Source organism: Crotalus tigris, unplaced genomic scaffold (assembly GCF_016545835.1).
Source record: "Crotalus tigris isolate CLP2741 ecotype Arizona unplaced genomic scaffold, ASM1654583v1 scf7180000018053.2689490, whole genome shotgun sequence".
Classification (NCBI taxonomy): Eukaryota; Metazoa; Chordata; class Lepidosauria; order Squamata; family Viperidae; genus Crotalus; species Crotalus tigris.
Genome location: NW_024096796.1, coordinates 2,516,379 through 2,588,467, shown reverse-complemented (window position 1 = coordinate 2,588,467; position 72,089 = coordinate 2,516,379).

Below are 72,089 nucleotides of genomic sequence, written 5' to 3'. Positions count from 1 at the left end.
CATTGGCCCATTCATGTTATTTTTTTTTCATTCAGTTTTCCTTGGATGAAAGTTAATAAGTAAGTTAACATTAAGCTATTTGAATTTGATTCCAAAAAGTGAAGGAATAGCCTTTGGGGGTATTATGTAGGACTACGTTTTGCTTGGCTAACTATATGCTGTATTGTAGTCTAAACTGTTTTTATATGCTGTAGTTCAACTCCCATATTGCTCCACTTTGCCTTTTCCCATTTTCTTCTCACTGTTGTTATGATGTTGAAATGTTCTATCATCAATTGCAATAACATTTGATGAGAGAGAGAGAGAGAGAGAGAGAGAGAGAGAGATGGTGAGTGACATAGGGATGCTCTGCCAAGTGATCTCAGCATTAGCAAAGATGAAGAATTACATTTCCAACCTCTTCCTTCAAACTATTTGGATAAAGCACAGGATAAAAATGAAATAAGTCTATACATCATATATCACATAGGGGAGTTTGCCTCTGTCTTACAAATGACCTTAGTGGTTTAAATATAAATTTAAATAATTGTACCATTTGTGAAAGAACAGTGGTAAGACAATGAATCTGAACTCAAAGAAAGTCATGCATACAATAACCAAATACCCTGCACAATTTATTGCAGCATGAAAAGCAGCAAATTGCATGTGAGATCGATAGAAGAAAATATATTTAGCTTAAGGGTGAATTGTGGAGTCCTTTAGTGTTTTCTGAACTTGATTATTTTCTTGAAGAAGTTTCTTTACCAAACTAGGTAACATCATCAGTGCATTGATGATGTTACCTAGTTTGGTAATAAAATATCTGCAAGAAAACAACCTAATTCAGCAAGCACCAAATATCCCACAATTGCATGTGAATAGTCAAACACACACAAATGAACACACACTTTTTGGACAGAAGTTGCAGTTCTGATGATGTTTGTAGAAGATGGCTCTTGCTGGAATTAAATTAAAAATGGCTAAATTACAACCTGAACATTATGAAAGATCTAGAATAAAGGGCTGCTACTAAGCTATAGAACACAAGCAAGAAGGAATGGCTTGTTCTTTTTATGCTATACTTAAAAATAATTTAGTTAGAAAAATTGGTGCTTTGTTTCTGCAGGGAAAAAAGCTTTCTAAGATGAACTGCTGTAGTAGTGGATGAATGTATCCCATCATTTTCAGATTATAGTATGTAATCAGAGCACTTGAACTGGTGTTGCAGAAGCTTAAGTTATGCAATAATACAGTTCCCATAACGATAGTTAGGGTGATAAGGATGCAGTGGGAGATTCAATAAATACTTCTTAGTCTTACACAGTGGGATATGTGCACACATTCACTGCAGCTGTCTTAATTCCTTCTTTGCATGCACTGGAAAGAAACAAAATAATTAGACAACAAATGTTACCCAGTTGAACTGCTACTTAGTTGATTGCTTTTACGCTGCTTCGATCATGCACCTCCAAGCAGTGGATAAAGCCTACTGTGCATTGGATTTTGTTTGCTTGTTCATTCATTCATTCATTCATTCATTCATTCATTCAATTTAGATGCTTCCTGACTCCAACTCAATCTGGGTGACTCACAATAAAAACAAAAAAATATTAAAAAGTTAACCAGATCAGTTATAAAAATACTGTAACTATAAAATAATTATTAGTTGGTAATCCAAACAACAAAACCAGTTAAAACAACACAAACAAGAAATCCCATTCGCTTTACTCCAAGGTGTTGGAAAATGGCCAGGGTTTAAAGCCTCTGGAATATCAATGTTGAACCAAATATTCAGGTTCCCATTCAAAAGAAACATCCAAGGAATGCTGAGGAAAGTGAAAGACCTTCTGATAAGATTAGAAGAATTTTTCAGAGTGCTTTACATATCTGAGAATCCAATACAAACACAGAATTACAAGTTAAACTGTATATCCTAAGTGTTTTTTTTTTCATTTGCACTGTTAATATCCTATGATTTACAGAAAACTTCAAAGTATGAGCAATTGATCAATCAGAATAGAGCTGGAATGGATCTTGGAGGTCTTCTAATCTAGTCCAACCCCCTGCTCAAGCAGAAGACCCTATATCATTCCAGACAAGTGGCTGTCCAGCCTCTTCATAAAAGCCTCCAGTGAAGAAGCACCTACAACATATGAAGGAAGCTGTCCCACTGGTTAGTTGTCCTCACTGTTAGGAAGTTTCTCCTTAATTCCAGGTTGCTTCTCTCCTTGATTAGTTTCCATCCATTGTTTCTTACCTTGCCTTCTGGTGTTTTGGAATAATAAGATGGCCCCCTCTTCTTTGTGGCATACTGGAATGTTGCTATGTCACAGCAAATTTATTAAAACCTAGAATTAGAGTTGCCATGCAAGATTACATAAACCACATTTCGAACTGGAGATTCCTTCCTTAAAGAAATATCCAAAGGATTCTAAGAGAGAAATAAGAAATTCACAGAAGCTAGCACAATTTTTGAAGATCCTCTATATGCCACATATGCAGCTAGAAATTTCTTACATATTGTGTGCTATGGCTACACAATGTATGATCCAAATTGAAGTATGAATTCGGTAAGGTTCCTTGCAGTAAATCAAATAATTTAGAAAACAATTCTGTTAAAATAGTTTTATTTCATGGTTCCTGAGATAGTCCTATAGGGTTACATTGCTATTATAGTGCAAGTTTAAGAACCTACTAACATGATGGCTTTAGTTATTGCAGATTTTAGCTGAGTCTTCTTTCACTGTAATACTGAAATAAATTCAGACTGATATTTTATTTGTACAGCTATCCTTTTGACACACTTTAGCTGGAGAGTGATAGGATCAATGTCAGATAGAGATTCAGGAGAAAAGACTTGAAACAGAGTTCTCTATTTCTTTAAGCCAGCTTGGTAATCATTCTGTCACATTGGCTTCCTTTTTATACTGACTTCAGACAACTAATGGTGAGCCACTTGCAAGAATTAAAAGAACAGATAATTTTGGATATAAAGGGGCCTTACAATAAGAGAGATAAGAGATATAAGTAATATAGTATTTTTATAATATATAAAATGTAAAAATATTGGGATGATGTATGCGAATGAAAAGTTTGAAATTTAAAGGTAAATTAAGTTGAAGAGAATTAGGACTAAGGAATGACTGTAATATACTGAGGGGAAATTAACTTCGAAAATAGGACAACTGCACAGATTAAAATAGATGTATTGAAATCTGTGGCGGTTGAGTATCAATGGATAAATATGTCTCCTGGGCCTGGATAGTGTTGATGGTGACATATTGTGCAGATTGTCTACCTCATTAATGGGCAATGTGAACATATGCATATGCAAGGCTGTTATAAGTATATGCCAAGGTTATAAATTGGAACTGCCAAATTTAGCAGCCTTTGACTGAAGACTCTAGTATTTAAATTTGTCCATAGTTATTGATTTAGTTAATCATAATTATTGTAATATAAACATTTGCTATAAACAATATCTGATCCTTGATTGATTCTTTTTTTTCTGTCAATTTGCTGATCCTAGCCAGATGATTCAGTTCCCATATTATTAATATTATTCTGAGATTTGGAAGCACTTAAAAAAGGGCTCCCAGGGACACTGAGCTCTTAGAAGAGTCAGCCAGCAGCAGTTTTAATTCTACTCAATTCCAGCTTCAAAGCAAGATAGTTAATTAAGTAGCAGTGGTTGTAGTGTAAATTTAACCATTGTAGGATAAATAACTGCCTGGTAATCTTTCTGGATGACTAGTAAATAATCAATTCAGCAATAAATCCATGTAGGATCCCCTGAATTCTTTATTTAGTGTTTTAAAGCAAATTAATACCATTTATAGTGCTTTTAAAAACAAGTGCTGGAATGAACTAAAAGAACTGATAAATAGAATATTTTATTTGGCCAAGTGTGATTAGACACATAAGGAATTTGTCTCTGGTGCAGAATCTTTCAGTTTACATGCAAAACAACAGAGTAACAATAATCCTAATAATGATACCAATAAGAAAAGATAGTAGAGAAGATGAGAATAATAATAATACAGCCATACCACATGGATAAATATTCTTAGACATAAGACAGTGTTGTGAGAAGTAGGTGTTCTGCAGAGTGATGACGCGAAGGAAAAAGTGTCTAGTTGTGTTGGCATACAATGCCCGATAGCGGTGTCCCGAGGGGAGGAGTTAAAACAGTTTATGCCTGGGATTTGAGGGGTCTGTAGATGTTTTTTCAGCCTTCCTTCTGACCCATGAAATATATGCAGTATGTCCTCAATGGAAAGCAGGTTGGTTGCAATTGTATTTCTGCAGTCCAAATTATTCCTTGATGTCTGCCCTGTTTGGTTGCTGTACCAAACCAGACAGTTATAGAAGTACAAATGACAGACTCAATAATTCCTCTGTAGTACTCTTAGAAAGTCAGAGGATTTCTAAATGCATAAATTTCTGGATAGATATATGTCCTGATTTGCAAATGACCTTTGAATTAAGTATTATATAATAAATTGAGAGTTAAAATTATGGCTTGTTCAGAAGTTTACCTTTCCACAAGAATCTTCCTTCAATGACAGTATTTACTGCCAAGTGAAAATATGGTCCAAAACACGATGTAGAGATTGATCCTTAATGCAAAAGTAAAACTGTTAAAAGTTGGTGAGAAAAAACACATGATTTTTGCCAAATTCACATAGAAAGCAAAAACAAAGATGAACTTTCAAAGTTACAAAGATTTACCCAAAGTCTAGAGACTTCCTAGAAAACCTTTGAGTATTAACTGAGATTCCAAATCCAGGCAAGGACTGAGTCCCATTACTACATTACACGCCCCAATTCCTAATCCCAATAATCTTTAACCCTCATTCCATAGCTGGCTGACTTTTTGATCCACTCAAAATTGCAAGTTTGTATCAGTCTACTGCTCCCTTTAATGTGCCACTTGAAGTGAGACTTCATCCAGCTGTCTTCTTGGGTCACTGTCAGCAGAAAATAAGCCAGTTTTAAAGTAACTAATTAGTCTTGGAACCTCCACGTCTTCTCACCATAATCGTATTTTACATTTCCCCCATTTTCTAACAAAGCATAGTTGTGTTCTACTAGCTCTCATACAATAACCTGTCTGCCTCAATTGTAAATTGATTTCAGCACAGAGCTCACTGGCTTATGTTGTAGCACATTAACTAAAGTAATCAATATCCTGATATCTAAAAAAAATCTTGCATTTCTTTTAGCTGCAGCACCCATATGGGTAAGTCTCTATGCATAAAGAAATATGGCCTCCTAGTGATTGTTCTATTTAGTACACCCATAACAGAAAGAAATGTGGCGGTTTTTTTCAGATTAATTCTATTGCGAGAGCCAAGTAACATAAATTGCACTTACAAACCAAAATGACTTCAGAGATCTGTTTATTAAGTTAATAAATAAAAGCCTTTGCACAAATAATGAGCAAGCATGACAATAAAGGGGACTGTGCTTGATGTATATGAGTTTATACAACACTAAGTGGCTTTTTGTCCTTATAAAAAGGCTCAGTTTCTTTAGTCTTTGTTTCTTTGAAAACAGGATGCTGAACTTTCTGGGTTTTTTTACACACACGCACACACAAAAATTCAGTACAAATATTAAAACAAATATGACCATTCTAATGATGCAGGAGGACAAATGAGACAACCTTTGAGAAATCTGACTATCAGGAAAGTCAACTTGGTAGCCTACTGATATTCTAAGCTACTCATTAATTACAATTGCCACGATGTATGCATAGATTTAGAATTAAAGTTCAAGACATCTGGCAGGCACCATGATGCCTACCTCTTGATGAAATGGAAAGATATCTTTTTGCACGCATGGCAATTCATGTAAGCAAAACTATGTGAATTTAATGTAGCTTTATACTTTTAAAATTGAGATTGGAGAATGATGATCCTTCACTCTCAGATATGAATTTGTGCATCTGAAATATTGTTATGAAGTTTAACAAAACATCGCCATAATGGTCTTTAATGAACTGTATCCTGAATGTGTATCCTCAGTACACTAAACAAACCTTCTGTTTAGGGATGAATGGAAACAGTATGTTGCCTTGTAAGGTTGGATTAGAGATTCTAGCTTTCATAGAAGCATGTGAAAATCTAAGCTTTGGATGGAATTGGGATTTGGTCACATTTGTGGCATGCTGACCAAAACATAACAAAACTGAGTTGTGCTTATATGAATAATGAAGGATTGACATTTAAAAAGGGAAAGAAAATGCAGAACAGTTTTAATGAAAATAAAACTTTGGGAAGAGAAGTCAATAAAGAATCTCCAAAAGAGTTAATGGGATTAAGTATAAAAGTGAGTAAAACAATTGGGGATCAATCTGAAATGAAGAAATCCTGAGATGGATGTCTTAGGGATTTACAGTGGTACCTCAGTACTCGACTGCTTTATCGAATTTGGTACTCAATACAATTTGAAATGAAAATGTCCTACTACTCGGCATTTGTTTAGTACTCAACACATTGTGAAAGGAAGAGGGGGATAGCTGCAGAGAATGGACAGGAAGTTGCTCATGCTGGGAAGGATGCTGTCAAAGGAGGAGAGTAACCATAGAGAGTGACAGGAAGTCTGCCATGATGAGAATGTCACTGACATTAGAAAAGAGACAGACAGAAAGTTTTTCTTGACCTAACTAAAGAGTCATGTGGTAAGTCACATAGTTTGTTTGGGACTCATCCTTTTTAGTATTCGTCCTACCACCCAGAACCAATTAACGCTGAGTATCGAGGTACCACTGTACATGGAAAATATGAGGATATGTCAAGTAGTGGAATTGAAATGAGTGCTATAAATGTTAATATCCAAGAAAAAAATATGAAAAAAGTCATAAATATATTTACAAAGTTGAAAAATGCTATCGTTGTTGATGGTGTTATTGAATGAATGCTAAAAGTATGGGTGCAGTTTGTTTACAGAGTGTGTGCAAATTGTTTAATGTATGTGAAAACTATGCCTGTTTCTAACAATTGGAGGAATGTTCTTTTTCTGTTTTTAGAAAGGGAAAGATAACATAAGTATGTACCAATACTATGGTTGAAAATAGTTTGTGAAGTATACCTGGGAAATTATTCAACAAATTTGTGATTAAAAGAGTATGTGAGGTGACAGTGAATTAATTTGGGGAAATACAACGTGCCAGGAAGGGAGATTTTGCTATTCAGCAGGTTGCAGAGAAATGTGTGAATGTGGAAAAAAAAGTTTATTCTTCATTTGAGGAAGTCTATAAGAGTATAATAAAGTAGGCTTGAATTATGATACTCAGTGTTTAAATATGGAATTGAAAATTGGTTGCTGTAGGTAATAAGCGCAGTATGTGATGGAAGTGAAGTACATGTAATAATATATGGTCTGCTTAGCAAATACTAAAAGTGAGTTTTAGATAGATCTTATAAAGCAACAAGTCATAGATCAGAGAAAATAGATTGAAGTACACAATTTAAAATGATAGTGTGTTTTAACCAGCCACTAGGCAGCCTAGAATGTCATATTTCTCTGCTTGTGTTGAATCTCCTCGATCCATTCTAGCATTCCCATTTGCACCCAAATGCATGTGCAAAGAGGCATGCGTGAGTGGAGGGGAATGTGCACCCACACGTGCACGCACTGGCCAGCCATTTGCGTGGTCCACTGGCCAAGAGTCCATAGCCCAGTCCCAGGCTATGGACCATAGGTTGGGGACCATTGCCTTATGGGAAAAAATTGTTTGGTACTGATCATTTTTGTACTCGTTGCATCTCTGGGAACCTATTAACGATGAATAGCAAGGTATCACTGTAATACCTTTCTTAAATTATAGAACTTTTTCTGAATGTACTTTAAGTCCCTAGATCAAAACAAACTAATTGTCCAAGCCATAGAAGCTGAATTATGTTCTATAATCAAAGTTGCAGTCAGTTATTTGTGTTCTCTTGGGACAATGCAGAATATAAAAAGTTACATTACAATCAAGAGTGGAATGAACTTCCAAGTAATCTTTGTAAATCAAATGATTTTATAATGTTCAAAAACTAGTTTTCGTGTATATTTGTGTCTCTCTGTGTGTTTGCATGTATTTATCATAGTCATATTCCAAATTATAGTCGTACTATATCTGCCTACATACACAACTGCATTACTATATATACTCTTTACTCAATAAATAAATAAATACATAGATAAATACATAAATAAAAGGAAATGATATCTTTCTGATGTAAGATCACTTTCTTTTCCATATTTAATGATAGGTTGCAGACAAGTGAATAACTACTTGTTTCTCAAGCAGATATGTAATAAACCTGCAGTTTACCCAATTAAGCCCATCTGAAATTGTTAACACATTTAAAAACTCACACCTGGATTTATTTGTTAATTAAATTTGTAATCTATTTTCTTCCAAAAGCTTATTAAGGCATACACAGCAGTCTTACTTCCAGTTTTGAAACTGAATCACTTTTAGACCAATACTTTAACCATTAGCCTGCAGTAACTTACCCACACCTGGGAATGTTTATTTATTCTGTTCTAGTAAAACACTTTGGCATGCTTGCTTGTTTAATAAACTTGTGGTGGGCTCAAAACACTAGCACATGGGAAGCTTCAAGGAAGCTTTTAATTAAAAGCACCATAAATTTTGAAGATTCCATAAAACCTTTCTTACCTACATTTACTCTACTAGTAGTACAATTAATTTTAATTGCCCTATCCTGCAAAACCAAAACCATGCAAGTCCACCTAAAATGCAGCAGGACCATATAGTTCTTGGTAGGAAGTTAGTAAAGAAAGCATAGTATTTCCAGAGAAAGAAACTGAGATAGCAATAGCAATAACATATAGACTTATATACTGCTTCATAGTTCTTTACATCCCTCTCTAAGTGGTTTACAGAATCAGCACAACAATCTGGGTCCTCATTTCTACTGACCTCAAAAGGATGGAAGAGTGAGTCAACCTTCAGCTGGTCAGAATTGAACTGCTGGCAGTCAGCAGAATTAGAGATAGGTTATAAAAGAATACAAAGTAAAAACATGCAGGCTATAACCATGCATAGATTTATACAGATGTAAATTATGTCTGGTTATGTATTAAGTGATATATTGATAATTGCCATGTGAGTATATAGCTTTTGTTTATTTAATGATAGGATATACAGTGTGTAGAATTAGTGTGTAGAATGTTTAATACTGTTGATGCAATGAACCCATTTGAGAATATGGATCCCTGATATGACACATTGTTGTCATGGTCACGTCAATGACTATAGCAACATGAATTCAATTGAGGTTTGATATTCTGTTGGCAGATGAAGTGATACACTCAGAAGAACTGAATCTCACTTCTCATATTTTTTAAAAAATATATCTTCAGCCTGGCTTGCTATGAAATAATTCCTTCTGAGGATTGCTGCCAAAATAAATAATTAAAAACATGAAATTGGTTTAAAGTGACTTTAATTATGGTGGGAGGGTTGTTTGTTTGTTTTTTGCTTGCTATTGATTAACTGGCCATATTGTTCACTACAAGTATTCCTCCTGCCCTTGTTCCTGGCTGTATCTCCTCATTGGAATAATCTTATTTAGTTTGAGACCTTATTAAACAATCATCTAAATTTCTTTCCCTTTGACCTTTCAGGATATAGGCATCATGCTTTTTTGTGTGCATGAAATTATTAATTTAGGGTGTTAAAAATCTATGTTCCCTGAAGAAATACATAATTAAATTAGCTACAAGCATTTCATAAACCATTTCAGCCAACATCTTGAAAAAGTTGTTATAAAACAAAGCAATATTGTCAAACATTTGTAGTAAAGATTGTATGCCTATGTATACAAAACATGTTATATTTTTAATAAGGACTTTTATTTGAGTGTCTCACTGAATCATTATAATATTGCTATGAGGTCATTACTGAATTTTGCATTGCTAAGATTATATCCTTATACTCAGTGGTGAGATTCAGCCGATTCACCCCAGTTTTGCAGAACCGGTAGCTAATTTTTTATTGTCCAGGTCCAGAATGAACTTCTGGAAATGGCATCCACACAGAGAACCGGCTGTTCACATATTTGAATCCCACCACTGCTTATACTTCAGTTTTCCTCATTTGATGTCCAGATGAATTGAGATCTTCTTCCAAGCATTATTCCCACACTATGGCAGGGTCCGCTTGTCCACTTGAATTGGGATAATCTCTCAAAAATCCCTTTCCTTTTTGACTGCTACCTATTTATTGAGGCAATTATAGTCTTAAAATATATGGAAGTCACCAGATTGAGGAAAGTTGCTGCTGTATATCCATATAGCTGGGATTGAATTTAGTAAGAATTAGTCTGTTTCCATTTGTCAATCATTAAGGCAAGTTGTCTTAATAAAGGTCCACTTTGGATCTTTCATTACAATAGGCTATACAGACGTCATTCAGCACCTTGCTTCTAAATCTCATAATTAACTGATTTGTAAATTATGCATAGCAAATGGCAATTTTAGGACAAATTGATCAAGGAGAGATTCAACCTAGAAATAAGGAGAAATTTTCTGACAGTGACAACAATCAACAAATGGAACACCTTGCCTTCAGAATTTGTGGGTGCTTCATCGCTGGAGGCCTTCAAGAAGTGACTGGACAGCCACTTGTCAGAAATGATACAGGGCCTCCTGCTTAAGCAGGGTGTTGGACTAGATAACCTACAAGGTCCCTTCCAACTCTGTTATTCTGTTATAATGTTTGTCCATTCTAGCTTTCAAACTGTTATAAGTAACCAGAAAGAACTGGAGAAAAGCAAAACTATCCACACATTTAGTATTATTGATCATTAGAATCATATAGGAATTGAGGCCTTGGCATTATCTGCTGGAGCTGACTAGGTACGATAATGTTAATACGTCTAGGGCATTTATATCTTTGCTAAATGCATGAATGTAACTTTCCATATCTTGAATTTTAAAGGACTGAAATCCCCTCTTTTTTCTTTAGTTTTTGAACTAATCACTAAGAATACACAATTTATGAAGCAAAAGAAAGCAATCAGAAAATCAGTGGGTTTGGTCTCCACATCCATCTTTTTCTGTGTGATTACCATAATAGCTGAGCACTTGAATTACTGTTTTTCAGAGTGAAATTATTTAGATTCATCCTCACGGATACCTTTTGGGATCTCTAAAATAGCAAGGGACAAAGCTATTCTATGTTTGGTTAATCCTCAGCCTTTTCCTATCCTATAAGTTGAGAATGAATTAGCAGGAGGTATGCAGTATTTGCTTCTTCTGTAGTGTGAAATTACAAAGAATCAGTGGGATCTAGGCCGCAAGAAGAAACACTACTCATTTGTACCATGCTCGTGTTTTTCTTTTAAAAAAAAACTGATTTTGGTAAAAAAAAATGCCATGAGAAATCAACCATTGCTTTCATATTCCATTATTAGATAACTATGGACCTACGTGAAACAATGGCTGTGTTCTTATGATGATAAAAAAAGATGTACTTGTGCAATGTATTTAGGCACATTAGTGTTTTTTGAAAAAAAAATTGTCATACATGATCCACCCTTCATTGAATTTATTTCAAAGACTGCCTTGACTGTTACTGTTAATTTGGCATAGCAATTGATAATAAGGGAAGTGGTGGTGACATATCGTTATCCAAACTGCTAATACAAAATGTAACAGAAGAACAAAGAGCAACGAGTAAACAAGACTAAATTTGAGTGTAAGTGACGACAGAAACAATGTATTGGGCAGTTAAAGTGCAAGTTAATGAACATTCTTCAAAAATCAATTATCTTTTTATTTCTTGGACTTGAAACAACTGACCTGCAAACTAAGTAAATGAATGTCAGAGCAAATTAAAAAATTAAGCAATCACGTATATGGAAAGATTTTTCTTTCAACAAACCAGCCTTTCTGAATAAAGCAAACAACATGCCAGGCCATTTCATGTAAGACTTCCTCAGGCTAAATTTATAACAGTTCAGGCTGCTTCCTCTTTAATTTCATAGCTGAGCCTGAAAGACATCTGTCTTATAATAGTAACAGAATCCTTTAATCTCTAGTTTATAAACTCAGATCTTCAATTTGGCAGAGATAAAAGTTCATTCTGGCTTTATTAAATTCTTAGCAAGGCATTCTATTTTCGTGAACTCCAGTTGCTCTGGTAGAAGTCTTCAAATATTAGAAAGCATCTACATCCTGAGATTTCAGCATCAGAAACTTCAGTACTAAGTATGCCCTGCCTAAGTTGCCAGCAATTTGTAGTTTTAAATCCAGTCTCTGATTAATTTAACTTAAAGTTGGTAATTTGCCCATTTGGAGATTGAGGCTCTTGGCCTTTGGCTCTTAAAGTTTGTCTACCCCTTAATGACCTTCTTAATTTTCTAGAAACTTTGAGAAGATCCTTCATGTGTTTGTCATTTTTACAAGTAGTCCTCAACTTACAACCATTCATTTAGTGACTATTTGCAGCTACAATAGCACTGGAAAAAAGTGAGTCATGACTGGTTTTCACACTTACAACTGTTGCAGCATCCCCATGGTCACATGTTCAAAATTGGGCCCTTGGCAACTACCATGTTGCACTGTCCCAGAATCATATGATCACCATTTGTAACTTTCCCATCTGACTTCTGACAAACAAATTTGTGGGGGAAGCCAGAGCAGCTTAATAACCACATGATTCATTTAACAAATGCAGTGATTTGTTTAACAACTATTGCAAACAAAAGTCATAAAGTGGGGTGCAACTCACTTAACAGGTGTCTTGCTTAACAATGGAAATTTGCAGCACAATTGTGGTTATACATTGAGGATTACCCATATTGTCTTTTTTGGAGTGAAAGCTGGTCTGTATGTCATATTAACATCAGTGCATTATGAAATTAAGGCTCTTACTGGATCTGTAGTAGAACAGTTGTCGAACTCCCTTCAAGATGTAGAAAAATGCAACTAATGTCTCCATGTTATCAAAGTTCAGGGAATGTTTCATCTTCCTATATGCAATGAATTCCAAAATACCAGAGGCTGACCTTGTTCACTAATAAACATTTCTACAGATCCACTGACATTTTTGCAGTAACTGTAGCAGTTAATGACTTTTCATAAACTGGAATGAAAACTATTGTTCAAATATATTATTCAGTTTGTATTTGCTGATTGCTGGCACTTGAAAATCTGAGTGTCAAGTATTTGGATGTCAAAGTAAAAAGCAGACATTGTATTACGTGTACAAATGTATGTAAATAATATTGGAGGCAAGATTTCTCAAATCTCAAATAATCTTTCAATTAATGAACTCCTTTCCACACATTTCTACTAGCAACAAAAGCAACTGCAGTGAAATCCATCTAATGAATGTTGGACAGTATGTAAAAAAATATCAGGTGTCTATCATTATATTTTCACAATGAAAATATAACTTTAGCTGATGTCTGAGGAGAGTAGATTTGTAGATTAGATAACTTTTATTGTCATTTTTTACTGTGGGCACACTGGCATACATTAAAAATTAAATTCTGTTGCCCACTCTCAAAAGTGTACACATACTTAACACATATATAAACATGCTATATATAAAACATATGTGTAAGCCTACAATCTTACATATAAATAAATATTAATCCCTGTCCATCTTGAATACATAGCAGAAAGAGGAAGCTTGGGAGTTCACAAGTTTAATACAGTATGGAACAAAACTGTGACTGAATCTGGATGTTCTGCTTCAGATACCACGAAGCCTCCTCCCAGAAACTAACAAGGAAAACAGGACATGAAGAGGATGTGTAGTGTCCCAGACAATCCTGTGGACCCTACTCAAGCAATGCTTATATGCTATGTCCTGTAATAGAAGGGAGTGAACTGCCAATAATCTTTTCTGCCATCCTCACCGCTCTCTGCACTGCCTTCCTGTCTGAAGCAGTGATGCTTCCAAACCAGACAGTAATGCAATATGACAGGATGCTCTCAATCATCCCTCTATAGAAAATAGTAAGGACAGGGGAAGGAAGATGTACTTTTCTCATGAGACCCAGAAAATGCAGTGTCTCGCTGTTGAGCGACCAAGCCAGCCTACTCATTAGCTGCACACCCAGAAATTTGATGCTGCTAACTGTCTACACAGATGAATCATTAATACAGTAGAGGAGTGTGGCTGTGCCTGCCTTTTCTGAAATTGACAATAATCTCTTTAGTTTTTCCAACATTTAAAACTAGGCTGTTTTTCTTACACCAGTTCACCAAACCCTCTACCTGCTTGAAGTAAGCATCCTTATTGTCATCTTGAATAATGCCCGCAACTGTTGTATCATCCACATACTTCACAATATGGTTAGTGGCAAGGAGAGGCTTAGAACACTACTATGTGGTGTTTACAATGAACAAACGGGAACCAGGATCAGAGGAAAGGAATAGTGTCATATCTTTCTCCTCATCAGGTGACTGAGGCAGAGGAGGGTGTCAAGGATACCATTGGTTGTGCAGCTTACGCTACTAACCCCTTTCACTGCATTGTTATCTCATTAGCGCTGCTGTGAGGTCTTGGGGTTTCGTTACATCTTGTGGCTAGAGAAAGAATCAGCACAGAAGGTCTCTATCTTCATTAGCATTAAAGGGCAAAGCAACTGTTCCTGAGATTTGAGATTATGCTATTTATTGAAACCACAGACTTAGAAAGTTTTGTTGTTATCCTTGGACACCCTTATTGTCCTTATCTGATTTTTGTTCTTCTGCAGATTTCTTAGAAAACCTCCCCTGACTCCTGTCATCTCATCTACTAGCAGTGGTTCTCAACCTGTAGTCCATAGACCACTGAAGGGGCATGATGTCATCACAGGGGGTCCACCAAGACCTGAAGAAATGTTATGATTTAAATCTTAAGTCTTGATGGTCCATGGCCATGGTCTATGGCCACAGAAGGTATTTAAAGGGGATCCGAGGTGAAGAAAAGGTTGAGAACCACTGCTTCTGCTGGATTCCCTGGAATCTATGAAGACAGTCATCTTGTGACATTGGATCATTAGAAAAGTATCAGAAGGGAGACCAGGAACAAGAAAAATATAAGTCAGTAACAGAGAAGCACTGTTGTCTTCAGAGGCACCCACTAAAATGACATGCTTGAAGATTTCCAAAGTTAAATTAATATCTCCTATGACCTATTTATCAAGATGTTACCTACATTTTTGTGTGTGCTCAAGAAAACCTTTCAAATGTGATTTCTTTAATATCTGCCAAGAGTAGTGAAAAACATAACCACAGCATAAATAGCCTAGGTTTCTAAATTAGAGCTACCTTCAAAGTAGATGGTGGTGCCAAAAAATCAAGATTGCCTCTTAGACAACAGCCTAGACTTATAGCTAATAAGAAAAGTCAAACGGGCCAGTCATAAATCATTGCAGCTCCACTCCTAAATGTCCCTTTATAAATTTGATTTCTTGCCCATAATAAATATACTTAAATCTCTACCTATTGTATGTGAATCTTTCCTCCTCCCAAATTATCATTGCCTAGATCAGGGGTGTCAAACTGCTGGCCTGCGGGCTGGATGCATCATAGCAAAACCACGCCCACCCCATTGCTAGCAATGGCGAAAAAGTCACAATATGTTGTGACACCTCACGTGACTTGCGAGTTTGACATCCCTGGCCTAGATTATTGTCATCCTATCATTGAGAAACAAAAAAAATTCTTGCTGAAGTGGAACAAAACTGTATTTATGCATGAGAAAATCCATAAATAAAATGCAGTATTCAGATGGATAAAATAACCATCTGCAACCACTGGAACAATAAAAAAGCAAAGTTAACACAAGTGCAAACTCTCTATTTTTAATGTGATGTGGATGAAAATTGAAGTAAGTAGCTGGGAAAAATGAGCTGAAATTGTGTTTTGTTTTTTAAATGTGGATGGAGATGTTGAGATGGATCAAATGTATATAAATTTGGATTTAATATTTAATATTAGCTAAGGAGAAAAGATCAGTTTTTTTTTTCTATATCGGCAATTGGCAAAGAGAGAAGAACCTGAATGCTCCCTTTGAGCATACTCTGCATGAAGGGAAATTGTCAAACACTACAAGGCTTTGCAGATGTGTTTGAGTTCTCAGGCCTGAGAATTAGAGTGTTACAGCAAGTGAGATGGTCATTTTAATTGTTATTTGACTGTTGTTTATATCTTGGCTGCCAGTTATGTATTTCATTTTGCTGTTGCTTTTGTTTTAAACTGCTATTAGCCAACCAGAAGCATTATGTTGAGATGGAGAGTCATATAAGTTGAATGAATGAATGAATCTTGCAAACAAGAAGTTGCTGTGTTTTGGTGCTTTTTATGTGTGTGTGGCTTTTAAGCTGTGTTTCTTTGCATGCTTGGTGATTTCTATACAGTTTTTCTTGGTTCCAAACATACTCTAAAAATTATAGTGGTCTCTATAGTGTTGTTTCTCTCTTTTGCATAAGGTCTACATACAATAGACATGGACACCTCTTATATTGACTGGACAGAGGCCAACTAATATTGTCTTGTATGTTAAAAAAAAACTGTTCATTCTCCTCAGTATTTGCTGCAAAAACCAATAGTGAGGGCTGAGATTACATGGAAAGTTGTGAAATAAAGACTTCTAGTGGCTTAGCTACATAACAAAAGATAAATATATAAACAGAAAAATTGAACTAGGAAAGATAGATAATCATAAGGAAAAGTAATAAATGTCTATGGAGATTCTCAGTCAACCATAGTCACGTTGTCCCAAAGGTGCTTTTCAATAGGCAGCTGGACCTTCTTGGTTTTTTTTTTCTTTGAAGATGTTTCACTTCTCATCCAAGAAGCTTCTTCCTTCTGTCTGAAGAACTGACCTCACTTGATGAGAAGTGAAACATCTTCAAGGAAAAAACAAAGAAAGTCCAGTTGTGTTTTGAAAAGTACCATTGGGAAGAAATGTAGTAAAGTTTCTTTGAACTAAGGTGGATTTCTGATGACTTTATAGACCTAACTGGAAGGTCCAGGTCTTGGCAACAATACAGAAATGATTTGGCTTTGCATTCTTTTGGAATGTTTTCAGTTTCTCTTTCTGAAAGTGCTGGAAGTCCCTGGAAATCCTGATTCAAATTCTAACCAGGACTGAGCCCATATAAAGTTTGACAAGTGTTATCCCCTGTTAAGACTAGAATTGTGCACATTTATTATTTTTGCTTTAATTATCCACCAAATTTGTGAATGAAGAGATTAGGAGGATGAGTTCTACATTTTTTTTCCAGCAGGGAAATCCTTGGAAAAATCTATGTAAATAAAACTGTTTGAATTTCCCTCAGGTACTTCATAAATAATACAAGGACATAGTTCACTCATGAGAATTTCTCCAAACTTAATTTTTCCTTTAAAAGGAAGGGTTTTTCCTCCACCAAATTGTACAACATCCTGTAAATACTTGATGAAGGTTAGAATGAAACAAATGAGTAGAAAGGACACACTTGGAAAGAGTCCAGCACTTATTTTAAGAATTGCTTTATTGCGTGTCTGGAAGAAATATTATTATAGATTAAGTTATAAAACGCCAATTTGGGGGATTCCTGGACATGCAATAGAGGGGATATTGAGAGGTGCGAAGTTGGATAGGATTTCTTATAATGAATTGCTTAAATTGGAAGGGAAGGATTGGCAATTAAAATCGTTAGATGAATTAAGGCAAGAAAATATTGTTTACTCTTGGTTTCAGTGTAGGCCAGTGGTTCTCAACCTGTGGGTCGGGACCCCATTTGGGGTCGAACAACCATTTCATGGGGGTCGCCAAACAGCGCAGTCTGCCATTTTTTCCCCCTTTTCCTTAGCTGTGCTACTCCCTTTTATTCTATTTGCTTTTGAAAGCCAATAGAATAGACTCTCTTGAATAGAGTCTAATTCTATTGGCTTTCAAAAGCCAATAGGAATTGTCCAGGCTGTCTCTGTCCTGCTGAGCCTGCCAAAAGTCCCATTCTGCAAACTATGCTGCAAGTTGTCTGCAGCGAAGGCGAGCTGTCTGGAAACTTCCACCCCTCCCTGCTGAGCAACTACTAAAAATGCAAGTAAAAGAGGGCCAAAGGTGGGGGGTGGGAGGACGGCAGGCGCAGGGAGGGTTGCTGGCGTGCGTGGGGCCCAACAGGTGCCTTACCTCCCTTGGGCTGGGCCAGCCGGTGGCCCAGCTGGTGGTCGGTTTGCACCATCGCTGCACCTTGCCAGCTACGCCTCAGCCGGCGCAGGGGGCGGCACCACGCATGTGCGGCGCTCCCAGGCAGGGAAAGTGCTCGACTTATGACCAGTTGGGTAGTCCTCAACTTATGACCGGTTGGGTAGTCCTCGACTTACGACCGGTTGGGGGTCGCGGCATTAAAAAGGTTGAGAACCACTGGTATAGGCAATTGTTAGATAGGTGGAGTTTAGACCAAAAGGTTGGTATTACTTTAGAGGATGAGAATTTGATAAAACAGATTAAAGATCAAAGTCGAGTTAATATAAAGAGAGTTTATAATGTATTAGTGGAATTGGATTCAGAGACGGAATTAGTCAAAGATTGTATGGCAAAATGGGCCCAAAATTTTCAAGAGCCGATTTTATTAGATACACGGGAGGCAATTTGGGTTGAGAATGTGAAGTTTACTCAGGCTCAAAATTTAAGAGAAAATTTTTATAAAATGTTTTATAGGTGGCATTTGGATCCACAAAAATTGTCTCGCATGTATCCTAATTTACAGCCTAAGTGTTGGAGATGTGGTTGCTTGGATGCAATCTATTATCATATTTAGTGGATGTGTAGAAACAAAAAAGCTTTTTGGATTAAGATTTGGTGGAACATTCAAAAGGTTTTCAAGAGAAAGAAAGTTTTCTCCACAATTATTTTTGTTAGGTATTATTGTAGATTGTGATGCTAAAGAAACTATTTTAATGTTGAATCTTATTATAGCTGCAAGGTTACTAGTTGGGCAATATTGGAGGAAATATTCTTTGCCCACTATAGAAGAATGGTCATTTAATTTAGAAGAAATGGCCAAAATTTCTGCTATTTTGAAGGATCATTCACAAGAAAGATACATCTCGGTGTGGAGAAGATGGATAAATTATGTACAGAATAAATATGGGATTAGAAAGTATCATTTAGTTTTTGAATAAGTTATAGTTTAAAGTGGGAATTCTTTATATTGTTATTTTTGTTTTTAATTTCTTTTTGTTTTAATTTTCTTGTATTTGAGTTAAAGTATTTTATGGATTTGATTATTGGTATAGTTGGATAAGCTTAGTTAGAATTTGTTTGCTTATTTGTAACCCTGTAATCAGCTCTGGGAAGTGAGGGGGGGTTAGGATTAGAGTGGGGGGGAGGGAGGGAGGGATATTGTATTGTAATAAAATGGAAAATTTGTATAAAACTTTTCAATAAAAAAAAAGGAAAGAGTCCAGCATTGTGGAGACAGCAAAAAACAAAAACAGGTAGCACCAAGTAAGGCACATGATCAGTACAATATATTTGTAAAATCTGAAAACATCTTTTCTTTTTTAATTTGGGCAAGGAAAAAAAGGCATGGAAGTTTCTCCAGCTTATGCAGGGTTTTTTGCTTTCCAAGGACTTGACACAACACAGTGTAGCAAATCTGTACACAATACATTATTGCAGCAAGCATCTTTCCAACAACAGGCTACTGCTCTGTGTCAGCCCCATCGTTCTAGGACTTTATGATGACGTTGCCACATAACTATGTCTTTTATACTCAGTCTGTTAATATTTAATTCAAACAAAAATCTTAAAGTAGCATAGAACTTTTGCCTTTTTCCAACCATTCTTACACTAATTGGGATGAGATGCTGCATCCGTGTGGTTGTTTCCTTTTTTGGCTTGCTATTAAGCATCCAACAGAGCTCCAATCTCCAGGTAAGACTCTCATCAGGATATGCTGCTCACCACAGTATGTGGTCTTAGCAGTCTCTTGCCTGCTTATAATAGCAATAGCACTATAGCAATAGCACTTAGACTTATATACTACCTCATAGTGCTTTACAGCACTATCTGAGCAGTTTACAATATCAGCATATTGCCCCAATGATCTGGGTCCTCATTTTACCGACCACGGAATGATGAAAGGTTGAGTCAATCTTGAGCCCTGTCAGGATCGAACCCCAGACTTTGAGCAGAGTTTGCCTGCAGTACTGTATTCTGACCACTGCGCCAAACAGCTCCTAATAGCTGCCAAACTCCAGACCTTCACTTCCTTGACTATATGCCATTCGCTTTCATCTTTCTGCTATACCCACCTACCTTCCTCCCATTGTCTACAGCTACTTTTCAAAAAAGCAGACAGCAAATTCAATGCTACTCCCTCACACACCTATCAAAATTAAAACTGATAGGTCTAATCAATTTATCATTCAACATCTTAGGTTTAAGCACTGGATTGACTTTTCTCAAAGCGCAGGTAATAAAATAACATAGTATGATTTTAAAAAAAATCCAAACTTACATATTCTTTCTGTATAGCCTTAGAAGCACAGCCACTTAATTCATAAAATAAACCATATTGCATGTGTTTAGAATCTGAAACAAAATATTCCCAGGAGACCAAGAGCAATTTCAGTTGCAAATCGTTTGTGTATTTGGTGTTTGTTTAAAGAACTTGAACAGTTTCTAGGGTATCTTAACAAAAACCAATAACCATCCTTACCCTCAGTCTTTAATATGAAAACTAGCAAAATAGAAAAAGCTATTGGAATATGAAAACCAATAATCAACTGCTAGTCCATAGTTGCAAAAGAGTTCTACTGATCAGAAGGAACTTTCATGGACATGAGGATTTAAAAGTGGTTAATCTCTCAATCTGATAGAGTGTTCCTACTTCACTTCTTAATTTCAAGAAATTGCTGTAATTGGAGTATAGATGATAGAATGGACAACCTAATGTAGTGTTTGGAGGATAGCATGGTGGCTGGGGGTTGCTGGGAATTGAAGTCTACATAGTTGCCAAAGTTGTGAAACATTGAACTGCTGAAATTGATTTATTACACAACATCTATGCAATATGTTTGAGACAAGTTTCTTTTCAATCTTTCTTTCTGAAAATCTGAAACTGCTTGAGCTGTGTCAGTGTCCTCTACTATCTGAAAAACTTTCCAAGTAAAAGGAAAGTAAATAGAATCATATTTAGTTTGTCACTATATATTTTCCACAAGCCTATTTGCACTGATTTCATGTTGTGTTTCAGTGAAATATTTTCTACTTCTTTTGCTGAAAAAGAGAATGTTCTCTCTCAAATATAACTATTACCTGTTCCTTTCTCTTTCCGCTGTCATTCCAACAAATTCACCATTTCCCTCATTTCCATTTAACATACTGTCTTCTAGATAAAATATTTCACACATTGTTCTTCTAAACCTTTTAAATTAAATAATCTGTATAAGTATCCCCCCCAAAAAAATTAGGTTGATAAAGACAAAAAAAGCCCTCAAGGAAATTCAGGACCAAAAAAAATGAAATAAAAGATAGTTCAAATCACACTGAAACAAGAGTGACAACCAAGATAGTAGTGGTGCATGGTGAAACAAAAACAAGATACATTGGTGTACAACCAGTTGCCTTTTCTTTCATGGTAGAATATTGTATACTGTACCGAGTCACGTTTTGTGAAATGGGCGGCTATAAAAATTTGATTAATATAAATACTGTACATTTTTAGCACCAGTGGTTTAAACTGGGGTCTGGCTTAAAGAAGAAGCGAATGAAAAGCTCTACATTTCCCAGAGACATGAAAATATCATGGAAAATCCAGAACTTCCAAAACAGAGATCAGGGGATGGAGAAAGAGAGTGTGAACACTTACTGAAAGGGAATCCCCAATCACATGTAGACTGCCTTAAATACCTGCTAGAAAAGATGGGCTTATAGCCTGCTCCAATAGTTTTTTATGTTCTTTTGTAATGTTGCTGTAACCCTACTATATAATGGTAACCAGCCTCACTTAGTCTATACCGTGGGTGTCAAACTCGCCGCATCATGTGATGTGTCACGACGTATCACAACTTTTTTCACATTGCCAGAGATGGAGTGGGCACAACCTCCACATGATGCAACTGGCCTGCGGGCCGACAGTTTGACACCCCTGGTCTATACTTATGGATCAAAGAGACAGTTCAGGTGAACAAAGGAATAGCCAACAACTAGGACACCAAGAAAGATACTGGTTAAGTAGTAACCATTTCTTAGAAGTTTCTTTCAATGTAATTGGGGTGGGGCAGTGTCTCAGTGGTATTAAGATGCTGGGCATGTCAGCTGGAAAGCTGGCAATCCCGGTTTGAGACCCAAGTACCATGCAAGAGGGTGAGCTCCCATCCTTACCTCAGTTCCTGCCAACCTAGTTTAAAAGCCTGCACATGTGAATAGATAAATAGGTCCCACTTCAGAGGGAACATAACAGTGCCTCGTGATGCCATGTTGGCAAAATTTTCAGAATGGTCTTTTTGGTGTTGGAGATAATAAACTGTTTCTGATGTTTTGTTTTTCAGCTGTACAAGTATATTGTATAATAAATGTCTTCATTTTGCTGATATATTGTACAATGGATGCACTCTTTTCTGCACCGGAATGAGGGCAGTATGGAGAATTTACTGGGATAGGTCTAGTATTTTGTTTGGACTGTATTTTAATGTGAGCAGTGTAAATTATGCTTCTAAAATATAATGCAGACTAGGACCCATTTTGATACAAAAATATTTGGAAAAGTTCCATCCAAAAATAAATACAGCTTTTCAAGCTACATATTAATGCAGCAACCAGATGGGATGCATTAGGATTAATTACATTTCCCAGATTAAATTCATGTATCATTAGTCTTTTAAGATATTTAATACATTTTTAATAGACATTCTTTCTCACACACATATATCCAAACACAATGATATTGTCCAAATATTGTAAGTTACTAGTTGATTTTATTTATATTCCACCTTTCTGTGTGAGGGCACACAGTGCCTTTTTCATTAGTGAAAAATAATCTAAATATTAATTCAAATGTCAGGTCCTGCCAATTTTTCTTTTCCTCTGTTAGGCAAAATTGTATAGAATATTTAACAAAATGTTATTGTGTGGACTAATATGGACTGTATGTTCAGGATTCCAACAAGCTACTTGATCGCTGTTAAGAGAGAATTGTACCCTTCCTTCCTAGTTTTCTGCTTCCCTCTTCCTTCAATAACCCATATCCATTAATCACAACTAAAATATTAATAATTTATGGATTTGCACATAGATAAAGAATGAGTTGTGGGAAAAAGAAATACTTGCATGTAATCTTCTAGGACAGTAATTCTCAACCTTTTTAATGCCGCGACCCCCAACCGGTTGTAAGTCGAGGACTATTCAACCGGTCGTAAGTCGAGGACTACTCAACTGGTGCAGCACCGTTTGCAGAATGGGACTTTTGGCAGGCTCAGCAGGGCAGAGACAGCCTGGACAATTCCTATTGGCTTTTGAAAGCCAATAGAATTAGACTCTATTCAAGAGAATCTATTCTATTGGCTTTCAAAAGCCAATAGAATAAAAGGGAGTAGCACAGCTAAGGAAAAGGGGGAAAACATGGTGGACTGCGTTGTTTGGCGACCCCTGTGAAATGGTCGTTTGACCACAAATGGGGTCCCGACCCACAGGTTGAGAACCACTGTTCTAGGATGTGAAGAATTACTAAGTTTTGTAAGGTTCCTGGCCCTTAATCAAACCTGAGATACCATAATCATCAATCAGGAAATTCAGCCAGAGGCTTCTTAAAGAGACAGTACTTTTATTCGATCAAGTAAAATAATTGGGTGTATCACAATCTGAAACACTGGCAGTGATTGCATTCAGATATGCCACACCTTAGACAGTTAATGGCATCACTGTATAAACTTTGTTAGCCAATCAACATTAGACAATAGAGTTATTACCATATAAGCAAGACAATAAACATCTTGTTCCCTCTCAGTACATCCATGTACGTGTTTTCCACGCTTACGTGAAATTTGTCCCTGACGCAAATGCTGATTACAGAAACAAAATAGCAGCAGTTAGGCTGCTAAACAGTTTTGTGTCTTTTTTCTAGTTCCAGTTACAAAAACCCTACAGTTTGATTGTACTAGTGATGAAGATTAGATGCCATTTCTTTAAATATTTATTTTCTATTTTTCTTATTTTTTTTCTTTTTCTCCCATTTTCCCTTTTCTCTTGCATTTTCTGTTTTGATTTTTATTTCACTTTCTGAGTTTGCATTGTTCTTTTATTATTGGGTTTTTTTAAAAAAAAGCAATACAAGTATTTAAAAAATAACAATCCATACGCATTGATAATTCCTAGTTTCCTTGTAGGATATAAATATCTTGTATAAATATTTCTCAAAACATTGGATGTATGGAGAGAAGGCTGGTGCTTTTTTATATTTGTGATTGCCTGCAAGAAGCCAACTGTTTTATTTGTGATTTAACATGATTAGTTTTTTTAGTATTCTACTTTACTAGCATTTGAACTAGCTGTATTTAACTTATCCAATAAAATAGGAACCATGACTACAGGAAAATCCCACTTATTTTCAAGAAAATAGATGAGTGTAGAAATGTAAAAAAAAAAATGCAGGAATTTGGAGATTTCACCAAATTCATTAGAAATTGTTTGTGTAAAATAATTTTTAAATGATATATTTTTCATTGCTAGCATTTGTTTAGTTGTTTCAATTCATAGAAATAATCTCCCCATCAAAATGTTTGAACAGTGACTTAATACATAACCCAAGATAAACTAGTCTGCTTGTAGATTGTCTGATTCTTCAAAGGATTTTTTTTTAAATTAAGTTTTATTAATTGGAATATCTGCAACAAGTACTGAAATAGAGACATTTTCCCCCATCATCAGTCAAGACGAGCACAAAAATTACCAGAAAGCCTGGTTACTTTTCATGGATCAGTCTGCATTTACAGAGCAGTACTACAGAAACATCTTCCCAAATATGCATTCATAATGAAGCTTGCTGATATCTAAGTAATCAGAGTAACTTGCTCATCCAGAGCCTTAGGCTAGGTTGTGGAAAAATTAATGTCGAAGTTGGTGTGTATCTAGTAGGAGAGAAGACTTTACTCACAGTATGATTAATGTTCCTTATGCTCATACGCTTTACTAGAATGAGAACTGAATGCCAAGCAACTCTTAAATTGAATGGCATAGTCTCTGGAGGCAACCCTGGATGATGGCATTTCCATCTGAATATTTATAGGTCACCTCTTGTTTCTGTTTAGCTATGCTGATGCTCCAACTTGCAACTATGCTACGCATTTTTAGCTCCATACTATTGTCTTGCTTTCCCCATTTCCCATTATGTAGATTATTGTAGGATAAAAGAATATCCACTTTTTATAATAAATTTTTGGTCACGGTTGCTCTTCAGAATACCCTAGCATGGACATGGCTGAGAATTTTAAAAGCTGAAATCCACTATCTCAAATTGGAAAGTATTGATTTGCAGAGGATTTTGTTTGCTTGGTCACCAAAATTTAGCAGCGCCAACTTGGAAGGAAATTGAAAGACAGAGCTTGTGACATATTTTATCATTAATGTCTAATGTAGAATATCTTCTGGAATTAGGGTACCAGGTTGGCAAATAGCGATGTAGGAAATACAAAGGTAAGATACTATTTCTCTGAGTCAGCAGGCTAAGATGTTTTAGGAACAGCTATTAACTGGACACGAGGTTAAAGTTCTATTCTGTAAGAGCCTCTCCACAACTGGAAGATGCTCACCATTTAATCCTCTCATCCTGAACATTATGAGGTCAATATGAATGAGGACATGGGGCTGAAATTAGCTATGTTTAACTGAGGTCTTCCATGACACTCTTATAAGTAATTGTTAAGTTCAGTCTTCTCTGGCAAATAGAGGGGCCTAAGATGAGACTGTTAAAGGTTGCTAATAGTTTTAATGAGACCTTCAGGCCTTACTGTACTTTCAAACTCCGATTTAAAGTAATAAAGCATTTAGTAATAGAAAAGCTACAAACTTTATCCCAGACTCATTTTGCAGTATTGCAAGAGGAGGATGTTTTCCTCTCTTTGTAGAATGCAGCAACTATGAATGCTTAGTAAAATTGTGGGGAGGATTGAATTGAAGTCCCTTCATTTACAAGGGAAGATTTTGCTACTTGAAAGCCATAGATGTCACTTGACATGACAGAGATTGAACAGTCAGTGTGGTCTAGTGCAGGGGTAGGCAACCTTGGCTCTTTTGTGACTCGTGGACTTCAACTCCCAGAATTCCTGAGCCAGCCATGCTGAGGGAAAAGGAAGATGTTTCCAAGCTGAGCCATGCTGGCTCAGGAATTCTGGGAGTTGAAGTCCACGAGTCATAAAAGAGCCAAGGTTGCCTGGTCTAGTGGTTAAGGCATCATGTTAGAAACCAAGAGACTGTGATTTCTAGTCCCACTTTAGACATGAAACCGAGGTGAGTGACTTTGGACCAGACAGTTTCAGTCCAACCCACCTCACAGGGTTGTTGTTCTTGTAGGGAAAATAGGAAGGAGGAAGACGAATTAGATATACAGTATTCACTGCCTTGAGTTATTTATAAAAGTGATAAATGCAGGATTAAAATAAATAAATACACCTCAATACAATGCGCCCACAAAAATAAAATTTGTGAATGGTACAGGTAGGCCACAATTGAGCGCAAAATTTCTGTTGCTAAGAGAGACATTTGTTAAGTGAGTTTTGCCCCCACTTTACCTCCTTTCTTGCCACATTTATTAAGTGAATCAATGCAGTTGTTAAGTTAGTAATAGGGTTGTTAAGTGTTAAGTCCCCATTGACTTTGCTTGTCACAAAAAGTTGTGATCACATGTCTCCAGGACATTACAACCGTCATAAAAACGAGTCAGTTGCCAAGCATCCGAATTTTGATTGCATGACCCTGGGGATGCTGCAATGGTCATAAGGGTGAAAATTGGTCATAAGTTACTTTTTTTCAGTGCTGTTGTAACTTCAAATGGTCACTAAATGAACTGTTGTAAGTCAAGGACTATCTGTAATCAGTTTTCCAGTTTCAAGATCAGAAGTCATGTGTTTTAGTTTCACAGTGTTCAGCATGACAAAGTCCTGGCAGATAAAAGTTACCGTAAATGCCGGCGTATAAGACAACTTCCGTGAGCGCTGAAATCGGCGCCAAAGACAGGGGTCGTCTTATACGCCGAGTCGTCTTATACGCCGGAAATACTGGTAGTTTCCGGCGTATAAGACGACGTTCTAGGAATGCGGCCCGGCTATAAAGACGGGGGTCATGCTATACGCCGGGTCGCCTAATACGCCGGCATATACGGTACCTATCACCAAGGTTAAATATTATTTTTGTAGCCCGGTATCAGAAATACTAAATTTCTTTACATGTGTTTCTGAAGATGAGCTAGTGCCATCATATTCCATCTATGACAGGGCTCTTCAAACTTGGCCCTTTTAAGACTTGTGGACTTCAGCTCCCAGAATTCCTCAGCCAGCGTGTCTGACTTGAGGAATTCTGAGAGTTGAAGTCCACAAGTCATAAAAGGGCCAAGTTTGAAGACCCCTGATCTATGACCCTTGTATAGATATATGCTTCTCTCTCTCTGTCTCTCTCTCTCTCTGTCTCTCTCTCTCTCTCTGTCTCTCTCTCTCTCTCTCTCTCTCTCTCTCTCTCTCTCTCTCTCTCTCTCTCTCTCTCTCTCTCTCTCTCACACACACACACACACACCAACAAAAATAGCTATGGTATTCAATACAAATACAATAAATCTGTATTTACTCTCTAACCAATTTCAGATGGTTTAGCATGGAGAATTATGGGAGCCAATTTAAGATATCAAGGGGTGCACTATTACAGCAATAAAATGTGGCAAATATGAACCTTGCCTACTGTATATGACAACAATACAATTAATATTTGGTACCCTTTTCCAAATCATTCACAAGAAGTCTTCACATCTCACAAAAGTTTTAACACATTACTAATTAAAGCATGGAACCTTTATTTTAACAGACCTGAAAACTATTTCAGGTCACCAAATTAATAGTTTAAAACATAAGGTGGATAAATCTGCAGCAAAGATATTAATTTCTACTAATCATAATAGCCATATGCTACTTCCAACATTTGATATTAGTAAAATGAACAAAAATGGAAAGGAGACATCAGTCCTAAATCCAGCCTGTGGGCTTCTTATTAGTTATTCTCTTAGCCACGCTGAAAAACTAAATAAAGGTAATCCTTGACTTACAACAGTTGATTTAGTGACTGTTCGAAGAGCACTGAAAAATGTGACTTGTGACTGTTTTTCACACTTACAACCATTGCAGCATCCCCTTGGCGATGGGATAAAAATTCAGATGCTTGCCCACTTGTTTCATATTTATGACGGTTGCAGTGTCCTTGGGTCATGTGATCAGCATTTGCGACCTTCTGACAAGCAAAGTCAATGGGAAAGCTAGATTCACTTAATATATTACTAACTTAACAATTCAATCAGAATAAAGCTGGAAGGAACCTTGGACATCTTCTAGTCCAACCCCCTGCTCAAGCAGGAGAACCTATACTATTTCAGACAAATGACTGTCCAGTCTCCTCTTTAAACCTCCAATGATGAAGCACCCACAACTTCTGAATGCAAGCTGTTCTTTTGGTTAATTGTTTTCACTGTTAGGAAGTTTCTCCTTAATTCCAGGTTGGTTCTCTCCTTGATTGGTTTCCATTCATTGTTTCTTGTCTTGCCTTCTGGTGCTTTTTTGTAATTGCAATGATTGACTTAACTACAGTGGCAAGAAAAGCTATAAAATGGAGCAAAACTCACTTAACAAATGTTTCACTTAGCAACCTAAGTTTTGGGCTCAATTGTGGCTTTAAGTTGAAGACTACCTGTACTGGACATCCATGTCCAGTATTTATGCTGTAAAAGGGTTTCTTTCTTTTGTCATATGACAATACTGAGTGGGGACTGTTCTCTTACAGTCAGGAGTATAGCAATCATGCTGTGAAACAGAGGTCTAAGATTCTGTGTAATCAGAGGAAAACTGTAACGATTCCCTTGATTTTATTAATGGCTCCAGCCGTTCCTTTTGACAATGCAAGGTGAGAACAAGCAACATTAAATGCCAAGTCAATTCAGTAAAAGTCTCTGTTCAAGGGGAAAATTATAAGTAGATAATTAAATGACAGCCTCTTAATCTTTAAAAAACAAACAAACCACCAAACAACTGTTATCTTGAAAGCAAAATTCACAAGACAAGCAAAATGGGAGCGAATAGCTTTTATTTACTACAGATCTACTTGCTCTGCTCAAAGTCTTGCCTTATTCTGTACTACTGCAGCAGTTTTGATAGAGATGGTATTAAGTGTGGAAAATTCAATCTCTCCATTTTAACAATCTGAATTCAAGTACTGAATGAGCCAACCCAATTGGCTGGCCACCTTTCTACAGTGAAAAGGAACCTTTGTCTGTTTACTAAAGTTATTTCAATGCCCAGGTCAAAAGTGGGTAACTATCATGATCCAGAAATTTGCAGGGAAGTGCTCCTTCAACAATAGGTGCTGCTTTGAATGAGTGTTTCAATGAAAGCTTTGTCCATTTGAAGCTCTTTTGTAGCTATATGCAAAATTAATTATTGAATACATTAATTGAAAGTATCAAACTGACCACGTTCTTTCTTTCCATGAAACAAAAAATGAAACTATTGCTATTCCTTCTCTTTCTTTTTCAACTTCTTGTTCATTCTTTATTATGGTAGGAGTATTTTACTAATATGCATTTTGGCATCATCATGTATCAGTTGAAAACAAACATAGTCTATCATGGAAAACTTTCTTGATACAACCCAAAGCAAATGACAGGTTGGAGAAATTTCATATTGGAAAAATCAAAGGCACAAATACAAATTGGACAAGACCTGGCTTAAAAACAGTAGCTGTGAGAGGGACCTTGGAGTTCTAGTGGACAATCATTTAACCATGAGCCAGCAGTGAGCAACAGCAGCTAAAAAAGCTAATACAATCCTGGGTTGTATAAACAGAGGCATAGAATCAAGATCATATGAGATATTAGTACTGTTTTATAAAACCCTAGTAAGACCACATCTGGAATACTGCAGCCAATTTTGGTCACCATATCACAAAAAGGATGTTGAGAGTTTCGAAAAAATTCAGAGAAGAGCAACTAAGATGATCAAAGGCCTGGAGACTAAAACATATGAAGAACAGCTGCAGAACTTGGGTTTGGCTAGTCTAAAGAAAAGAAGAAATAGGGGAGACATGATAGTAGTATTTGAGGGGCTATCACAAAGAAGAGGGGGGTCACGTTATTCTCCAAAGCTCCAGAGGGCAGGACAAGAAACAATGGTTGGAAACTGATCAAAGAAAGAAGCAACCTAGAACAGGGCTTTTCAACCTTTTCACCCATTGTACCACTTTTAAGATATGGCAACATCTGAGTACCACCAGTCGCCTAGCAAGATGTCAAAAACTTGATGACCTCCCCCCCCCAAAAGGAAAAAAGTTATAAAGTACAGGTAGTCCTCGACTTACAACAGTTCGCTTAGTGACTGCTTGAAGTTACAATGGCACTGAAAAAAGTGCCCCCCAAGCCACAGCCGAGCAAGACACCTACCTGCCCACCTGACCGCACTCTTCCTCTTGTCCAAGGTTTTCATTGTTGTGAGCATTTCTGTTGAGGATTACAGTGGGGGTGGGGTGGGGGTGTTTGGTTTTTATTCCCCCCTGCTGGGTGGTTGCAGCAGGTTTTGGTCACTTCACATGACCCTGGGACACTGTGACCATCATAAATATGAATCAGTTGCCAAGCATTTGAATGTAAATCACAAGACTCTGGAGATGTTGTAACATTCCAGCTGATGGACGCTTCTTCTGGGCTCAGCAGAAGCACTAGGATCAACGCTGAGCTCCAGCTGGAGCCTGGCGCTGATTCTGGCGCTTCCACTGAGCCCTGACAGCCCTGCAGCTCCAGCCATCTCATGCTCAGGCTTGTGCTGTGCTGCCACTGGTTCAGCTCATTCCCGTCCCCCGCTACCACTTTTCTAGGATGGTCACGTACCACCTGCCAGGTGCCAATGTACCACAGGTGGTACTTGTACCACTGGTTGAAAAGCCCTGACCTAGAATTAAGGAGAAACTTCTTGACAGTGAGGACAATTAACCAGTGGAATAGCTTGCCCCCAGAAATCATGGGTGCTCCATCACTGGAGATTTTTAAAAAGAGGCTAGACAGTCAATTGTCTGAGATGGTATAGGTTCTCCTGTTTGAGCAGTGGGCTGCACTAGAAGACCTCCAAGGTCCCTTCCAGCTCTATTCTCTTCTCTTCTTTCCCTCTAAGCATTTTAGAAGTAAAATGCACTTACTTTTCCCTTATCTCTCTTTGATCACATAAAACACATAGTATATTATAATCCAGATGTATTAATTTCCAAAGAATCCTTTCTTAATTTTATATTGATTTTTAAGCAGAAATTTAGATATTATGAATAGGTCAAAATTTGGTTTTATTTAGACCAAGTTTGATTCATCAACATATAAGAAGGTAAAGGTCCCTATGAGTTGTGTCTGACTCTAGGGCATGGTGCTCATCTCCTTTTCTTGGACAAGGGAGCCAACCTTGTCCAAAGACATTTTCTATGGTCATGTGGCCAGAATGGCTATACATGAAAGGTGCATGGAATGCTCTTAACCTAGCCACCAAAGTGCATGCTTTTGAACTGCTAAGTTGGCAGGAGATGGGGCAAGTATTGGGAGCTCAGGTTTGGAACCTGGACTGTCAGCTCTCCAGCTGACAAGCCCAGCATCTTTAACCCCTGAGCCATTGTCTAGAAAGGGATAATATTCTATTCCATTTCCATAATGAGCATATCTGCTAATATGCATTTCTGGAAACAAATATCATGTTTCTCTTTTAAGCAACAACAACAAAAACTGTAATGTCTGGATCATTTCTTCACATTTTCCGGAAAAAGCTTCGGGATACAGTATTTGTTACATCCTGCCTTCTTAATATCTGACAAACTCTAGAGCAGTCTGTAACTGCTTGCTTTAGTTTGTCTACATCCAGCAATGCCATTCACTTTCATTTCCTAAAGTCTCTATAAAATAGCATTCCAGTGTATCATGATAAATTTAAAAGATGGCTCAGGCGAAGCTGCTTCACAGGGCTGTTGATACCAGATAAGCTCATATTCAATGTGGAATCCTCAGCAATAAATGGGAGCTCAAGAGAGAAACTTGCTTAGGTCTTCGCCCAGTTGACTCTCCATTCTTCTCAATGAATACACAGCAGGCTACACAACAGATAGAATCTGCACTAGCCAGGAATTTCCAACCAAGGATACTTCTCAGTTATTTGATCTTTTTTCACATTGATTTCATTTTCAAAGTCTGAAAGAAAAGCTGCATGGTCTCTATTTAGTGAGATTCTTTATTATTGGCCACTTAGCTGGCCCAGATCAGTAGAAATAGAAAGTACTTTATTGGCCAGGTATGATAAGACACACAAGGAATTTGTCTCCAGTCAATAAGCTCTCAGTGGACATGCAAAACAACAAAGTAACAATAACAATAATAACAGGGTCACAATAATCATATTAATAATACCAATAAGCAGTGCTTTTTTTGTAAAAAATAAAAAAGTGCTGGAACTCACACACGTCATACAGCCTGCCTTGCCTACCCTACAAGGTTTACCTTTGTAGTTGAAAAACAAAACCCTTCAAATTTTAGTGTATCTAAAAGACTAGGATTTTGTTCAAGCTAAGTTAATAGTAATTAATGTTACTATGCACTGTGTGGCTTTAAATTACAAGAAGGCATTTTATTAATCTTTTGGGACATTTACCACTGGCATATACCCATTTAGTTTAATGAGTGGAAATGTCAGCTTTCTATGTGGAATGAAATTGGCCCAATAAAACAAAATTTGGTTGCTTGTAAAAGATTGAATTAGTTTTAAGAAGTTGTCAAACAAGGTGGAAAAATTTACATTTGGAGTTTTATATGGATATTGACTTGAAACAAATTAAAATTGAAACTTTGTCAGTGAACAGATTACTTTTAATTTACCTTTAAGTTAAACCCAATTTAATAAATAGATCTGATTAAACCTCATACTGTAGTCCTACCTTTGCATTTGACCAATACATAATTAATATATATTATTATTAATAATAATACCTCCAAATCACAAGACATTGGCTTTATTCTTATTCTTTCCCTCTGTAGTTTGAATATAAAGTATAAAAGACTAAAAACAGATTTTCGTAGACATCCCTGCCTTTGAACTAACAGCAAAGTTTCGCTGTCGGGCAAGCTTCCATGCCAACCACCTTTCTTTCCTCTCACTTCGCCTCTTTTTAACCTCACACATATCCCACCTTCTATAAGGGAAGGCAAAAGGCTCACTCACCCTCTCATAAAAGACAGCAATGGAGGTGACTCCGCTTGCACTATACCACCAGTGGGGCATTTTCAAAAACAAATGAGGATAGGAAGGGAAACAATAGGAAAAGAACGCAACTCTGGAAAATCTGTCGAAAAAAGGTGCCAGAACTCCATTCCAAGTGAGTTCTATGCCAAAAAAAGCCTGCCAATAAGAGAAGATAATGGAACAGATGAAAAGGACAATAATAATACAGCCATACCACTTGGGTAAATATACTTAGACATAAGATAGCACTGTGAGAATTAGATGTTCTGCAGAGTGATGACCCGAGGGGAAAAATTGCATTTGTGTCTAGTTTAGACATGTCAAACACAAGGCCCGGGGCCCGGATGTGGCCCGCGAAGTGATTTCATGTGGCCCGCAAAGCCATCCTGGAAACAGTGAGGGAACGACCCCCGCTGTCTTGACCCAGGCCCATGTCAGCCGGGAGCCAATGTACAATTTTGTGGTGGCCATCTATGCTGAAATGCATTCAGTCTTAGCTCCACAAGGCTGTTGACAACTATGGAGGAGGAAATTATGGAGGTGGGAATTACAATGACTTTGGAAACTATAACCAACAGCCTTCAAACTATGGTCCAATGAAAAGTGGAAATTTTGGTGGAATATGGGAAGACCATATGTGGAGAAAACTATGGTCCTGGAGGAAGTGGTGGAAGTGGGGGATATGGAGGGAGGAGTCGTTATTGAACTTCTGTAAGCTTTTCATGGGCTTCACTGTATAAATAGGAGAGGATGAGCCCAGAGGTAACAAAACAGCTTTCCAAACCAGTGAGATTTAACCAAGCCGATGGCTCCCTGATGGGAGAGACTCTTATCACACAATTAACTGAGCCTTTACGCCTAGAAATAGGTGCACACTGGGAGTTTATTCGCTTCCTGGTGGCTCCAAAAATGACTGAGGCAGTGATCCTAGCATAATGTTGTGGTTCCGGCTAATGAAACATTTCAAAGAACTTCCAGGCATTTATTTTCCTAAAAGTCTTTTATTGTTACAAAATGTCAGCACAGGCACAACGGAGGGATGCTAGGATCTAAGTTCTCTTCCTCTGAGCAGTTAAATTATCAGCATGTTCCCTCTCTAAATTAGCCGTCATATCTCACACTATCCAATTAGTGTGAAGGTCAAATGTTTTCTTCCTCTTCCTTTCCTAGGCTTTACCCCCAACGCCCCTTCTGCTTTTTATTAACCCCATATTTACCAGACAATTCTGCATATTGTCAAAAGCAAGAATATACAATATTTGCAAGGTTGACAGCTGTCTGGAAACAGCGAGGAACCAGCCTCTGCAGCGTCGGCCCCACCCCCTGAGTGCATGCTGGGGAGGTGTCACCCTTTGTGAGGAATGAAGAAATGCACCATCACCTGGAAGTGGCCAGCAAATGGCCTTCGCCTACTTCACATATCTGGCTTGATGGGCTCTGCCCTGGTCCCACCCCTTTCTCCCAGAGACCCTCAGATCTGTCCCACTCCTGCCCAGGCCCCCACAGGCACCCTTGACACGAATGATGTAGAGCTGGCCATGCCCACCCAGTAGGCCACACCCATTCCATCCACGCCCACCCAGTAGGCCATACCCACCCTGGCCACACACCCCCACCCCCCCAGGGCAACCGCAATGCTGATGTGGCCCTCAATGAAATTGAGTTTGACACCCCTGGTCTAGTTGTTTTTGCATGCAATGCGCTATAGCAGTATCCTGAGGGGAGGAGTTAAAACAGTTTATGTCCAGGATTTGAGGGGTCTATAGATGTTTTCTCATCCTTCCTTCTGACCCATGAAATATATATGCTTTCAATCGAAAGCAGGTTGGTTGCAATTGTTTTTTGTTTTTCTGCAGTCCTAACTATCCGTTGAAATCTGTCCCTTTGGTTGCTGTACCAACTAGACAGTTACAGAACTACAAATGACAAACTCAATAATTCATCTGTAGAACTGTATCAACAGCTCCTGGGCTAGTCTGAACTTTCTGAATTGAAAACTTTCAGTGTCTTTATTATTATTGTTTTTCCCTAGTTTCGTAAGTATTTAAAATATAACTTTTAGCAACATTCTTTTCTGTAAAGTCTCCTGTTCAAATGTGCCTATGTGGAACCATGTATCCATTAAAAGAGAACATTCTGACAAATGACACAATGGCATCACCTGTAGAAGAAAAGGCTGTTTAACCCTGAAGTATGTGATGGGCAAATATTGAGGAAAAGAAATGAATTAGGGCGTCTTATTTAGGATCAAAGCAAAACTATCAGAAATAAATCAGTGAGATGCTTCCTCCTGGCAGACTAGGGTAAAAATGAAGCATGTTTTATTCATGTCACAAGCTGGTATTTCACACTGATGCAAATAAAAAGTAGATGTGGACCAGCGGCTGCTGTCAGAGAGACCATTGCATGTCTCAGGCAGCTAAGGAAACACAGCTGGAGGAATGCACAGCAGTAAATCAAATACCAAATGACTCATGCATTGAGTCCTGGACTGCACTGGAATTAGTGCTTAAGGCAGAATGTCTTGGGAAGAAAAAAATGCTGCCAGGTTTTAGACGTGACAGTTTAAAACAGAATAATAGTGTAGGCCAGTGGTGGGATTCAGCCAGTTTGCACCACTTCGGCAGAACCAGTAGCTAATTTTTTGTTGCCCAGGCCCAGATAGTACTTCTGGAAGCGGCATCCACACAGAACCGGTTGTTCACATATTTGAATCACACCACTGGATGGATGGATGGATGGATGGATGGATAGATAGATAGATAAATAGATAGATAGATAGATAGATAGATAGATAGATAGATAGATAGATAGATAGATAGATAGATAGATAGATAGATAGTCTGTTACAGTCACAAACCGCTAATCAAAATAAAACACATTAAAAATAAAAGCAGAATAAGAATATTTCATTGGCGATAAGTTCATCAGTGGGACCTCAGGGTTCATTTAATTTTACAGGTGCTACAACAGAATTTAGCCACATTCAGAGAAACCACATCATATCAATTTGATAACAACAATGTATATAAAAAGAGAGAAGTTTTTTTTCCAGGTGGGTCTTTGGTTTCTTACAGCAAAACAGGACATGAACTGCAATTTTAATGTCCCCTTGACCATACAAGTCTTAGCTTATAGGAAATGTTTTACCTCGACATTCCAAAATGGCTTAGTGTTGAAGGGTGCTAAAATTAGTGCCCTTCAGAATTTGGAGATTGTTATATGATGTAAATATCTTGCTCATTTGGAAAGAGGGTTATTTCTATTTCTATGAGGTAGGTTAGCAATTGGCTTTGAGACAGCGAACATATTTTACAGCCAAGTGGAGCCAAAACCTGAGGCACCAGTCTGAAAATTTTATCTACAGAGCCTTTATGACTCAGTTTAGAATGGTCTTCAGTTTTGTTCTGCTTAATTACTTTAGTTTTTATTTTCTTGTGTTTTGTAAGTCAGCTTGAAATTATTTACTGAATTATAATTAGTCTATGAATTATAAATATAATGTAAAATAAGATGTAATGTTTCCATTTCATCTTTCTTATTCTTAAGCAGTCTATCCTGAAAAAAAAAATCTTTGTAGAAGAAATAAGTCAGTTCACTAAGTAGGTGAAGGATATTAATCAAGACCTGAAGTTTACGAACTTGTACAGAGGCAATTGCTAATAGATAAAATTTTATCAGTATGAGTCTGAAACATACATTAGGGAAATAATGAATAGACCTTGCTATTAGCAGCAGAATTGCAAGTATGCAGACATTGCTACTATTTTATAAATATGAAGCAATGGCTTTGAATAGTGATCTTCTTCATTTTAGACCATGATAGTGAGGTGATCTCTGGTGTTCTCTGAGCTTGGTTATTTTCTTGAGGAAGTTCCATTACTCAAACTAGGTAAAATCATCAGTGCACTAACCTGAGCTATAAATATTATCCTCTATTGAGATCACAATAGTGTTTTTCTCTAGGATTTCTTGTCTACAAGAAATACAGGTAGTCCTCGATTTATGATAGGTCACTTGGCAATTGCTTGAAGTTATGATGGATCTCCCTGGAGGTACTTAAGATTCAGATTCCAAGTTCCAATGATCTACTCTGGTATTCTGAAATTGGCCTGCATTTATGGCAGGGTGCAGCATCCCATGATTATGTGACCAAATTTTACAACAGTTTTACCAAAAACTGGCGTATATTTCTAGTTTTCATCAAAATTAGCCCATAGAGAATCATTGGTTTGCTTAAGGACTGCACTGCTTGCTTAATAACGATCACAAAAAAAGATTGTAAAATTGGGATGATTGTGTGAGTGACCCGATTTACGAACATCACAATTTATAACCTTGATGGGCAAGGCTCTATTACAGTCATAATTCCAGGACTACCTATATAAATGAGCATCATAGTCACCTTCCATGTTACAACTGCATGTGTCTAACAACCCTTTGGGCTAGTTCACATAAATAACTAGTGTAGACACCGAATAAACTGCTGAAGGAAATTCTGGGAATGCAGCTGGAGTTAAATTCCAGGTTTCTGTACACCTGCAATCCCCATAGGACAATCCAGAAAGCAGTAGATAAGAGATGCAGTGGCAGAAGGGCCTAATGTTTGAAGAGAGACCCATTGGAAGACTATTAAGTACCAGATCTTAGATGCTCCACAGGATACCTCCAAATGTCTTCCTTCCCCCCCCCTTCAGAGTTCACCCCATGTGCAAATAGCAAAATGTCCTCCATGACCTTACACAGTCAGGAAGCAGAATGTTGAAATGGAGTTGGCATTTCATTTCAATTCTAACTGGAAGATTCAGCTCTTGACACCCAACTGAGTCTGCCATCTATTTTGTATCAATATTAGTGGAAGGTAATGGGTCTGATTTCCTAGGTGTGAGTGTGAATTACACCTTTTTATCTTATCATTTTTCCTTCATCGTGTTCAAAATAAACAATTCACCTTTTTTTTCAAAATGTTTGTTTTGCAGTATCAGATAAAAAAAGAACAGACTGTGAAACTATCTGAAAATGAAAATCAAATGTGTAAATAGATTTTTACAGAGCTTGTTATATATTATCCTTTTAGCATTCCATCAATATATATGGATTTATATATTCCAGATAAATAAGCTGATTGTGAGGTATTTAAGATATGTATGAAGTCAGGGTTTTGGAGAAAGCAAATTGTCCTACTCTTTCTTAAAATTGGAAGAGGAGATTTTTTTTCACCTCTGCTTAATTGTAAAAGCAATACATTTCTCCAAATGTGTTTTCATATATACATATATGACACACAAACACAGAGAGAGTGGTTATCTTCAGTAATAATAAAGGAGAATATTTGTAGCTCAGGGTTGAAATGAGGGTACTCTCTGAGCTTGTTTATTTTCTTGCAGACGTTTCATAAGTAATAACATCAGTGCTAGCACTAATAATGCTACATAGTTTGGTAATGAAACATCTGCAAGAAAACAACCAAGCTCAGAGAGCATCAAGGACTCCACAGTTTTTTCAGTCTGGAATTTTAAACCATTTTAAGCATGTCTCTCAAGTAATCCATGATAATGAATTTATCGCAACTATTTTAAAGTTACTTCATTACATATTATAAATATAAACATATCACTTAATTAACCTAGCAAAAGAGAGAAAGGGCTTATTTGGATCAAGGGCTGTGTTTAAAAGGTAGATTGTAAAACTAATGCTATAAAGCACTATGGGCTGTATAAAAGTCTAAGTGTTATTGCTATTATAATTCAAGATAGTTGGTCACTTTTACCCAGTTCATCCTCTTAATAGTGTAGTTATTTGAATCAGTTATATCAACCATTCTATGAACGCAATTTTATGTCATCATCGTGTGTGGCATTTGAAAAGAAGGACTAGGTGACATATAAAAGGTAAAAGATGAATTCTAAAATATTTCTGTGGTTTAACCTGATATGAATTACAATTACAGATCTTGAAAATCTTTCCCTGATGTTATTAATCTGTAAACCTGTTTACTAACCCTATCATAATTTAGCTTTTTTCTTTTTTTTAATTAATTAGATGTACAGTCTGTTTTCGCCCAATTTAACAATAAAACACCTCTTCATTGAATGTTGGTGACAAATGAGGAAAAAAAAATCTAAGAACCATGTGAAATCTTTAAGAAGAACAAACAATGCCCACTATTGCTTAATTTCATTTATTTGTAAACATAATGCAAGGCAATTGCTTTGTTCACACAACACTGTTAACCTACAGTACTAGATCTTGTTGCAAAAATCTGGAAAACTGTTAGATGGGAGATAATGTTGCAGCAGAGATTTGTGGCCCTTCATAACTTTCTTTTGGGGATATTCAAATCCCATGATGGGTCTATTCCAACAAAAAATAGAGTTATTTGTTCCTGACTTTCTGTTTTTGTTTAATCCTAACATCCTTCACCCGGTGAAACAGGCAGTTGGAAGTAACAATATTGATGAAATATTGATGCATTGGGCAGTCAGGAATAAATACAGCCAAAATTCTCACTCAAAGTGCTAATGACCAAACTTCATAAAAATCATATTTTGGACATAACATGCAGACATCCTGTTCCCTTAAAAAATCCATAATTCTTGGAGAAGTTGAAGGAAAAGAGGAAGAGGATGGCCACCTGCAGTGGGGATGGATTTGATTATGATAGCAGTGATTGTACAAACAAGAGATATAAACGACCAAGTGGCAATCAGATCATTCTAAGACAATCTGACATGACTTAATGGCACTTCATAAATCAATCATAATCACCTATAAAACATTAACTAGTTTTGTAAACCAGGTAGATAAGAAAATAAAATAAGGAATTGCTTCTTCCCTCAATGTAACATTTTTCAACATGAAATATAAGGTGAAACATGCTAGTAAAATACAGAAAAGGACCTAAACATCTGGGAAAAGCAATAATTCTAAACCTTGCATAAACCTTTACAGTTTTGGAGGGGTTTTTTTTATAAGCAGATTATTTACTTCATTTGCTGGCCAGTTTTATCATAAAATATCATGCATGAACTAAATGAAAATGACTCCAAATATTAAAATAAAATTAAAATGAAATGCTTAAAAAACAGAAAATACAACATTTATGTGCTCCTAAACCCAATCTCTATTCATAACTTAGCCTTATCCTGTACTAGATAGAACCAGTTGGTCTTAATAGTGTTCTTAAAGTCCAGTATGGATGGAGCTGCCCAAATCTTGACAGGAAGGAATTCCAGTGCTGAAGGCAGCTATAAAAAAACAACAACAACAGTGCTAAATTTCTTGTAAAGAATCTGTGGTCTTATAACGACTTCTCTTGAGTCTTGTAAAGAAGGAACCTTGACGGAATTGATCCTATTGTAATTGGATAGACAAATGAATATAGTTCTCCCTTAAATAACTCAGGGCCACCTTAAAAGTGATTTTCTTCACTTTGAATCGCACCCAGAAGGCAAATGATGCCCTCCCAAAGCAGTTATTTGGCTGTATTGCCATAGTTCCATAATTACCTAAATGACTGTACCAATTGAAGCTTCCAAATGTTCCTCAAGGCCACTCCTACATAGAGCTTATTACACCGGTCAAATAAATAGTGACTAAGGGATAATGAATATAAGCTGCACCCTCTGTTCTAGGAATGGATGCAGCTGGAGCATAAGTAATTGTGAGAAAGTTCTCCTACTGCAGATGCTGCCCTACCTGTGGAGAAGGAACTGTGAATCTATTCTAGAGGATCCTCACATTGTGAATTATCATGAATGGGTGAATTCCAGGAAGTGTCCTGGAAAGGCAATGAAAGAAACTTTACAGAAGGTTAAAAGGGTCATCCAGGTTTTCCAGCAACCATGTAAATTATTCTTACATCCATTCAAACACATTCTGTATATGTGTCCATTCAAACACATACTGTATAAATGGTCACTGCTGCATTATCAAAAGAGAGTAACTCTGTTACTAAACATTATTTAAAGAGCCACACAACAGGGAATGTAAAATTGCTGCACTGAGAAGGTTAAAGAGGAAGTTTAAAGAAAAGGGAAATGAATTGGATCTACTGTTTTATGCTAAGTGATGCACAAGCTTTTATTCTGTTTGATGTTATTTACTATGGATTGCATATTTATAGACTGAATCTCATATCAAGAGGCATAAGAGTCCGTTTGATGTTGGAATTAAATACTGGACTAGAAACTGGAAGCGTGTGAGTTCTAATCCTCCCTTAAGTGTAAAAGCCAGGTCATAGGATTGTTGCTATGGTGAAAAAAGAAGACCAAAGCATTATGTACATCTTGAGTATATTATAAAGACAGTCTTCTTTATTATTCCTCTTGATGTGAGGCTTTTCAGAAAGTCCTTAAAATATGGTTTTGTTCACTAGCTTTGGAATCCCATGATAGAGTAGCACCTGTTAGAAAGTTATATGAGACTTAATTGAAGGATGTTGTAGGTTTTGCTGCCTTTTTGTTTTTATTTTTAATTCAAATTGGTTGTTTTAGCAGGTTTTTTGTACACTTTTGATTATTATTATGTAGGCCTCTGAGATCACAGTATGAGATAGGCAGCTATACAAATGTGATTGATTGAATGAATGAATAAATTCTAGCAATAAGTAGCCCTTAAATCAATACACATATTTTATTTAAGAGAATGACATGGCAGAAAGAAAGGCAGTACAGAAGTTATTAATCAGAATAGAGCTGGAACGGACCTTGGAGATCTTCTAGTCTAACCCCCGACTCAACCAGGAGACTCTATGCCATTTCAGATAGGTGGCTGTCCAGTCTTTTCTTAAAAGCCTCCAGTGATGAAGCACCCACAACTTCTGGAGGCAGGTTGTTCCACTGATTAATTGTCCTCACTGTTAGGAAGTTTCTCCTTAATTCCAGATTGCCTCTCATCTTGTTCATCCGTTGTTTATATTGCCTTCTGGTGCTTTGGAAAATAAGTTGACCCCCTCTTCTTTGTGGCAGCTCCTCAAATACTAGAATACTGCTATCATGTCACCCCTAGTCCTTCTTTTCTCTAGACTGGCCATACCCAATTCCTCCAACCGTCCTTCATGTTTTTGTCTCCAGGCCTTTAATCGCCTTAGTTGCGCCTCTTTGCACTTTTTCCAAAATCTCAAAATCCTTTTTTGTAATGTGATGACCAAAATTGGATGCAGTATTTCAGGGGTGGCTTTACTAAGGCTTTATAAAACAGTATGCATCTCTTTTGTGCTGTTAATTGTTATAACTTTCCCCTTTTGTAAAATTATATACTAATAATTAGCACTTTTATACACGTATGTATAAGATGTGTTTGGTTTCATATCATAGGCATGAAGAAAATTAAACAACATTAGTGTGCTATGTGAATGGATTTTTAAGTCTTGTACTCCTACATGATGACCTTTCTATGACATTCCATTTAGATGCCATAAACTCAGAAATGAAGAGATACAAGAAATTGCCTTATCCCAAGTCCAATAATGATCCTCTCTGTCTGAGCATTGCCAGCACTAAGTAGCAGCAGTTCTCTACCACTTTTTGCAAAAAGAAAAAGAAAATCTTGCTAAAACTGCTGTAATTAACTTGGGACCTTCTGCCGCTTGCCAGCAAGCTACAACCATACACTTTAATCTAGTCTATTAACTTTATCTACCTCCCCAATTTCCAAAGGTATATTGTTCTTATGTGCACCAGCAAAACAGGCAATTAAGTTTATGAATTCTGGGAGAAAAAAATACATGAGAGGTCTGTGCACAAACCACAACTGATTATAGAGGGTACTTCACTGCATGACATTTAGCTATTTGAAAACTCTTCCATCATCACATTTTAAAAGAGGCTTTACACTGGAATGTTGAAAACATCTGTACACAGGTAATAGTCGACTTACAACAGTTCATTTAGTTACAATGGCACTGAAAAATGTGATTTTTCACAGTTACGTCCTTTGCAGCATCCCCATGATCATGTGATCAAAATTCAGGTGCTTGGCAACTGGTTCATATTTATGACCGTTGCTGTGTCCCAGGGTCATGTGATCCACCTTTTGCAACCTTCTGACAAGCAAAGTCAATAGGGAAGCCAGATTCACTTAACAACCGGGTTCTTGACTTATCAGCTTCAGTGATTCACTTAACAATGGTGGAAAGATAGGTCATACAATGGGGGCAAAACTCACTAAACAAATGTCTCATTTAACAACAGAAATTTTGGGTTCAACTGTGGTCGTAAGTCGAGCACTACCTGTATAGTACAGGAAGTGAATTTCTACTCAGAAGGAACTTCTATAGGGTTCAGTGATATTTATTTCTAAGAAACTTAAGTTTGATTTGCTGCCTCAAAAAACATGCTGGACATATTTTCACAACAAACACACTTATCCCAATCATTCACTAACATAGTTAAATCTCCTTTGTAAATAAATTGGCTTAATATTCATTGTTTGAAGAACAAAAAATTGCTCAGTTTTTTTCAGAAGTACTTTATCTATTGGCGAGCTCTAGCACATCCTCTGCTTTTACTGTTTGCCAAACAGGTATGGTAGGCATGGTTGGCAGGTTAGACCATTCAGTCCAATGAATAATAGGACAAAGTGTGCTGTACTACTAACCCTTGACAGTTATTTGTTTATTTATATTTTAAGCAAGAGACTCCTCTTTCAGCCACTTAGGTGGACATTTTTACTCTTAGACTAATTTTTGCGAGAGCTCTGGGTTTTTGTTGCTGTTTAGTGTTTTTGTAGTTTTGCCTGTATATTTATTTATGTAGCACCTACTGTATCACAGAAGATGGTACTGACCTGGGTCCTTTTCATCTTCTTTGCAATTCATTTTAAATAAACATACTGCCAAAACTTCCAACAGGGGATGGGTTTTTCTCATTCCTCAATCTACTGCCCCTTTAGTCCAAACAAACCTCTGACTGGAATTTCCATGGATTTGCTTATATTTTACTAAGAAGCAGCTTAAAGACATGTGATCATTAAACAGCTATGTAAGATCAACAGGAATCTGCTTCTGAAACCAATGTGTACACGCTAACTCCCTCTGACCCAAAACTTATTCCTATATAAATAGCAAGCAACTGGATCAATAATTAATTTCAATTCTTTACACAACTTCTAAAGGTTGATGAGAAGGGAAAATCCATCTCTCACACTCTACCTTTCCTTTCCTTATGTTCTGCAGGGAATGGGGTGGAAGGAAAAGTGTGTTGTGATGTCACAATGCAAACTACATGATTTGTGCATTTCCATCCAGCACTGGATACAAGACACAACCTAACGACTGCATTTTTCATTCTTAATCTAATCTTTTGTTATTATAGATTAGGGGTCTTCAAACTTGGCCCTTTTATGACTTGTAGACTTCAACTCCCAGAATTCCTGGCTGAGGAATTTTTGGTTGAAGTCCACAAATCATAAAAGGGCCACGTTTGAAGACCCCTGTTATAGGTACTACAGTATCAAGTGCCTGATGTCTTTTTCTCATTACTTGTGGCTTTCTCTAATTCCTTCTAAGACCACACTCATACAACCTCCTTGCCCTAGCATGAAGATAGTCCATTAACTATCTCCAAGACATGACTTCATGTCAATACCTGTATCTCATCAGCAGCAGAGGCAGGCCAAAGACAACCCATACTGCCTGGTGAAGGAGATTTGAGATGACATGCTTGGAGCATCAATCCAGAGATCGCTGGATTTCTCCTTTCTATCCAATATTTGGGCTTAGTGTCCCGTATGCAGTACTGGTGTGGCTAAGAGAGAATTCTGGTTTCTGCAATCACTTTTTGCTAAAAATAATAATAATAAAAAAATTGGTTGAGTAATCCATCTAGAGAGCTGAATCTTTGGCACTGACTAACCCTTGGAGTTTTCTAGCATAATGCATGTCACTGAAAGTGTAATCAAAAGAAACTGGCTATTGTGTTTCTGTATTTTTGTGTAGTTCTATAGTTCGGTAATGGACATTTAACTTCTTAGAGCCACTGTTCACAGAGAAAACCCGTTTTCTCATTTTCTTTCTTCACACAGGGTTTTTAGAGTGATTGATATCTCCCACATCAATCCTAAAAGTAAACTATTTGGGATTGTCCATCTTTTCAGCAACAAATCCAATGGCTCCGATTCAATGGCAGTCAAGCAAAAACAACAACAACAAAAAAACCTCCCAAATCCTTCTAAATCATGAATGCCTGGGCTGTACTGAAATGAAGAAGAATTGTCTTGGGCTGTGTACTGTATGAAATATACAATATAATGTATATAAATCACATAAGAATGTTAAAAGTTTACAATCTTGTAGGGCTGCATTACTAGCTGTCCAGGGCTGTATGTTAGCCACTGGCTGCGGGTTGAACACGCCTGCTCTAAATCTTTTGTGCCACTAGTGATTGATAAGTGGAACAGTAGTAGAGTAGAGTAGAGTAGAGTAGAGTAGAGTAGAATAGAATAGAATAGAATAGAATAGAATAGAATAGAATAGAATAGAATAGAATAGAATAGAATAGAATAGAATAACAGAGTTGGAAGGGACCTTGTAGGTCTTCCCAAGCAGGAATCCTTACATCATTTCTGACAGATGGCAGCACATTCTCTTCTTGAAAGCCTCCAGTGATGAGGCACCAACAACATCGGTTGATTGGTTGATTGTTCTCACTGTCAGGAAAGTTCCCCTTAGTTCCAGGTTGAATTTCTCCTTGATCAGTTTCAATCTGTTATTCCTTGTCTGGCGTTCAGGTGCTTTGGAAAATAGGTTGATCCTCTCCTCTCTGTGACAGTCCCTCAAATATTGGAACACTGCTATCATGTCTCCCTTGGTCCTTCTCTTCACTAGATTAGCCATGCCCAGATCCTGCAACCGTTCTTCATATTGTTTAGCTCTTCTCTGCATTTTCTAGAGTCTCAACATCTTTTGTATAGTGTGGAGACCAAAATTGGTTGCAGTATTCTAGGTGTGGTCTTATTAAGGTTTTATAGAGTGGTATTAGTACTTTACGTGATCTTGATTTAATCCCTGTTAATGCAATTTAGGATTAACACATAGTTGACACACAGTTGCAAAAAAAATTATTTATTTGACATAGTAGTTGAAAGAAAAAAGAAAAATAAATTTGTAGTAGTTAGATTAACCAGAGGGTAAGCCAGTGGGAAGAGGTTTTTCATTCAGTAGATGACATTACCTAAGTCTGCAGTGGAATTTTAGCTGAAGACACCACTCATCATAGACCTTAAAGAGTTCTGCACATTAAATCTGGGACAACTGCTTCTGTCTGCTATTTTTTTTAATTATTATTACTTTTAATGTTTTTTTCCTGCTAATCTTCTGAGAGCTTCATGTCATCATACATACGCTATTTTATTTCAGAGACATGTACATTTTACTGCTATTTTAAATTATGAATATGAATACATTGATGTATAAGATATAGATTAATATTGACCTTATCTTTGAAATATCTACCTGAAATGATAATTGCTATTTTTAGTATTGTTATTTTCATTTATCTTGTATATTCCATCTCCCCAAGGTCTCTCATTACAAAGATGAATGAGTCCCATTATTTTTTCATTTTCAGGAAAGAGACTTGCATTTTAAAAACTGCTCAGAAGAATTTCTGCCTGCAGCATTAAGATTTGATTGAACAGTGTAATTCTAAGAGGATAAGACTTCTTGGCAAAAATTAAATGTGGGAAACATAGCTTTGTCCCCCAAAAGGCACCTTTGCCTTTCTTTTCCCTCAAATATTTTTGTTTTTCCTGATGTGGCAATGCTCTTCACACTGGAGTGAAAAATGAAAGGCTGTAGAGTTCAGAGTCAATGTGGCCTAGTAGTAAAAGCTCTGGATTTGAATTTGAGAAGCCATCTGTTCTAGCTTTATAATGTGCCCATTAGCAGTCAAGATTTTCCAGAGTTTTGAGTGTGTTTTGGTACTGTGGAGATCTGGAAAGAATCAGGTAAACATAATTTGGAAACTCCACTGATTTGAGGTGTTATTGTGATTGGCATTAAGTTTGGGAAGCAAGTCACTTATGTCTGATAAGCTAATGCAAAATAATTGTATTGGACTGCATACCATATTCCCAATTATATGACAAATAACATTAATATGCATTTCCCCCCAAGTCAGTTTACATTTTTACTTTTAGGAAAAAGAGGAAATTGACCTGGATGGATGGATGGATGGATGGATGGATGGATAATCAGTACCATACATGATAACTTAAAGGAAATTTGAGAACCAGGAATAATATTTGACAAAGCTGCCCCTCCCCAATTATTATTATTATTATTAGTAGTAGTAGTAATAGTAGTAGTAGTAGTAGTAGTAGTAGTAGTAGTAGTAGTAATGTGAAATTCCTCTCACAGCTGATTCTGGCTTTTCTTATTCTTTATGATAATTTGTCCTTAGATGAACCCAATTGTACGATGTTGTCTTATCCAATACAATTGAACCAGATTACATTTAAACTCTTAAATTGTGACAAACGTATACCTTTTTCTATTAACAGTCCTAGATGCCACTATGTGTACAACTGTTCATTTTTCTGGGGCTAGATTGCAATAGATTTCTTACCAACTGTGAAGATTTAATAGAATAGAAAAAAGATCCTTCTTTGCCATCCCGATTGGTCCCAAATAAATTCATTAATGGCCACTTTACTCAGCTTTGAGAAGAGTTTTAGTAATATATTAAGCTGAAATAGTTTGAAAATAGGAAGGGAACATTTATACCCAATTGTCTCAATTATTAGGAATTAGGAGCAGGCTGACATTGAAGAACACAAAGCAAAAAGCTTGCTATAATAAATGGTGCTCAATTTGTGTGTGTGTGTGTGTGTGTGTGTGTGTGTGTGTGTGTGTGTGTGTAGGTCTTTGGTTATTCGGGTTTTCTCCCGCGTAAAATTGGAAGTGTCTTGGTGACGTTTCAACGAAGTCATCTTCAGGCTGGTGTTTTCGGCTTCGTGCTTCTAGGAGCAATGTGTGATCGTAGCTGTTTCTTCCTTTTAACTGCCAGTGGGATATGAACTGATTGGGTGAGAGCCTGGCTGTGTTCTGATTGGGTGGAGGTGTGTTCTGATTGGTTAGGAGCTTGGCTGTGCTCTGATTGGATGGGGGAGTGTTCTGTTTGGGTGGGGGCTTTGTTGTGCTCAGGTTAGTCTGAGTTGCACTCCCCCATCCAATCAGAGCATAGCCAACCCCCCATCCAATCAGAGCAAAAGGAGGACCAGACATTCAACGGGAAGACAAACTGCATTCTTTAACAAAGACAATTTAATGCTCAGGCAATAACATGGTTCAATGGCAATTAGAAAGGAACTTCTCTATACATGAATTTCAATTCTGAAAATTTTATTATTAATGTGCATTGATCAGGATACTGGGAAAACAGAAGGTGATCCACCTGTTTGCTTTATCTAATTGGAATCTGATCATTTACTTGATCTCCATTCAGATTCATTCCAATAACATCTATAATGGCATTGCAGCAGCCACCCTATCATTAAATAAAACTTCAAGGAATTCTAACACGTCTCCTTTTTATTAAATTAAAAGAACCAAGGAATATTGATTGAAAGCCATTTTATCTTTTTTTTTAAAAAAAAAATCTGTACCTCCATTCCTTTATAATTCTCCTTAATCATGAACGCAAATGGCATTCAAACTGTAATCAGCAGCTGCTTAAGGAGAGACCTTGGCTGAATTTCCATGGGAACACACAAGTCAGCCATGCCCAGAAAGGGAGTATATATTTTAAAATCAATATTTATCCCCACAAATACATCATAATTAGCATGAAGTAATCCTTCCCACATACTCCATGCTAGTGCATTTATACCCCAACTTTTCCCAAAGAAATTTGTCAGTCTTTCTACAATAATCTTTATTTAAACAGGTGTGTTTGATAATGATGGTCTGATTTCAAGTTTCCATGGAGAAATCTAGTTGCATTTTTAATTTTGACAGATTTAGTTTTATTCAAGCATTTATATGAAGGCCTCAGAATTGGGAGATAAGGCAACCATTTATACAATCTGATTAGCTTTTTTCCAACAAGTCAATCTGAAGGAAAGCTGTATTACATGGATATGAATGGAACTACAGATAGTCCTAGTGACCATTCAAACTTACAACAGCACTGAAAAAAGTGACTTATGACCATTTTTCACACTGATGACCATTGTACATCCCCATGGTCACGTGATTTACATATGGATGCTTGACAGCTGGTTCATATTTATGACAGTCACAGTGTCCTTGGGTCATGTGACCATCTTTTGCTACCTTCTGACAAGCAAAGTCAATGGGGAAACTAGATTCACTTAACAACCGTGTTACTAACATAACCACTGCAGTGATTCACTTAACAAATGTGGCAAGAAAAGTCATAAAATGGGACAAAACTCACTGAACAAATTTCACACTTAGTAATATAAATTCTACACTCAATTGTGGTCTTAAATCGAGGACTACCTGTACAGAAATTTCAATGAGATCCAAGACTTTAACAAAGATGGTTCTAGATTAAACCGGTTGCTATATCATCTTCAAGCAAACACCAGTATGGTTCCTGTTCAGGTCTTTTGTTTACACATGTGAAGATGAGAGAGAGAGAGAGAGAGAGAGAGAGAGAGAGAGAGAGAGAGAGAGAGAGAGAGAGAGAGAGAGAGAGAGAGAGAGAAGTTAGAACTGGATGCTTAGCCCATTCTTTCTCTACTTTGAGCTGTCACCACATGCTTTACATGCCGTAGGAAGCCTATGAAACATTCATAAAGTTCTTTGTAATAAGGATTTAGAAGCTGCTATACAAGAAAGAAGTTTTCACATGGATAATTCCACAGAGAGGTTTGCTTGAGATCATACCACTTTACAATGTGCAAATCTTTTTGGCTGTGGGCCATGTTTTTTTAGTTTTGAGGCAAACTCATAAAAAAATGACAAGGCTAGAAAAAATTAAATTTGACTTTTAATAAAAAATAATTAAAGTCAGTTAATACGATTGCTCCCAGTATATGTAATAATGCTATTCTTCTGTTGTATTAACAATTGCAAAGTGCCTCTTGGCCACAATTTGTGGTTTTGTGCTACATCATCAGTTTTCAAGTTCTACAATTTTTGATTTCCCGGTTTATAAATTTGTTTCTCCTGATTCATGAAGAAACAAACTGAGATTAACATGAACTTCTGGGGAAAATCAAAAGTGAGAGATTAGTCCACCCATCTAGAGGACTTTGAATATTTTATCTTGAAATACAGAGAGAGGGAGGGAGGGAGGGAGAGGCAAGCAGTTCTTCATGTTTAGCACTGAAAAAAACCAGACCAGTACAACTAGGATATGTCAAACATTTCTTATATCATTTTTGATGGAAAAATAAATTGCTATGAAAATTTATTTTAAAAATAAAACCTCTTCAGTGACTTTCTGATGGATGAGGTTGAATTGTAGGTATATCTTAGGAGATGGTGGAAAAGCATATGAATGTAAACTGTCTTTTATTATAGTCTACTCATCTTCTGAGTTTATTAAATTCCATAGAAAAATTACACTAGGAGACTCTATCTATTTTACAGGTACTCGAACTATGGATTGATTGAGAGATAAACAGAAAAAAGATAATTCACAATAAAATATGTGAGAGAAAAAATAAAATATGTGACAAATTTGTTCATCCACTATCATTAAGAACTTTATTTCAGCCTTTTACTAATGCTCACCTCACCTCTTTAAAGTCACTTTATATATTCTAGTTCTCACATTTCTTTGGTATAGACCAGTGGTGGGTTTCAGATATGTGAACAACCGGGTCTCTGTGTGGATGCTGCTTCCGTAAGTCCATTTTGGGCCTGGGCAACAAAAAATTAGCTACCAGTTCTGCCGAAGTGGTGCGAACTGGCTGAATCTCACCACTGGCATAGACTCATTAGCAAATTCTGGCCTGCAGTTGCCTCGTCTTCCTAGGAAAAGCTACAGCTGCTTTAAATGGTGCTATGTTTGATTAACTATCCATACTGAAGAATCTTTTAGGAAGAAGATCTGAAATACTATACAGTCCTAGTACAGACAGCATAATTCAGAGTTGGAAGCTGGATTCTATGGCTAAGTCAAGTTTAATCAGTCAAGATTATTTATTAGATATGCTGAACCTGATTGGCAGCTTCATGAATTTAAATATACTGGAAATCTTCAGCTTACATATGCAAAATCAGGAAGGTGGTCACATTTTTCTTATAAATGAAATTAAAATCTAGAATATATACTATAGACTTTGTTGATTTGTTAATTTATTTTTCTGGTTGCTGAATTATTGGTGTGGTTCAGGAGCCACAAAATGAGAACTGTCCTATCAAAAATCCCTGAGATTTAATTTTGAAACATGTACGGTTTTTTTCTCTTTCTGATTGTTTCCCTCCAAAATGCAAATACATTACTATGTTTGCTATAGATTGACCTTGTAGAAACACCAAATTCAATATTCAATATTCAATAAAGTGTAGTCTATTCTACTCATAGTTGTTGAAAAGGGAATAGTGGTCTGACATACACATAGTGCTAAGACAAATAATCCCATCACCACCACTTTGGCATTCAAGTAAATATAGACTGAAATCTTCCCACACTATTCAATAAAGCAGTTGTACTGTAATCTTTCCTTCCTGTTGGAAGCGTCTAGACCAGTGGTTCTCAACCTGTGGGTCGGGACCCCATTTGGGGTCGAATGACCATTTCACGGGGGTCACCAAACCATGCTGTCCGCCATTTTTTTCCCTTTTCCCTAGCTGTCCTACTCCCTCTTATTGGTGGCCACACCCACTTGGGGGTCACCACAACATGGGGAACTGTATTATGGGGTCACGGCATTAGAAAGGTTGAGAATCACTGGTCTAGACATTCAAATGTCTAGAAAATTGAAGCAGACTTTAAGGTATACTGTAGGAAGCATAGCATGTCTGAATTATTTCTTCTTTTTCCAATTAAGCTCCTGGATAATGAGGCTCTTTCTACTGATTTCTAAGAAAAAAAAATCACTTTTTCTAATGTGCAAAGAAATTTTGTAGGCAGAGGCAAGAATCTATACACTTCTAATATTGGGCAAAAACATAGCATAATATATTAGGAGAATTCTGATTCGAGAGTTGAGATTTATAGAATTCACAGGCAGCTCCTTAGCTAATCATTGTCTCTGAAACTGTCTAGCCTGCTACAACTGTGGTGGATTAAAATGGTGGGATACAAATAATATACTACACATGTCACCCTTTTGGGTCATCATTTTAGAGATATCCTCTTATTTAAACAGAGAAACAGAATGGACAAGGATGAGCAAAAAAAGCAGTGTGCATGTGTGTGTGGTGAGTTCTGACTTCCTGCTGAATTCCCCACTGACTTTCCTTGGGAGAACCTGTGACAGAGTGTTGGAAATGACAATCACATGATTTCCTTTCCCTTCACAGTGGGCAGGAAATTGGCTATTGCTGGGCACAGAATGGAACGATGGATTACAAAACTGGTTGAGAAATTGTCACAGAATATTGAAAATGAAACTCTGGTGATTGCAGCAGCAGCCTAGCAGTGCAACAACAGACAATAGCACTGAACCAACCACAACTTCCCCAAATTTCTTTCCATCAAGAGCTGTGTGTCCCAGATTTTGGACACATTCTGTATGTTAGCCTATTTGAGGTACTTTGGCTCAAAAATTGTTGATCTATGATGCAGTGTTTTGCTAAGTTAAAGGTCACGACAATGAGAGTTTTAATAATATGTAGGAAAATTAGGATGCAAATAAAATATAAACATGTTAGTGTTAATCTTTATAATTTTCTCCTTACAAATTAGCATGTGCTTCCCAGAACTGCTCTATTTACATTAAACTGGGAATAAGTCTGACTATATCAGACTTACAGAGACTATATCCTATATGAGTAGAGCTTCATTTGTTAACCTTGTAACTATCCTTGCCATCCTCATTTTTATGACTATTTATAAGAGTTGTAGCTGCTATTAAAGGAAGAAACAAAAAGAATGCAAAGTTATGCTTAAGGAGACTTCCCCCCCCCCTTAAAACCACGTTAAAGCAATTATCTTGCCGGTATTTCAGGGTCTAAACTGCAGCAAGTGTGTAATGTGCTTGTTTTTAATGATTCATCCTTCTTCACTTCATTTTGTTCTAAACAGCTATATACTCTCTAAATTTCTGAGTAAGAGACAGTTTTTACAGTTCCTAAACCTAGAAGTGTTGACTAATTATCGTTCTTATTAATAAGACCTTCATTGACATCTGTGAACTATTGGTGAGCAATGAGATGAAACATTCCCAGATTTAACATTTCTCTCTACTTCTTTGTTGGCACTTGCCGTAGGGTTGGCCATACGTCCTAATACTGAAACAGCTTGGGACTTAAATTATAATGGATTGTTTGGCTTTCATGCTAGTCACCTCAAGTCGAAAGGGTTTTTTTGTTTGTTTGTTTGTTTGTTTGTTTTCGATATTTAACCACATAAGGGGAGAAAGCAATAATTGGGAGACCAAAGTGCTATTTGTGTGTATTTTATGTGGGTACTTTCTCCATCTCTGAGAAGTTTCAGACAAAAACTACAGGTAGTCCTCGACTTTCTGAGCCCAAAATTTCTGCTGTTAAGTGAGACATTTGTTAAGTGAGTTATCTCCTATTTTACGGATATCTTCCCACAGTTGTTAAGTGAACCACTGCAGTTCGTACCGGTAAGTTAGTAACTTGGTTGTTAAGTGAGTCTGGCTTCCCCATTGACCTTGCTTGTAAGAAAGTTGCAAGAGGTGATCACATCACCCTGGGACACAGCAATGGTCATAAATATGAACCAGTTGCCTAGCATCTGAAATTTGATCACATGATCATAAGGATGCTGCAAAGATCGTAACTGTTAAAAATGGTCATAAGTCACTTTTTATTGCCGTTGTAACTTTGAATGGTCACTAAATGAACTGTTGTAAGTTGAGAGCTACCTGTGCTTAGGCACATGCCCTGTTTCATTCCTGGAATCTGGGAAAAGAGTCAGCTCTTACTTCAATCTCTGACTATTCTGTGTTTTTTCATTGCTTGGAAAATATATATTTTAGTACTCACATTGAAGATACAGATGGAATAACTTCACAGTGTCTGTTGGTTAGGAACACAATCAAATGTGTTAGAAACTACTAGGGGAGGAGACTTGCTTGGTTCCTTTTAAACAAATCATACCTGGATTGATTGCAGGTAGTTAAAAATTATTCTTTTCTACGTTCATTGGTTTTATAAGATATCAAAGATGTCCTCCCCAACTCTAGGAGATGAGTTAAAATACAAAATCCTTCTGATGTCAACCCACTGTTGAGCTCACCTAAAGTTGTTGTTGTTAGTTGCGAAGTCATGGCCGACCCATTGTGACCCCATGAACAATGTTCCTCCAGGTCTTCCTGTCCTCTACTATCTTCTGGAGTCACTTTAAGCTCATGCCTACTGCTTCAGTGACTCCATCCAGCCACCTCATTCTTTGTCGTCTCCTTCTTCTATTGCCCTCAATCTTTCCCAGCATTAGGCTCTTCTCCAGTGAGTCCTTCCTTCTCATTAGGTGGACAAAGTACTTGAGTCCACCTAAAGTGGTAATTCATAATCCCTTCACATTTAAGAACATTTGTTCATGCAAGTGGTAGCTGTTTAAGGCCTATCACATGCCTAACTTGTCTAATGTAGAGTGCAGGACAAATGTTTGAATTTGCAAACAAAATTGTAAGCAGAGAAATAGAGGTGTGATTTCTTTGAATTTTGCCAGAAGTAAGTGAAATATTCAATCAGTTTCTCAAAGGAAATGTACTTCTCTGCAGTCATAGTAGGATGGCTCCTTAAAAAACAAAAAAAAGAAGATCAGCAGAGGAAATTTCATGTTGGCACCCCTTGGTATTTAACTGAAGTGGAAAAAGCCAAGAAGAATAGAGACCACTATTGATAAGTGTGCAGCAAAAGGGCATTTGTTCGTATTCCTTGATTAACTTGATATACGCAAGGAAAACACAAGTACATGTACAATGTACAATGCAAGCTACAATAAGTTCGGAAAAGTTATTTTTCTTTCATTAGATTGAATTGGAACTGGTTGAAATAATTCATGAGCTATCTCTGTCTAGCACCAACATGAATTCATTCAATTAATTTAATGTCAATCCCCATAAAATGGACATTATATCTATATGTAAAAATAGATTGTTGTTTTGGACATGAAAATTCTACCAGGATGTAATCACTGAGATTATAGCGGGATGCCAAAATAATAATAGCAAAATCACATATTCCAAATTGGAGGTAAGTGTGGAATTGAAAACTGCTTTCGGCACATGCTTTGCCCTTACTTCACTTTGTCATAAATTTATTCTTATTGAGGTCTAACTAAAGGACTCCTTGCTGTCATCGCTAAAAAAAAAATCAAATTACATAAAAATGCTATACTGTCTTTTAAGTTCACCCAACCTTTTCCATTTCCCTTATACACATTAATTGATATGCCTTTAAGATCAGAAATTTGTTCGCATTTAAGTCTTTTAAAGCTGTCCTATTTTATGAAGAGCTACAGTACATATTCTTAACCATCTTCTTTCTAATGGAGGAGGTTCTTCTCCCATCCCTTCTACATAACCAATAAAATAAAAAGAACTTTCTTTTTAATTTATCTGACTTTGATCAAGTATTAGAGTTTTACTTCTATACAAACTCTAGTTATGTGGTCAGCCAAGCTTGCTTTTTATGATGTTTGTTTGTTCAGAGTATCAGTCCAGTATTTTTTTTCTTTTTCCCAGAAATCCAATAATTACATTAATTGTAATTGCAAACAAGGATTATTTCTATCTATTATCTATCATTGCATCTTTGCAATGTGAGCCATTGAGCACCAGCTGAGTTATTCACAGAGATACAAAGTACCAAAGGAATAAAAAGGAACTCTCCAATTTTCCAGCTCATTTTGAAGTTGTTTGTTTTTATACCAGATTATTATCAGCAACAATCCCTTGAGGAAATGTTTAATTAAGCAAAAAGATGCTGTGGAGTTTTTGTTCAATCACAGTGGCATGTTAGATAGCAAAAGTATCTAAAAGTATTGAAAGCTTCATATTTGCTTTCAATAACGTACATTTAAAACATGGGAAATAGACATACATGAAGACATTTCTTATTTTCTTAGATAACTCAATGTTTCTGTGTACTGCTATAGGTTGTAGGAAATTCTCAGTAACGTACTAGGTTAAAGCACACTGACATCTCATTACCTTGCATATTACATTGTACAATGTGACTTTTGTTTACTGTCTGATGAACATGCACATAAATATGTGATATGCAAGTGGCCATGATGGTGCACTTCAAATGGTTTGTCCTCTGATACATGTACATTGTACATTGGGAACCATAGTGTGGGAAGAATCCAGAGAAAGAAATATTTTAGTAAATATTTAAAAAGGCAGAATATATTTCCCCAAAGGATTTTAAAGGCAGAAACCAACCAACCCCCCTCCCAAGTCTCTCTGCCCCAAACAGAAACCAAGTCTGCAGAAATGCAGATGTGATAATCTTGTCAGAAATATTGGAGTCAGGAAGCTGGGATTAGAAAGAAAGATCCATAGAATCAACAATCCCTCACACAAAAAATCCAAAAGTCATCAGCCACAGCCCCAGGATATGACCTTTGGGACATAATAGGATTAGCCCACCACCATCAGAATACCAGAAAGGCACACTCAGACTCAGGTCAAAGTTCATGCCACAGGAACAACTCCAAACAAAAGCTCAAGAAAGTATAAAAACCCACTCCCTACTACATGTGGTCAGTTTTTTTTCCAGAGCCATCTTTCTGTCTGACTCTCCTCTTCAATAAACTACAACCTTCTTTCTAAAGCAGTTGCCATGTTGTTTATTCCCGGCTTGGACTGGACCCTGATGAAGATATTTCCTTCAACAATTGCATATTAGATAGCTTCACGTGTACCATTGTATTATCCCAGGACTCTGAAGTATCAATAGGAATCATATTTCAAAGTAGGATGGTTGGATGTTCTAGGCATGGATTCTAGGCTGGTTTGGAGGATGATTTCAAGATTGGCTCAGAATAAAAAAAGAGCTATTTTCTTACAATACTTGTATCAGAAAGTGGGGAGGAGTATGTGAGTTTATTACACCTCAAAGACATCCTTGTAACAAGACATACAATATGAAGCCTTTATGCTTGCAATGTCACATTTAAATTCCTAGATTTTATTGCTAAATTGCTAAATTTTAACCCAACAAGGTAACATCATCAGTGTGAGTATATATGGCATTTGCAAACATAGGATATTAAAATGTCTGCAAAACATCCAACTATGCTCCGATATCAAGAAAAACTCATAGTTCAATCCTGAGCTACAGATATTCTTTTTCTAGTGAAATAATTTTAAAAATGAGGTACGTAGTTTGGTTGAGGCGTGTTCAAAAAGGCATTCAAGAGTTCTGAGTATCATAAAGCTTCTCCCGGTATCAACATATTTTTTTCTCATATTTTAAAAGAAAAGGGGAGAATTGCAAATATGCAAATTAGCTGATATGTTATCCTGATCCAATCATGATCCTTTTGTAAAGTAGATGTATCTGTGAGAGAAATGGGGCTTGGGTTGTGGGGTTGTAACACCACATCCAAAATTTTGCCTGTTTTGATTCCTCTTGCAAATGCTACTGCAACAAACATTAATGAGAGTGAGTTTATATATATGTGAATATGGCATGTATACTTCATGAGGTTTTTTTCTACTTAAGAAGAGTTGTTTTCTTGATGTACTTCCAAATTTATAGTAGTCATTTGTACTAAACTGTCATACTGTTCAAGGAACTTGCAGTATAGTGTAGTTCTCTTCACATATACTTGTTCTGAAGAGGCAGAGTCATATATAAGGTTTTTTCCCCTTTCTTTAAAAACAAACTTATATGTCCTCCTAGATAACATTGTCTGAGAATACAAACTTCTGCTTTAATTTTCAGAAGCATTTTTCCCTTTTAATAAAATTAGAAAAGGAAATAAGCTTCTAATAAAAACCACATCCAAAGAAGAAAAATCAAGAGAGGGGTTTGTTTTTTTATTTATTTATTGCTGAAAAATGATAAGTTTTTTTTTCTCTCCTCTTTCTGAGAAATGACTATAATAAACAAAGTCTCACAGCATTCAGTTTGTTTATGATTTCCAATATTGTGCTTTAAAGACAACTAGGGAAAAATGCAGCAGTATTATTATTTACTCATTATACTTAGATTTGAAAGAAAGCATATTTATGGATACCTGAAAACATTTATAATGCCCAAGAACATTGATTCACTTTTGTGCCTTTGAGTAAATCTTTTTTTTTTTTTTTGGTAAGTTTTTTGAAAATGGTTCATCATTGTCTTTGTCTTATACCTGAGACAGTGTGATTGGCTCAAAGTCACCCAGTTGGTTTTCATGCCTAAAACACAACTAGAAGTCCATCTTTTTAATACAGGACCTTTAAGTACTACACCAAACTGGTTCTTACCATGGTTTTTGTAAAACACTACAAGGTGGAGACATAGGAGGTAAACATATTAAACATATTTTAAAAAGTCTTGATGCCATGGGGTTTATAGGTAATAATCCATTAAAAAGGGAGATCCCAGAGGAAGCCTGATATACTGAGTTCTTTTGGATGGGCAGAAGTCCTGTCGGAGTAAGCATTCCCAAAGACATTCAATCTCTGACAGCTAACACACTGAATTACAGTTGGAAGGCAAATATCAACCAGTGCAGTTCCAGAACCCTGGAATCCCCATCAGTACTTATCTGCTCTATTTCATTAAGATTCTGATAAAGTATTTATTCTGATCTATCCTAATCATGATTAAATACAAGGTATTTGTGCTCGATACCTTTTGTTAATCTAGAGCAGAGATGAGGAACTTTGGCCCTTTTATGACTTGTGGACTTCAACTCACAGAATTCCTGAGCCAGCCATGGGAGTTGAAGTCCACAAGTTATAAAAGGGCCAAGGTTGCCCACCCCTGATCTAGAGCAGTGTTTCTCAACCTTGACAATTTTAAGGCATGTGGACTTCAACTCCCAGAATTCCACAGCCAGCAATGCTGGCTGTGGAATTCTGGGAGTTGAAGTCCACATGCCTTAAAATTGTCAAGGTTGAGAAACACTGATCTAGAGGATCATAGACAGTTGATAACAATAGCTGCATGCTAATCTCTGCAGCTTTACCTGGTAACTGCAGAAGAATGTTTATTCTTAATCCCCTTCTCTTATGTTCTTGACACTATCTCTTCCAGCCCCAGATCATTGCCAGTAGCCATCCTAAGAACAAAAGCAGTCAGGCAGCTTCTCCCCCTTTTGACATTCTAATTCAGAGCCTTGTTTCATTGGAAGATAATAAAAAAAATATTTTTTCAACAACTGTTAACTTTTAATATAACATTTTTATCTTGGAATGCCTTCTTACCTTTCTTACGATTCTTCTCAAACACTTCTAACAAAGTTATCTGATGGCCAACCCAAAGATATTGTCTGCTACCTCCTTTACAGCCCTTTTCAGTGCCACCTATCAATAATCAGTTATGCTGAATTCTGGCACCTGTTAGAAACCACTTTTCCCCAGAGCTCCATAAAGTGCAGTTGGAAGGGATCATCTAGATCTGTGTTTCTCAACCTCAATAAATTTCATATCTACAGACTTCAACTTCCAGAATTCTCTAACCAGGAAACACTGATCTAAACTTTTGACTCCATCTGAACACTCCTTTCAATAATCCAAATTGAGGCAGCCATGACAAATTGTTTTTTAGCTTCTGCTAAGCTTTTTGTATAAATTGCTCAACCATCAGGGTTCTGTTCTTGTTGTTTTTTTCCCATCACATTCAATTAGAATTCCTCTTTTTAACAAATACATTATTCTCAATTCTGCAAGCTAGCATAATTTTTTTTAAAAAACAGATCTTCTGCATTGTATCTTTGAGTATTTGAGTACCACCATATTCCTCTGTTTCAATCATCCTCAGTATAACTTTGTTCAGAGTTAGTAATAGTAATAGTAGTAAAGTTGGAAGGGACCTTGGAGGTCATCTAGTCCAACCCCCTGCTCAGGCAGGAAACCCTACACCATTTCGGACAAATGGCTGTCTAGTCTCTTCTTAAAAACTTCCAGTGTTGGAGCATTTACTGCTTCTGGAGGCAGGCTGTTCCACTGATTAATTATTCTCACTGTCAGGAAGCTTCTCCTTAGTTCTAGGTTGCTTCTCTCCTTGATTAGTTTCCACCCGTTGCTTCTTGTCCTGCCTTCAGGTGCTTTGGAAAATAGCTTAATTCCCTCTTCTTTATGGCAGCCCCTGAGATATTGGAATACTGCTATCATGTCCCCCCTTGTCCTTCTCTTCGTTAAACTAGACATATCCAATTCTAGCAACTGTTACAAAAGCAAGGTATAATTCCTTGAAATTCAAAAGTATTTGGTTTGCTCCTCAGACCATAAGTGAGAAACAGTGTGATTATTTAAGTAAATCTCTTAGAGTTATTTGTTAAATTCTAGGGTAATATATTTCCATACATGTTTTTATTAACATAAGCCATACACACACACAAACACACCAGTTTCGATGTGTCTTTGTGCTGAGAGTCCTGCCTATTCATTATCAGCAGAAACATGCCAATCAACTTTCATTCTAAGCATTTTCATTGTTGCTGAGCCAAGCTTTTTAACAAGTTTATACAGCAATGATTGCCTCTTATATGTCAACACATACACAGAATTCTTCCATTTCCGTGAAATATTCTTACCTCAATTTATTATGAAAGTATTGCAAGGTGCTGGTAGCATGCAAAACAGCATTTCGTTTCAATTTTCTTTTCTCTCTCAACGTCTCACACGAACACGGAAGCTTTCTACCTTTAGATCCAACTATCCCTTTTTTGGAAATAGATAGAAGGAAGAGATAGACAGATCACTTTTAGCACTGGCTCTCCCTATTGTTGTGAGACAAAAGACAAACTTCAAGGATCAAGGATAAGTAGCTCACTGCTGGCTGACGAAGCAAATCATCCATCTAAATCTTACTATACCAGAGGAGAGTTGAAGGACAAGCCCTTGAGAGACTTCAATAGCACAAGAATATTTGGCCAACAGCCCATCTTCTGGGGCCTTTATTTCTATGAAGTAAAGGAAAGGAAGGCAGTCAGCAAATGCCTGATGAATTAATGGTAGGAGGCTGGTTTACCACATCTATTTTACTATCCTTAATTGTTAAATTCCCTACAAAACAAAAACTTCAACAAGTACTGAAAATTTGACCCTTGCATCCTGGTGATGGCAGCACAACACTGCCACATTCCTGGTCAACCAACTGTAAAAGCCAAGTGTGAGTTGTGACTTTTGCTCTCTGCACTTCTTGATATAATGGTAAGTATAATGGTAATTGTCGTATTTAATGAAAACTGTGTTACATCATGCAACACCTGTAACCTGAAGAGGTTTTTTAACCAACAAAGGAGAATATTTGTAGCTCAGAGTTGAAATGAGGGGTCAAGAAGCAATGTTGTTGTTGTTAGTTGCAAAGTCATGTCCAACCCATCATGACCCCATGGACAACATTCTTCCAGGCCTTCCTGTCCTCTACCATTTTCTGGAGTCCATTTAAACCCACGCTTACTGCTTCAGTGACTCCATCCAGCCACCTCATTCTCTTGTTGTCCCCTTCTTCTATTGCCCTCAATCTTTCCCCGCATTAGGCTCTTCTCCAGTGAGTCCTTCTCATCTAGAAACAATAGATGGAAACTAATCAAGGAGAGAAGCAACCTAGAAATGAGAATAAATTTCCTGACAGTTAGAACAATTAATCAGTGGAACAACCTGCCTCCAGAAGTTGTGAATGCTCCAACACTGGAAGTTTTTAAGGAGAGATTGGACAACCATTTGTCTGAAATGATGTAGGGTTTCCTACTTGAACAGGATGTTGGACTATAAGATTTCTAAGGTCCCTTTCATCTCTATTATTCTAGCAAGTTCTGTTATCTGTTAGTTTGGGTAATGAAATGTCTACAAGAAAACAATCAAGCTCAGAGACCACCAAGGACCTTTTTAAAAAAATCTACCTAATATAACTCAAACGATTGTGACAAGGTATGAAGGGATTTAGTAAATGAATAGTTGGAGATGAAAATTGTGAAGCTATGCTTTCCACGGTACTGAGAAGGTTGTGGAATCCACATGTATCCTGTGGTGCTGAAGGTTATGAAGATGAAAGTTTTGTGATCCTCAATGACAAATTCACTACATCACCACAAATAAGCAAGCAACCTATTCTATAGCTTTAATAGAGAGAATAAGAAGAATAAGAAGAATATAACCTATCCAAATGCAACTATTTCCAATTTCTGCCAGAGCCAACACTTTGAGTAAAAGTTATATACTTTAGTAGGGTGGTGCAGTGTTTCAAATTTAATTTGGAAGAGGTGCATCTAGGAGGTGAGTGAGGTGCTTATCTTTGTCTCATTAAACCAGCCTTTTGCTCGATTCCTGGAAACAGAGGCAGCCACATTAATGGCTGTGTTTGTGCTCCCATGCACTCCACAGTACCTGTTCCAAATCAGATCCAAATCAGATTTATTGCAAGATACCAAGACACTGTGAGACAAGAGGGAGAGTTCACATCATGTCACTTGTGGGAAAATCCATTTTCTTCTTCGTTACTGTAAAGATTATAGAGGCACAGTGAAGCTTGGAATGTTAGTGGTAGCAGATAATAATATTGACCCTATTAATAACAGCAATATATTTTGATGCTTTGATGCTCTGTTGCCTGGTTTCACAGTATTAATGTTCCACTACAGAACAAGCAAAAGCCAGGCTAAATGCTAGCTCTAAGCCATGAGGGAGAAGTAAATAAGTATAATGGGGCAAGTGATCCTAAGAATCACTTCCAGGCAAGCAGGTGTAGAAACCTCTTGTGCATTTATGTATTTTCCAGGGCTGCAATAGATTAAATGACTAATAGGCTAGAAATGACTAATGCTGGCATGTAGAAAAATATGTAGCGCTCTCTTTCTCTCTCTCCCTCTCTCTTTCTCTCACTCCCTGTGTGTGTTTGTGTGTGTGTGTGTGTGTGTGTTTGGAGCTACAAACCTGATCCTAAAAAAAAGAGAGCTCGAAAAATCTCTCAACTGTTCCATTAATTTAGAATACCTGCCTCACTCATTTTTGTCTACTATAAATTCCACTTGTTTTTTTTCTCTTTGTTTTCTGTATCACTGCGAGGTTAATGCAATATGCCTCAAAGTGAAATAGGCCAGAGGTTTGCCTCTTTCCGGCTAATGCTAAGCAATGGAGTGAAGCTGATCACTGACAATTGATGACTACGGTTAACTTCTCTTTAGAGGTGGCCTTGCCATCAATCAGCATGAACCAGTTCCTTCAGATGGCAGATTCTAAAATGGCTATCTGTGACCTCTTTTTCTGTGTACTATTAAAAATAATGAACAGAGAAAATGAGTTATTTTGATTTTTTTTCCCCTTCAGGTAAAAAAAAAAGGGCTAAAGTTTTATCCTGTTTGTATCACTTAGCTTTCAAAAAAGACTGGCTATTCTTTACTTCATTAAAACACACTTTTAATGTTCTACAAAAAAACCCTCTGACCAAAACATCACAGATAAAAAGCTTAAGGGTTTGGGGAAATATCTTTATTCTTTGGAACAACTGGATAACAGCATTAGCTCTTGGAATTATGGGAAGGCGCTATCCATACAATAACAATGCTAATGGATTTCTGGGCCATGGAGATACCCATGGTGGTGCTTTTTCTGAATCCCCTGCTGGACAATTCCATATTTAGATAAAAATTGTCAGCGTGCCTTTTTAAATAACAGAATTACTTGAAATGATTGTGTCCCTACTACTGGTAATTTATAAATATGACAAATATTTCAAGTCAATGAGTTCTAACCTGAATCATCTCATCCTGATCTGTGGATATCTTTTCTGTGTGATGTCCTGCAGATTTGTGGATGGCATGGAGATGATCTTCCATAAACTGTTTTATGCTTTGAGTCTGTGAAACAGGGGAAGTATTAGGAAGAGACTCATATTGACTTCTCCTTGACTCCATGGGATGTAAAAGGTATGAAAGGGAAAATACAATCAGGCCTTCAGTATTTTGTTATAATATAAAAGTATTGTCTGTTCCTTGATCTCATCAGTCTTTCCATTCCCACTGATTTTTTATCCATCTGTGGTCATAATAGAATAACAGAGTTGAAAGGCACTTTGGAGGTCTTCTAGTCCAACCCCCTGCTCAAGCAGGAAACACTACCATTTCAGACAAATGGTTATAGAAATAGAAGCCGGAAGGGACCTTGGGGGTCTTCTAATCCAGCCCCTTGCTCAAGCAGGAGTATCTATACATTTCAGATAAGTGACTGTCTAGTTTCTTCTTAAAAACCTCCAGTGATGGAGCACCCATGATTTCTGGAGGCAAGCTGTTCCACTGGTTAATTGTCCTCACTGTTAAGAAGTTTCTCCTTAATTCCAGGTTGCTTCTCTCTTTGATTAGTTTCCAACCATTGTTTCTTGTCTTGTCCTCTGGTGCTATGGAGAATAATTTGAGCCCCTCTTCTTTATGGTAGCCCCTCAAATACTTGAATACTGCTATCATGTCACTCTTATTTCTTCTTTCCTTTAGACTAGCCAAACCCAGTTCCTGCACCTGTTCTTCATATGTTTTAGCTTTCAGTCTCCTAACCATCTTTGTTGATATTCTCTGCACTTTTTCTACAGTCTAACATCTTTTTTTTATATCGTGGTGACCAAAGCTGGATGCAATATTCTGAGAGTGATCTTATCAAGGCACTATAAAGTAGTATAACATTTCATGTGATCTTGATTCTATCCTTCTGTTAATGCAGCCTAGGACTGTGTTGGCTTTTTTGGCTCATGTTTAAGTGATTTTCCACTTAGGACTCTAAGATCCCTCTCACAGTTACTAGTTTTAAGCCAGATACTACCTAGTGTATAACTGTCATTCTGTTTCTCTATTTAGGTTAAGAAATATTTCTGAAATAGTTTCTAATTATATTATGTATTGTGCAACCTATAATAACTAGCCCTTATTCTCCACAACTTTTATCATTTGCATGTATCTCTCTATAAACACATTTCATCCACTGAAACCTGGAAAAAAATCTTAATGTTTACCTTCTCTTAAACTCAACAACTCTATCAAACTTATTTGTTTAACCTGCTTGATTCCCAACTTAATCTTCCCACCTATTATTTGTCTTTCTTTGTGTATTTTCTGCTACCCTTCAGATCTCATACATGTCTTGAATGTTAATATAAAACCAATATTTTTAAGCATTTTGTTACATTCCTCATTCCTCACAATTCCTGCTAATGTGGTATTTATCTTTGTTCTGCCTATCAGGCTAAGATAGTCAAGTTACAGTAAATAATACTAAATAATGTTATAAACTATCAAGCAGTCAAACAGTGGGCTTCAAGCATTTAGAAATTAATAAGGTGCTGACACAAATTGTCATAGGGTTTATTAAAAGACATTGAAATATGATATTTCTTTCTCCAACATCATAAACACTGACAAAGGGATGGTACATAATTAGATTTTAGAAAGGCAATTGATAAAGTAAATTGCAGCCTCCTTTGTGTTGAATGGAATAATGTGGGATAGATGACCATCTCACTACAAGATAGATTCTAGATGAGCTGAACAAGCACAGCCAAAACATAGTCTTAAATGGGTCTATATTCACCTGGAAAGGGGTATACAGTGTACTTCAGTGTTCTGTTCAGGGCCCATTGTTCTTCATAAATGATTTAGATAACAAAATAGAAGGAATGTTTATAAAATATGCAGATGCCATAAAGCTGGGAAGATTGCTTGGAAAACATGTTCAGAGTTAAACATAGTGTAGTTTGGGGCTGCATCCATAGACATATGGTGTCAAGATCACAGCAAGTTATAGTACTACTCTATGGGAAAAAAACAATTCAGTCACATCTTTAAAATATTGATGATAATATGCCATCAAGTCAATGTCAACTGTTGATCATTATTTTTTTCCATAATGACCTCTTGCCATCACAGTAGTTCAGATCTCCTGTCATTGCACCATTGCTGCTGTAATTAAATTCATCCACCTTGCTGTTGGTTGTCCTCTTCTTTTCTTTCCTTTCACTTTTCCCAGTGTTATAGATTTCCCAAGAGAAGTAGATATTCATATTATATATTTAACATATGATAATTTGAAAATGGTAATTTGTGTCTCAAATAAGAGCTATCTGACTGTTCTTTCCAAGGCCTTCAATGCTATCCTACCATTTGTGCTGTTCTTCTCTCTCTCTCTCTCTCTCTCTCTCTCTCTCTCTCTCTCTCTCTCTCTCTCTCTCTCTCTCTCTCTCTCACACACACACACACACACACACACACACACACACACACACACCACAGGTGTTAGGAGTCTTTATTAAAGCAATTCCCTATGCCAGCACCAATTCAACTCCAATGAGTTCTACAGACTACTCAAAAGAAGTCAACACTAGTCCTCAAGGCAAAGGCAAGTCCAGTCCACTAGGCAAAAGCAAGTCCCCAAGGCAAAGGCAAGTCCACAAGGCAGGGCAACTCCACAGTTGAAAAGACACAATTCAAAGTTCAAGGCAAGAAGGCAAAAAGACACAGCAAGGAAATGATAAATAACTGTATCCTGGTGCAGCTCATCAAGAGGGACAAGGTTGCCTCCTTGAAAGTAGCCTGGCTGACCTTTGTTATACCTGTTATACCAGCCTCCTCTCATCCTTACGTGCTCTCAGATCTGGAGGAGGCAGTTCTTATTCATCTCCAATTACCAGTTGCAGTTATGTGCCCTCTCTACCCGAATCCTCTGGGCTTCCCAGATGCAGCTGTGCCTCTCCTTCTCTAGCTCAGCCAGCTGCTCATCTGGTTGCTCCCATATGTTTGGCCCTTCCATTCCTGGCTCATAGTCCTCAGCTGATGGCTGATCCTCTCCAAACTAGCATCTGGAGAGTCTTCTGAAGAAATGTCCAGGAGAGTCATCACACTATCAGTGGTTCATTTCTTGACTGTTCCTTTAGGGTAGACAGTCAATCCTAAGAGGCAGAAGGCATCCGCCATTGCAATATCTAAGCATGATTGCTGCATTTGTTGTTATTAGTTTGATTGTCTTTGTATTTAATTTTAGTACCATTTTTTTCACTCTGCTTTTTGACTTTTATTAATAGAGCTTCTAATTCATTGCATTTTCAGCTTCAGAGTAGCATAACATAGATTATTGAAGTGTATTCCTTCAATTTAAAACCACATTCATCTTCCAGTATCATCTGTTTAATCTCTAGATACCTGCTCTTTCTTTGCTCCCTATGTAGTCGCATTATTGCAGCTGGATAATTGATAACTACTTTTTTAAAAAAAATAAAATAAAGCTTTCACCCATCCCTACCATTTGATCATATTCTTATGTGCTACTCCTATTATTGAAGTCTGCAATACCCTGGACTTTGTTGCTTATTGTACACTTAGTTCATCCTAAGAATTCAAATTACAGATTATAAGCAATACAACAGGGGAAAAACACTGACTTACTTTAGTCAGAGTTAATTGAGCCATTAGTAGAATAGCTAAAGCTGAAGTACATTGACATATCCTTTGCCAGACAGTAATTGGCAAGGTGGAAATGAGGACAAAGAGACCTTGGCACCTCTCCATCCTTTTTTGAGACAATATATAAACAGTTTTCCTGCCAATGTATGTAATATAAGACGTATTTTAGAAACCCTTGGCCTTAGGGACCTGATTTATGAAGCACTTTCTGATGAGTGTGACTAGTCTATATTGATATGCTTGCCTTGATGTTGGCCTCTCCTTGTGAATCTACAGCATATCTACTTAACCTCCTGGTGATCCTATGCATATAAAATGAATACAACTCTGTAATTTTTCTTTGAATTTTCATTTTCAGCTTAGTGCCCTGCCATCTTTTCTTTCATGGTCTCTGCCTTTTGTTGTTGTTAACTGCGAAGTCGTGTCCGACCCATCGCAACCCCATGGACAATGTTCCTCCAGGTCTTCCTGTCCTCTACCATCTTCTGGAGTCCATTTAAGTTCACACCTACTGCTTCAGTGACTCCATCCAGCCATCTCATTCTCTGTCGTCCCCTTCTTCTATTGCCCTCAATCTTTCCCAGCATTAGGCCCTTCTCCAGTGAGTCCTTCCTTCTCATTAGGTGGCCAAAGTATTTGAGTTTCAACTTCAGGATCTGGCCTTCTAAAGAGCAGTCGGGGTTGATCTCTTCTAGGACTGACCGGTTTGAACGCCTTGCAGTCCAAGGGACTCGCAAGAGTCTTCTCCAGCACCATAGTTCAAAGGCCTCAATTCTTTGGTGCTCAGCCTTTCTTATGGTCTAACTTTCACATCCATACATTGCAACTGGGAAAACCATGGCGTGGACTATATGCACTTTTGTTGGCAGGGTGATGTCTCTGCTTTTTAGTATGCTGTCTAGATTTGCCATAGCTTTCCTCCCCAGGAGCAAGCGTCTTTTAATTTCTTGGCTGCAGTCCCACCTGAGGTGATCTTGGAGCCCAGAAAAATAAAATCTGTCACTACCTCCATTTCTTCCCCATCTATTTGCCAGGAATTGAGAGGGCCGGATGCCATGATTTTGGTTTTCTTAATGTTGAGTTTCAAGCCTACTTTTGCACTCTCCTTCTTCACCCGCATCAAGAGGCTCTTTAGTTCCTCTTCACTTTCTGCCATTAGAGTGGTATCATCTGCATATCTTAGGTTGTTGATATTTCTCCCGGCAATCTTAATTCCAACTTTTGATTCATCTAGCCCTGCCTTTCTCATGATGTGCTCTGCATATAAGTTAAATAGGCAGGGCGACAGTATACAGCCTTGCCGGACTCCTTTTCCAATTTTGAACCAATCAGTGGTTCCGTGTTCGGTTCTCACTGTTGCTTCTTGACCCGCATATAGGTTTCTCAAGAGACAAATGAGATGGTCTGGTACTCCCATCTCTTTAAGAACTTGCCACAATTTGTTGTGATCCACACAATCAAAGGCTTGCATAGTCAATGAAGCAGAAGTAGATGTTTTTCTGGAACTCCCTAGCTTTCTCCATGATCCAGCGTATATTGGCAATTTGGTCTCTAGTTCCTCTGCCTCTTCGAAATCCTCCCTGTGCTTCTGGTAGTTCTCGATCCACATACTGCTGGAGTCTAGCTTGTAGGATTTTAAGCATAACTTTACTAGCATGTGAAATGAGTGCAATGGTGCGATAGTTTGAACATTCTTTGGCATTGCCTTTCTTTGGAATTGGAATGTAAACTGACCTTTTCCAATCCTGTGGCCACTGTTGAGTTTTCCAAATTTGCTGGCAAATTGAGTGTAGCACTTTTACTGCATCGTCTTTTAAGATTTTGAATAGCTCAGCTGGAATACTGTCACCTCCACTAGCTTTGTTGTTGCTCAGATTTTCTAAGGCCCATTTCACTTCACATTCTAGGATGTCTGGTTCGAGGTCAGTGACCATCTCATTGTGGTTATCTGGGACATTAAGCTCATTCTTGTATAGTTCTTCTGTGTAGTTTTGCCATCTCTTCTTAATCTCTTCTGCCTCTCTGCCATTTTGGTCCTTTATCATGCCCATCTTTGCATGAAACGTTCCCTTCATATCTCCAATTTTCTTGAAGAGATCTCTGGTCCTCCCTATTCTGTTGTTTTCTTCTATTTCTTTGCACTGTTCATTTAAGAAGGCATTCTTATCTCTTCTAGCTACTCTCTGGAATTCTGCATTCAATTGGGTGTATCTTTCTCTTTCTCCTTTGCCTTTCGCTTCCCTTCTTTCCTCAGCTATTTGCAAAGCTTCCTCAGACAGCCATTTTGCTTTCTTGCATTTCTTTTTCTTTGGGATGGTTTTAGTTGCTACCTCTTGTGCAATGTTGCAAACTTCCATCCATAGTTCTTCAGGCACTCTGTCTATCAGATCTAATTCCTTAAATCTATTTGTCACCTCTACTGTATATTCATTAGGAATATGATTTAGTTCATACCTGAGTGGCCTAGTGCTTTTCCCTACTTTTTTCAATTTAAGCCTAAATTTTGCAACGAGAAGCTCATGATCTGAGCCACAGTCAGCTCCTGGTCTTGTTTTTACTGACTGTATAGAGCTTCTCCATCTTTGGCTGCAGAGCACATAGTCAATCTGATTTCTATGTTGACCGTCTGGTGATGTCCATGTGTAGAGCTGTCTCTTGGGTTGTTGGAAAAGAGTGTTTGTTATGACCATCGTATTCTCTTGACAAAATTCTATCACCCTGTGCCCTGCTTCATTTTGTACTCCAAGGCCAAACTTGCCTGTTATTCCGGTTATCTTTTGGCTTCCTACCTTAGCATTCCAATCCCCCATGATGATAAGGACATCATTTTTTGGTGTTAATTCTATAAGGTGCTGTAGAAATTGACATAGAACCGGTCATAGAACCGGTCAATTTCATCCTCTTCAGCACCAGTGGTTGGGGCATAGATTTGGATTATTGTGATATTGAATGGTTTGCCTTGGATTCGAATTGAGATCATTCTGTCATTTTGGGGATTGTATCCCAGTATTGCTTTTCCTATTCTTTTATTGACTATGAAGGCTACTCCATTTCTTCTGAGGGATTCTTGCCCACAGTAGTATACCTGATGGTCATCTGAGTTAAATTCACCCATTCCTGTCCATTTTAGTTCGCTGATTCCTAAGATGTCGATGTTCAGTCTTGTCATCTCTTTTTTGACTACGTCTAGCTTGCCTTGATTCATGGATCTTACATTCCAGGTTCCTATGGAGAAAAAATCTTTACAGCATCGGACTTTCCTTTCACCACCAGATATATCCACAGCTGAGCGTCCTTTCGGCTTTGGCCCAGTCGCTTCATTCTTTCTGGCACTACTAGTACTAGCCCTCTGCTCTTCCCCAGTAGCATATTGGACACCTTCCGACCTGAGGGGCTCATCTTCCAGCGTCATATCTTTTTGCCTTTTAGTACTGTCCATGGGGTTTTCATGGCAAAGATACTGGAGTGGTTTGCCATTTCCTTCTCCAGTGGATCACATTTTGTCAGAACTCTCTGCTATGACCTGTCCGTCTTGGGTGGCCCTGCACGGCATAGCTTATAGCTTCATTGAGTTACACAAGCCCCTTCGCCACGACAAGGCAGTAATCCATAAAGGGGCTCTGCCTTTTAGTCTCTGCCTATTAAAGGCTGTGACTTTTTGTTCTTTGTTATTTTGCTTATACCTATTGGTAGGTTGTGGTGCAGTGGACCAGTAGTTAAAATTCTGTGCTTGTTAGCTAGAAAGCCAGCAACCCATGTTTGAGAGACAAGCTCCCCATGACGAATTGAGCTCCCATACTCACCCTAGCTTCTGCCAACATAGCAATTCAAAAGAATGCAAATGCAGGCAGATAAATAGGTACCACTTTGGTGGGAAGGTAACAGTGCTCCATGATGTTAGGCTGGTCACACGACTGTGGAAATGTTTTTGGACAGTGCTGGCTCAATGGCCTTGAAACAGATGAGCACCACTTCCTATAAGTCAGC